Consider the following 60,948-nt stretch of genomic DNA (forward strand, 5'->3'; position numbering starts at 1 on the left):
AACCTGAAGCATCTGTAACCCGAGGTACCACTGTACATTCCTCACTTCTGATAGTTTTGAGGGTCTTTTTCAAAATTCAATACTTCCCTACAGAACATGGGGGTGCACAGTCTTTCTCCTCTTCCTTGGTCCCTTCTGGCACACAGGATGTCCACATGCAGCATGAATGGTTCCACTCTACAAATGGGAAACTAATAGTTGGAAAAACTCTTTCCCCCCCCCCCCACATCAAATGCTTTCACATCTCTGAAGAACAGTTGTGATTGAGCTGGCATCGCATCCAGCACATGTAATTACTGCTTGCTTTATAAATCAAAGAGGAAAGGATAAAAGCATAGCAATTTGGCTTGCCATTAAGAACAGAATTCAGGAACGCTTAATAAGGATGCCCTTGAGGCTGGATTGTTATATCAATGTAAAGTTAATAAAATGGTATTCAGAATTAAAATAACAAATTGACTAATGCAGAAAGTCAACGTTTCTGCATTACGACCCATGGTGTTACTCTGTCTTGAGAGACAAGCGGAACTATGGTTCAGAATTAGAAATCTTTTTAATTAGCAGTCTTCAAAACTCTTCAGAGTGCATTGGAGGGGATTCTGTTTCAGGCTTCGTAAACTTTAGCATCAGTCCACGAACTGTCCTAACCAGGAAGCATGAGGCTTGGTGTCCTGTGCGCCTTTTTGGAAAACCAAGGAATAATCTGTCTTCCTCCAGCGGTGAAAGAAGTTCAGTGCTGGAGTGAGGAGAGAGCGGGATTGCATTGCATTTCCTTGCCCCATGCTTCTCAGCAGCGCTTTCCACACCACACCAACTCAGTCTTCCTCTCCATACTCGCCCGGCTATCTTTATAAGCAGCTGTCCTTCCTTTCCTCTGGCAGCAGTGAGCTCTGCCTGATTGTGGGAGGTCAGCGACTGCCAGCGTAAATGAGGCACTGCTGCATTAACAAGATAGCTGCAGCTGGCGAAGGGAATGGGCTGGTGTAGGACTGCCATCCCCTCCCTGTTCCTGCACTCATAGGGACACACAATGGCACACTGGCCCCAGGAGACGTGGTGGCGGCGGCAGCAGCAATGGCTATTTCTGAAGACTGGCGAAGAGGAAGAGACACACACCCCTCTTCAAAATCCAACACAAAATGCTCTTACAATTTATGAAAAACCTATAGACCACAATCGCATAAAAACACAGCAAGGCAGCACACAGCATAACTTCCAGTAAAAGCAACAAAAACATCAATAAATTTGGGTTGTTAAAAATGAATTCGCATAGCAAAGAATAAATGCACGTCAACTGAGTAACACAGTTTTTAAGAAATGTCTAAAAGAAGACATGAATGGTTCCTGTGGAATCTCTACAAACAGTTCCACAGGATGGGACCTGCAACAGGGTTCAGTTTCTAACAGGCCAATAAACCTTCAGGAGTGTGAGGAACCACAAGTCGTCAGAGGATCTCCATGATGAAGACAGATGGTCCTGAAGGTGCTTTGCAACAATGTTCATGCAGGAACCTTGAACCTGGCCTAGTAGCAAATTGAATACACTTGCTGTTTTTTAACAATTCAATCTTGAATTAATCCAAGCTTAGACATTTGAACCTTGGCTGCAGCAAATCTTAAAATATTTTGATTCATCGACCAAACTGAAATCCGCGAGGCTGAATTCAGTGCATGAGCTCATGCAACTGAATGTCCCCTTCCTCTCCTTCCCCTTGCAGTCCTCGGTAACATCTCCCAAAGTCTGCTCTGGAAGATTGGGGCGGCAGGCCAGGAGCTGCAGAAGGAGGGAAGGAAGGAAGGAAGGAAGTCTTGTTTGCTCAATGTTGGTTTCCATCCTATGGTTGGTGTCACCAGCATTGGCAGACCTTGGGGTTGTCACAGTTCAGCAGTGCCCTGTGCAATGATAGGCAGTTACACCCACATCCTGAGTAGTTGTAAGGAAGATGGCAAGCAGATAAGGCTGGCAGAGGGTTGGGCAGCTCCCTGTTTGCTCCATTTGCCCTAATGGGCCAGCCTACACTGCATCTGGTGCTGTTTTAATTCTGTGGTTGCACTTCAGGCAATTGATTTAGGCAAGGCACAGATACACCCCCCCACACACACACACATTTTATTTATTAATAAATGTTATATCTCACTCTCTTAAAGGAGCCCAGGGTAGTACACATATCCTAATTGATGTGCTCTTTAATACAAGTTAATTAAATAAATATCCAGTCGTGCTGCAACCTGTAAAAGTATAGATTATAGCTTTTTCCTCCCAAAAACGCTGTGGATCACACTGTGTGTTTCCAAAGAGCTGTGACACCTGAAAACTGTTCCTTTGTCCCAAAGAGATTGCATTCTGGTCATCTTTCCCCTCAGCCCCCTTTCCTTTTGTGGCTGTGTTACACATATTTGGCTTTTCAGTAAATGCATGGCAGGCACAAGATGAGATGTTAACCATTATTACTCTAATTATCAGTGACATAGCATGTTAACGGTTTTTATCAACAGTGCAATAATTAAGTTTTATTGTATCTAAAGCTATTTGCATGCATATCCAGCAATATCTGCTGTAATTTACCAGTGAGGTTTAGATAAATGGGAAGGGTCCTCACTTTGCCCTAAAGCTGCATGAGGGAAACACAGTGAACGGAATACAAAAAGCACTGCAATATATTTAGACTTTAGATGATGGGAGTTCCATTGCATGCAGTTTTGTTTACCAATCATGTATGGCTATCATCATCTCCATAATGCAACAACAGCATTTCTAGGTCAAACCAATGAGCCAGCTATCCCGGTATTTTATACAGTGGTACCTTGGGTTACATACGCTTCAGGTTACAGACCCAGAAATATCACCTCAAGTTAAGAACTTTGCTTCACGATGTGAACAGAAATCATGCTCCGGCAGCGTGGCAGCGGTGGGAGGCCCCATTAGCTAAAGTGATGCTTCAGGTTAAGAACCAGTTTCAGGTTAAGAATGGACCTCCGGAACGAATTAAGTACTTAACCCGAGGTACCACTGTATCTGGTTGGTTTAGTCTGACCCTTGAGTCAGTTGGATTCCAGAATTCCCTGAGGAGTTCCCACCCCCTGATATTGATGGCATCCTGCACCCTTTGCATCTAAAATTCGTGCCATGTCAAAAGCTAAGGAACAATATGTTGGCCATGGCCAGTGCTTTTCTCAGGTATGTTCTCCCACAGCTTTCCAGTCCAAGTACTTCTGATTTAGTGACATTCTCAGGCAGATGGAGCCAGGAGGGTAAGTTACTAAAACACACATTGTATTCCACTACACACAGCGCTCAACCACTTGCCACAGAGTTAACTTTACATAGACTGCTGTGGCAGCTGTAAAAAGGTAAAGGGACCCCGTGACCGACTCTGGCGTTGCGGCGCTCATCTCACTTTATTGGCCAAGGGAGCCAACAGCTTCCCTTTGGCCAAGGGAGGCGTACAGCTTCCGGGTCACATGGCCAGCATGACTAAGCTATTTCTGGCGATCCAGAGCAGCGCACTGAAACGCCGTTTACATGCTTTCGAACTGCTAGGTTGGAAGGAGCAGGGACCGAGCAACAGGAGCTCACCCCATCACGGGGATTCGAACCGTCAACCTTCTGATGGGCAATTCCTAGGCTCTGTGGTTTAACCCACGGCGCCACCCGCTTCCCTTGTGGCAGCTGTAGTTGCCCTTAAATCTGTAAAGAGCCAACCTAGTCAAGGTGCCGGGGATGATGAACAACCTGATGAAGTTTATGCTTGTCCACCATTTTGCAGACAAAGTTGCACAATCTCCTGCTTGCTGTGGGATCTCAAGGACGTGAGAACTTGGGGCTCTCAATGCTGTGTCTGGAAGTGACTCTGGACATTACCTAGAAGACTGAAAGAAAATAAGTCACTCTCTTCCTCTTTTAATACTTCAAGGTGCTGTCCAAAGTGACAACTTTCCACCTCCCATGTGTGCTAACTGGCCCAAGCATCAAGAACCTGGACACTGATGTGTGTGGAGGGGAGCAAGTAGCTGCTACAGAATAGTGCTGTGCTGAAATCTGTTCTTTGATTTCTCGATCGTTTTATTCCTCTGCTAAAGAGGCACCCAGTTTTCTGCCTCATTCTCATGTCACCTCGTTGCAAAGCAGCAGAGAGTGGTGTATATATTTCCAGTAAATATTTCTTCAGAACTCTGTAGCCTCCTATCAAATGTGTTAATCCTGCTTTCAAATTAAATATAATGCTAGGGAGTTTCACAGGTGATGCTAAATATATGTATTTAATTTCTCACATTTGTGAATTAGAAAGTGAAGTTGATTTAAATACAAGCCTTTCACTTTGTATAGCCCATTTCATTCTGAAATGATGCATTCCAAAGCAGGGAACACTAGAATACATTACAAATGTATTGTGTTAAAAGGGAGGGCGGGGAGGAGGAGTCATGCACTTTGGTTGACAATCTTAAGATCATCGACTCATAGAATTATGAGGGAATCTCAACACATGGTCTCCCATCGAATTTGAAACCATACCTGCTTTGTTTTATAAATGTCATCAATAATAGTAGATCTTTTGGGCATGATTTGATATTATCATGAGGGCTGGGGATATACGATGAGAAGACCTGGTCGGGTGTTTTTCAGGACCACAAATGATTATAGCCATTCCTAGCAGGGAAAGGATGATAGCAAGCAATTGCTATCTTCCTGCCTTCCTTTACATTGGGATCAATGTGGAGTGCTGCAAGACCCCATCTTGCTCTCTCTACAATTCAATGTACAGTCGTACCTTGGAAGTCAAACAAAATCTGTTCTGGAAGTCCATTCGACTTCCAAAACATTCAGAAACCAAAGCGCAGCTTCCAGTTGGCTGTAAGAAACTCCTGCAGCCAATCAGAAGCCGCGGAAGCCATACCAGACATTCAGCTTCCAAAAATTGTTCAAAAACGGGAACACTCACTTCCAGGATTCGATCATTTGGGAGTCATTTTGTTTGGGAGCCAAGACATTTGAGATCCAAGGTATGGCTGTATATTATCTGGCTGTTGGATAACACTGCAAAAAAAGGGGGAGGTCCAGCGTTAGTGTTTTCTGATAGCACTAAAAACTTCATTATACCTTTTTATCCAAAACAAGGCTTGGACCCAGCTACCCAATGACTCGGTACAGATGATCCAGTTAATGCTGAATATGGACAATAATAAAGGAAGCCCTTTTGAACTGGGAAAAATAGTGACTCCTGTTAGTGACAAAGTACTGGCTTCTTAAATTTGAAATATTCCTGGATCCATTGCAATAATACCTGAGACTCCAAGATATATCAGAGTCTCTTTAAATGTGCTAAAGAAACCATGAGAAAGAGAGTGGGTTTATGGTTTCTCTCCCATCTCCTGAAGTCCAATGGCGGTAGGGGAGAATGATACAGGGAAGTTTTTAATGTGTGATGTTTTAATGTATTTTTAATCTTTGTTGGAAGCTGCCCAGAGTGGCTGGGGAAACCCAGCCAGATGGGCGGGGTACAAATAAATTATTATTATTATTATTATTATTATTATTATTATTATTATTATTATTATATAGTTGCTCCCCACTGTGAGGTGTATATTTTCTTCTGAAACTGGGTGAATGCATTTCTTTTCCCTTTCGATGAGAGGCAGAGAGAGGAATTGTGAAGCACTATTGTCTTTGCACTCGCTGCAATATCTGAAGTGGTTGGTTATCAACCTGAAGCTCTTTTCAAATCCATTTGTGGGGAAAGCTGTTATTTTGTTGTAGGATTCAGACTAACAATTGTATTTCAACAAGATTACACTTCAAAACATTGGGCGTAGTTATTGTAACGTGCTTGATATAAAAGCTCCAAATGGTGAAGGAAGCAGCAGTCCAATAAAAGTGCATTTAACTAGAGTCTCCACGGGCTTCCTATTGTCTTCCAGACTACTTTGGATCTGTGAGTGCTGCTTCCACATGGCAGCCGGTGGTGGACTTGGGGCTGCTCATGCATGCATCTTTTGTGCATCATTTCACATGATAACATCCTCATCAAAATGACATCCTATATTATGTTCCCATTTGATTCAGCTTTACCATTTCTGCAGAAAATCCAGTATGGGGGGAGGGAAAAGGCTCACAAGAAAAGTAAATCTGGATTAAAGTGAGAAGGGGAGCAGGGATATGGCATTTTGATGAGGGTGAAGTCATGCAAAACTTGTGTGGATGAGCATCGAGGAGTCCACAATAAGCTGTTATGTGGAAGCAGCACCCATAGAGCAAAAAGAGCACCTTGAATTGTGCCTGGAAAGAAATATGAAGTCCATAATAAGCTGCCAAGTGGAAGCACTCTATTTCCCAGGCATCCTCTCCCACAGCCAGGATTGACTTTAAGGTTGAGGGGGCCCATCCCAGGGGACTACAAGGTTTTTTTTTTACCCACAATCTTACAGAACATCAGAACTGTGTAAATTTCCACAGAGGCAGCCATGTTGTTGGAGAAACAACAAAGAGTCTGATGGCACCTTAATGACTATGGTTCAGAATGGGGGTGATGGTCCACTTCATCAGCTACATTAAGTGCAAGTCCTGCTATATAAACACAATGCACTTTCAGGAAATCTTCTTTTAGGCAAACGTTTGCATAAAAATGAGGCAATTTCCATTTTTTTTCCTATGGAGAAATTTCTAATGCATTCCTGACCATAGAATTTTGACCCCAGAATGACAAAAGAACACAGGGAAAATCCAGGAAAACCTCTGAAACCTGGCAAAAGGCAATCAATTATTTGTCTGACCTCCCCCTCTTTCCCCCTCCATCCCACTATGGTTTCTGGCAAAATGGCTGCCGTAAACCAGCAAAGCACAAAAAAGTAAACCTTGTTTTAGGCTGCTTATTTGCTTACAGTACTAGAAGCAGGTCTGGCTGTTTGGATATCTGAATCTGTGGTGTGTATATCAAGATTTGGATACTCATTTCTTGTGTTTGGATAAGTTGATTTTTGTATAACAAGCGCTTGGGTGTAAGTATGCACACACACAAATTGTTGAAAGAGGGATTATAAACAGTGAGGCCAGAGAGAAAACATTTTCTATCTCTCTGACCTCACTGGTTCATAATCCCTGGTAAGTAAGTGATTGTGTGTGTGTGTGTGTGTGTGTGTGTGAGAGAGAGAGAGAGAGAGAGAGAGAGAGAAACACACACTTCTGTGACTCAGAAAAATACTTCCCACATCCAAAGAAGTGTACCGTATACTGTTTTAGTCATCTAATAACTGTATTAGTCTTTAAGGCACCACTAGTCTCTTTGCTCTTCTGCTGCAACTGATGAACAGACCTAACTGCTCTGGAAACTGCTAGAAACGAAGGTGGATGATCTTAGATAACAAATGGCAACAATAAAAAATGAAGCAGCGGACAAGATTCAATATAAAACAGCAGTTAAAACAAAGCAATGAGCAGTGACAGCAAGAAAGATCCACGTTGCCACAAAATTCGGTGAGCAAGATGGTTAGCCTGACATCTAGAGGATGACACTGATAGCATAGAAATATAACGTGAGGTGTTGTTATTCTTTCTCTCACAGCTACAATAAACCTACCATTTAAATTATGGACTGGTCATTTCTTCGTCAGAGGGCAAACGGGCAAATTTAGCAGGGGATCAAATACTTTCCCCCCTCACTGTAAATGTTGGGAGTGAGGAACTTTTCTGAGCCTGAGAGCTGCATTTCCTTGTGGGCTACTTTCTGAGGGTCATAGGCCACAGTGACAGACAGGGCAGGTAGCAAAGGTGAGTGGAGTGGTTATTGTAGTTTTTACCTTCATACCATAGTCTACCTACCTAGAATCCTTTCTACATCCATCCAGACAAGGAAAAGGCATTGTAAGAGTTCAAGGGCTCATTCCAGTCCAGTACAAATGTTTAAGGTGTGAAGCATGTGAGTGAGAGGTGTGGTCCCTGAGGGAATATTATTTTTATTGGCTTGTTTTTGTTATTTTGTTACGTATTCTGCATTTTTATACTATAAGCCACCCTGTAATTTGTGGATAAAGGGTGGTACAGGAACTTAATAAATAAAATAAAAAATAAAGAGTTCCATGGGCCAGGTAGAGAGGCCTGGAGGGCCACATTTGGCCCCTGAGCTGCCTCATTCCTGCAGTAAGCCATCTGATATTGATAGCAAACTTTAAGTGCTGAGGGTTGTATCCAACTACATTTTTTTTGGGGTAGTGTATTCCCTTTGAAATGAATGAACCTAACAAGGAATATTCGGTGTTATGTTGGAGGGGATGCCAGGAAATGGAATTATGTTCACATGTAGTAGGGGTGTAAATATGTAAAAATAAATAAATGGCAATGGGTGTTTAAGGAGATAACAGAAATCACTGGGTTAAAGCTGACCAAAAGTCCAGAGGTAGCATTATTATCAATTTACGATGGGGTGGAGGTTCACAGGCTATGAAGGACTTGCTCACAAATTTATTGACAGCTGCATGAATTATTATAGCTAGGAAGTGGAAGGGGCAAACAGAATATAAAATGGAAGAATGGTATAAAGAGGTGCGGGATGGTGCTGGAGGAGACTCTTGAGAGTCCCATGGACTGCAAGAAGATCAAATCTATCCATTCTGAAGGAAATCAGCCCTGAGTGCTCACTGGAAGGACAGATCGTGAAGCTGAGGCTCCAGTACTTTGGCCACCTCATGAGAAGAGAAGACTCCCTGGAAAAGACCGTGATGTTGGGAAAGATGGAGGGCACAAGGAGAAGGGGGTGACAGAGGACGAGATGGTTGGACAGTGTTCTTAAAGCTACAAACATGAGTCTGACCAAACTGCGGGAGACAGTGGAAGACAGAAGTGCCTGGCGTGCTCTGGTCCATGGGGTCATGAAGAGTCAGACACAACTAAACAACAACAACAATATGCACCGTTAAGGTAACACGGGGAACATGCAGAAGAAATTATTTTGAGGAGATATGGAGGGTGTTTGTAGAATTTGTACTGTTAAAATGGAAAGGGGTCAAACCATCGCAAGAGGTATTGAAATTTTGGGAGGTTGGATAGTTATAATGGAATGGTCTCGGTGGTGGGGTGCACATTTTGATTCTTATTTATTTATGATGATTACTTTGTCAAAAAAAAATTTAAAAAAGAAAAGAAATGAATGAACCTAAGTTAGTGCATGTCAATGAATTTCAATCGGTCTACTCTGAGTAGGACTAACATTGGTTACAGCCCCAAGTAGGACAAAAGATTCCCACATTGCAGGGGTTGGAATAGATGACCATTGTGGTCCCTTCCAGCTCTATAATTCTATTATTCTAACCCTGAGTAATGATTGCTGTATAAGGAAGTGTCGGTTATGGCTGGGGAACCTCCATGTTATGTAGCAGTGGGGGGTGGAGACCCACCCCAGCGGTCCAGGTGCGTTCATATGGAGAGAGGCGATCCTTGAGGTATTGGATATAGAACTGGAGTCCTTCTGCACCAGGGGTCAGCAACCTTTTTCAGCCGTGGGCCAGTCCACCGTCCCTCAGACCATGTGGTGGGGCGAACTATACAGTGGTACCTCTGGTTATGTACTTAATTCGTTCCGGAGGTCCGTTCTTAACTTGAAACTGTTCTTAACCTGAAACACCATTTTAGCTAATGGGGCCTCCCGCTGCTGCCACCCAGCGATTTCTGTTCTCATCCTGAAGCAAAGTTCTTAACCCAAGGTACTATTTCTGCGTTAGCGGAGTCTGTAACCTGAAGCGTTTGTAACTTGAAGCATATGTAACCCGAGGTACCACTGTATTTTGAAAAGGGGGAAAAAATGAATGAATTCCTATGCCCCACAAATAACCCAGAGAGGCATTTTAAATCATAGAATCATAGAATCATAGAGTCGGAAGAGACCACAAGGGCCATCGAATCCAACCCCCTGCCAAGCAGGAAACACCATCAGAGCACTCCTGACATATGGTTGTCAAGCCTCTGCTTAAAGACCTCCAAAGAAGGAGACTCCACCACACTCCTTGGCAGCAAATTCCACTGTCAAACAGCTCTTACTGTCAGGAAGTTCTTCCTAATGTTTAGGTGGAATCTTCTTTCTTGTAGTTTGGATCCATTGCTCCGTGTCCGCTTCTCTGGAGCAGCAGAAAACAACCTTTCTCCCTCCTCTATGTGACATCCTTTTATATATTTGAACATGGCTATCATATCACCCCTTAACCTCCTCTTCTCCAGGCTAAACATGCCCAGCTCCCTTAGCCGTTCCTCATAAGGCATCGTTTCCAGGCCTTTGACCATTTTGGTTGCCCGCCTCTGGACACGTTCCAGTTTGTCAGTGTCCTTCTTGAACTGTGGTGCCCAGAACTGGACACAGTACTCCAGGTGAGGTCTGACCAGAGCAGAATACAGTGGCACTATTACTTCCCTTGATCTAGATGCTATACTCCTATTGATGCAGCCCAGAATTGCATTGGCTTTTTTAGCTGCCGCGTCACACTGTTGGCTCATGTCAAGTTTGTGGTCAACCAAGACTCCTAGATCCTTTTCACATGTAGTGCTCTCAAGCCAGGTGTCACCCATCTTGTATTTGTGCCTCTCATTTTTTTTTGCCCAAGTGCAATACTTTACATTTCTCCCTGTTAAAATTCATCTTGTTTGTTTTGGCCCAGTTCTCTAATCTGTCAAGGTCATTTTGAAGTGTGATCCTGTCCTCTGGGGTGTTAGCCACCCCTCCCAGTTTGGTGTCATCTGCAAATTTGATCAGGATGCCCTTGAGTCCATCATCCAAGTCATTGATAAAGATGTTGAATAAGACCGGGCCCAAGACAGAACCCTGTGGCACCCCACTAGTCACTCTTCTCCAGGATGAAGAGGAACCATTGATGAGCACCCTTTGGGTTTGGTCAGTCAGCCAACAGTGTAACAATAAAAGGACACATTCTACTCATGTAAAAACATACTGATTCCCAGACCGTCTGTGGGCTGGATTTAAGGTGATTGGGCCGGATCTGCCCCCCGGGCCTTAGGTTGCCTACCTCTGTTCTACATCATAATTTGCCACTTGAAAAAGCAGGAATCCTAGGTTCCCTCTTCCTGAAGATTCACCAAAGCTGAACCATCTGCACCTTCTAGAAGCATTTCAAAATATCTTTGCTTTTGAGCTGACTTTGAGTGGCTGAACCTGTACAGAGGAGGGCTGATAAGGAGGAGGTGGAGGACCACTTTCCCCATAGCTTTTCCTCCAAGTTGCCCAAGGGTGATGCCTGTGGTTAGATAAGGAGGAAATAACAGAACTGGAAGGACATGACAACAGGTTTGGATGGCATGCTTATCTATGGTATGAAAAGGCAAAAATACATAAAGGGTTCCACAATCACATACTAAGGAGATCATTGTTCAAAGTTTGGGGAAAATATAAAGAATTACTAGAATATAAGACACCTTGGTGGCTATCACCTATTGAGGCATTGTCACTTAAAACATTGGGGGAAAAGGGAGAATGGCCAACATATAGAGAATTATTGGTAGAACAGGAGGGAAAACTAAAATTGAAAGAATATGAAGAAATAAAAGAACATCTTCAAAGTTGGTTGCACCATAGACAGCTAAAGGATATTTTCAAAGAGGATAATAAGAAAGGTTTTTCATATTCGGTTTCCAAATTCCAAAAGGAAGTGATAGAAGAAAATTCTAAATTATTAAAAAACCATACAATATCCTTTTGGAATGGGAAACTAAAGACAAAGAAGTAAAGTCGGTGATGATAAAATGGGCACAAGATATAGGTCACAATAGACAATTTGAAGACTGGACAAAACTATGGAAAGTAAATTTGAAATTTAAGGACTGTATATTGCTGAGAGAGAATTACATGAAGATGATTTATAGATGGCATATGTCACCAGTCAAATTAGCAAAAATGTATAAAAATAAAAAGAAGGAGTGTTGGAAGTGTGAGGCTGAAGGTACTTTTTCTCATATGTGGTGGGATTGTAAAAATGTAAAAATATATTGGGAAATGATACACAATGAATTGAAGAAAATGTTGAAAATGACATTTGTTAAACAACCAGAAGCCTTCCTGTTAGGTATTTTAGGTCAAGATCTGCTGAAAGAGAAGAGGACATTCTTTATGCATGTTACTACGGTGGCGAGAATTCTCATAGCACAAAACTGGAAGACTGGAGAAATTCCAGCATAAGAACAAAGGCAAGAGAAATTGATGAATTATGCAGAACTGGCAAAACTGATGGATAGACTACGAGAAAAGGACAACAGTGACTTTGAAAAAGAGTGGGAACCTTTTATGATATATTTGCAGAAACAAAGAAAGAACATTGACTTGATGGCAGGATTTAAATAAACACACATCTTTATTAACAGAAAACATTTAAAATAATAGTGGATTTTAAGAAACAGCAGTACGTAATAAGAGGGTAACAAACCAGAAATGGAAGCTTAAGGAAGCCCGGGAGGAAGGGGTGAAGAGGTGTAATATGTATATTATTGATATGAGATGTATGTAATGATAGAAAAGAAAGTGAATAAAAAATTATTTTTTAAAAAGGGTGATGCCTGTGATTGCTCTCTTCCCTCCTCCACCCCATATTAGTTTCATATATGTTTTAAAATAAAATACAGGCATTTATGAGTTTGTGAAGAGTCACCTGCCTGAAGCCTTGGGAGATGAAGCAGACTGCAAATTTAAATAAACACAAAACCTGTTACCTATTTAGGTGTTAGGACTATGTTGCCACAACGTAGAATTGTGTGTGTATATATATATATATATATATATTTAACTGCACAGTTGTTATAGCAACCCAAGTTCCACACCAATGCAATCAAATTCCAAAATAATGTGATATGATTAAAAATTGACACTGCAGTCCTGAAGAACAAGTATATTGTGTTGTTATGGAAACTGGGACTGCTAAAACTCCACATGCACACATACATACATTTAAAGCTGAAAAATCCAGGGGTGGGGAAGGAGAAGAGACTTAAAAAATCAAAAATAGGGACTGATGTTCTTTTGAAGGTGTAACAACAACAAAAATCACTCAAGATTAGCAAACTGTCTGTCCTCCAGTTAGTCTATTTATCCTGAATAACAATTTTAGGCAGGGGTGGACTTCAGTAAGGCCAAAATTTGGTGCCCTAAAGGTTATTTGCTCTTGCTGCTGCTGTGTGTGTGTTTTAGAAAGAGATGGATAAATCACTGTATTCTCAGCCCTTGTCACTTTCCCATATGTTCATTCGTAATTTCACATTAATCTGATTTTTATATATATATTTAAGGTTTAAAATTTTTATCTAAATGCAGTTTTAATATAGTTACTTAAAAGTATTTAAATCCATTTTTTTAAAAAATAAGAATTTCTAAAAGTATTTTCTATCAAGATGCACATTTTTATGTGTGTTGGTATGTGGGCAGGGAAAGAACAATTTTGCTGAATACACCTTTTAAAAAAAAACATTTTGGCCAAAGTGCCCTTTTAATTTAATAATTTTTACATTATGACTTCAAGCTTTTTAAAGGGTTTAAGGAAGATCAGAATCAGAATATGGGGATAAACATGGTGCTAAAATTATGCTAACTGATGAGACTGGAAAAGGCAGCATGCTTATTTATATCAGTTTTAAATTTGGGCTAAAACACTTTTAGTGCTATTGTGTGACTATATTTTATTGTGTGTGACTATATTGTGTGAGGATATATTTTAGCACAAATGAAAACAACCATGTTGATAAAATTGTGCTACTTGGAAAAATAATAGTGAAGGTGCAATGAAATAGATTCATGACAACAGGCTCACCACTCTTGTCCCCAAACAGGTCACTGCACGCATAAAAATCACACCTCTTTAAAAATAAAAATAAAATAATAATTGTAATGGAAGAATAGTATGAAGGCTATTAAGGGGAGCTTGCACTTCAGTTCCACACTTTCAGCAACAACAACAATTGGAGTATCTACAGTTTGGAAAAAAGTAGAAGCGCGGAGAAAACACACAAGGTTAACAGCCTGATGATGATGCTACACAATGCCGGCCCTACCATTAGGCAGAATGAAGTGACTGCTTGAGGCAGCAATTGCTGGAAGGGTGGCGAGGTGTTGGTGTCCTCCCATGGTCTGCTTTGTGAACCCCAGAGCTAGCCTGCTGCTTTCAGATTTGCTGTCTGGTTAATAGGGATGGGGGAGAGATTTGATTCATTTCGCATTTTAGGTGAACTTCTCTAATTTGCACTTTCTGAAACCATATGTGAACTGGAAAAGAGACATCCTTCCAAATTTACATTTCTCTGAATTTTGCAATGCAGCTCTCTATATCAGGGGTCAGCAAACTTTTTCATCAGGGGGCCAGTCCACTGGCCCTCAGACCTTGTGGGGGGCCGGACTATATTTTGAAAAAAATAATGAACGAATTCCTATGCCCCACAAATAACCCAGAGACGCATTTTAAATAAAAGGACGCATTCTACTCATGTAAAAACATGCTGATTCCTGGACTGTCCGTGGGCTGGATTTAGAAGGCAATTGGGCCAGATCCGGCCCCCTGGCCTTAGTTTGCCTACCCATGCTCTATATGCTAGAGTGAAATATGAGGATAACAAACAAAAATGCATTATTTTAGGGGAAATTGCATACAAAATGTGCATAACAGGAGAAATACGTAATAAAATGCTGATGTATCCAACTGTATTGGATTTAAATATAGTTTTAAAATATTTGCCAAAAAGTACTTAAATCCAAAATGAGAAACTGAGAAAAAACAAGATTGACACCCCTTCCCTACAGGAGCGTAATATGGCATTTGTGTCCTGGGAAAAAAGGACATAATGGCAACCCTGTTGTTGAGCATTCATTCTGACTTGCTTGCAACAAGGTTAAACAATGTTGCACCCTGCAAATGTTCCCTCACACTTCTTCCCATCATTTTGGAGTATCAGAACAGGTGCTTCTAGACTGTCACTATTTTGGGGTGGGATTCAGTCACACACCTGCAAATTCAGGCTGCACATTTACAGTTCATTGACACAACAAACCTGGTTCTCCCCTCCCCCAAATTGGATTTTGTTGGTTGCTTCTGAATAACCCATATATTGAGCTTTGTTTGCAAAGAGATTAGATGACATCAGCAAAAAGTCCAATCTTTTGGAGAAGCGGATTTGTTGCGCAAGACCTCCAAAACCAACTTTAATTGCCCAACCTAATTTGCTGGCATGTAATTGAATCCTAACCTCAAAAACAGAGGTTGTCCGGAAGCAGCCTATACCAGACATGTAGAGCATTGCCATATTTTAACCCGATTTTTAGCTTATTGTTGGTTTTGATTATTTTTTGAATGTTTTAAATTGTTCTTTCTGCTTTTTCAATTGACAATTTTATTGTTTTATTCCTTTTGTAAATCAAGTTGTCTTGTAAAACAAACTACTAATCCCTTAAAGCTAATTTGAATCACGTTCTCTCCCTCAAAGAATTATGGGTGCTGTAGTTTACCCTTCACAGAATTATGAATCCCAGCAACCCTTAACAAGCCAGCAACCTTTTTCAGCCGTAGGCCGGTCCACTGTGCCTCAGACCATGTGGTGGGCCGGACTATATTTGGGGGGCGGGGGGAATGAACGAATTCCTATGCCCAACAAATAACCCAGAGATGTATTTTAAATAAAAGCACACATTCTACTCAGGTAAAAACACGCTGATTCCCGGACCGTCCGTGGGCCAGATTGAGAAGGCGATTGGGCTGGATCCGGCCACTGGGCCTTACGTTGCCTACCCCTGGTATAGCTTGTGCACAGTGGTGCTTCTCGCTGGACCCTTTCACAACGGCTCACCATACAAGCCCCATTTGCACAGCCAACATGTGGACACGTGGTACATATACAAGGGTGTCTCAAATTTCAGTGGTGCCTGTGTGACGCCCAAAATCGGTGCACCAATCGTTTCTCACACTCCATTCTAAACCATAGTTGGGGTGTTCCCTGATGTAGTGCCCACAGACCCTCCAAGTGTCCCTATTTTCCAGGGAGAGAAGCCATCCTGGTTTCTGATTTGATCTTGGAATTTCCTGCTTTTCCTTAAGGTAAAGGTAAAGGGACCCCTGACCATTAGGTCCAGTCATGGCTGACTCTGGGGTTGCGGCGCTCATCTCGCTTTACTGGCGGAGGGAGCTGGCATACAGCTTCAGGGTCATGTGGCCAGCATGACTAAGCCGCTTCTGGAGAACCAGAGCAGTGCACGGAAATGCCGTTTACCTTCCTGCCTATTTATCTACTTGCACTTTGACGTGCTTTTGAACTGCTAGGTTGGCGGGAGCAGGGACCGAGCAACGGGAGCTTACCCCGTCACGGGGATTCGAACCGCCAACCTTCTGATTGGCAAGTCCTAGGCTCTGTGGTTTAACCCACAGGTTTCATTGGAGAAATGTTGGAGGGTATGGTCTTATCCAATCTCCGAGCCATCAGAAGGCAGCCCTGTATAGGGAAGTTTTATATATATGTTTAATGTCTTAACCTCGGGTTAAGAACTTAATTTGTTCGGGAAGTCTGTTCTTAACCTGAAACTGTTCTTAACCTGAAGCACCACTTTAGCTAATGGGGCCTCCCGCTACCGCTGCGCCGCCGGAACACGATTTCTGTTCTCATCCTGAAGCAAAGTTCTTAACCCGAGGTACTATGTCTGTGTTAGTGGAGTCTGTAACCTGAAGTGTATGTAACCTGAAGCGTATGTAACCCGAGGTACCACTGTATCTGTCGGAAGCCACTCAGAGTGGCTGGAGCAACCCAGTCAGATGGGTGGGGTGTAAACAGCAAAATTGTTGTTCTTGTTGTTAAATAGGGCGTCTCTATTTTCATCAGTGAAATGTTGGACGTCCCTATTTTCATCCGATGCATGTTGGCGGAGGCGTGCGTAGTGCGGCCACGCTCCCTTAAATCCGCCTCTGCCCGACGCAGCGGACGGACCCAAAACCAAACGCCCCTGCGTTTCTCTGCTGTGCTGGAAACGGTCCTCCTCGCCGAGCGGGCAGCCGGCTCGTGACTCCATGGAACGGGTTTCGCTCCGCTCTCGTTTACACCAGCGCCCTCGAAAACGGATCTAGCTGCTTCCGCGCCCACCCCATCGCTCTCGACAGGTTTCCAGAATGCGCCTCCTCCTGCGATGCAACCGGGGCGGACGAGCCCTTAAAACACAATCCGGGGGGCCGGATTTTGGTGGGGTGGCGGCGGCGGCGGCAGGCAGGGGCAGGATGCGGTAAAAAGCGGAGGGACTGAGCCCTGAAAACGGGGGAGGAGGGGGTGCCTTGCGCACCTCCAAGGCACCGGGATCCTCCAGGAACCAGGCGACGTTTGCGCAGCGTAAGGAGTTGGCCATTTTCAACCCAGGGAGGGTGGAAGTGGGAAGCTCCGTTAGGAAGGCGGGGGGGAGAGAGAAGACAAGCCAGGATCATTTGGATACCGTTAAAATAAATAAAGAAATCCCTTCGCCTCCCTCCGACCCCAATGCAGAAAGAGAGACACCTATAATTTGGTGCATGCATGACACTAAAATCTGGATGCGTTGACAGAATGCTTTTTTTAAAAAAACACCAAGCACGTAAACACACTCAAAAAGGAAAAACGGTGTTTGCATTTTATTTGAGATATAGCGAAGGGGGGGGGGGATGTGGAAGTGCATCGGAGGAAACCCTCCCCAGCACGGTCGCATCAGGATAGAAAGCCTGATTGCTGTACAGGGTGGGGAAAAGACAGGTTACTAGTTGGGTTAATATTATATTTCTGTGAAAATGGGGATTGCAGCGTGGATAATGCTCGGCTCCTTCTCTCCCGCCCCCTCCACTCTCCCTCTCTCGCTCTCTGTCTCTCTTTTTCTGTATATTAAATATGCTTTGCTTGTCAATTTCATCGCCCTGTGCATTTCTGCAGGGAAGGCAGCCCCGCCCCCTGTGCGCGCAGGCGCGGCCAGCCTGAGGTTCCCGCAGGCTCAGCATTCAGTGACCACAGGCTGATGATTGTAGGTAAGGAATCAGATAAGAAAGTAATTTATAAACCTCTTTAAATCATCAAAATGCAGCTCGGTAAAGGTCCGCCGCGTGCTCTGCAGACCTTTTGCTCCGCTTTGCATGCAATGCATCGATTCGAAATTGTGGTGCCTGCCTGTTTATTTATTTATTTTTTTTGCAAGTGGATATGCCAGCATTTTGATTTTCTCCCCTTCTTCTTCCTCCCACCACCCCACTCGAGTGGGGACCGCGAATTCATTTCAGTTGCATTTGCTTTTTGCAAGGAACAATGTAGTTAAAACTAAAGGGGGGGGGGAATCTGCAAGATTGGCAGAGACAGAGAGAGAGAGAAGGCGGGAGGGGGAACAGAGGGGGAAAAGCACCCCAAGACTTAGTGGCCGGGTTTGTTGCAAAATTGGGCTGTACAAAATTCTGGGGCGCTTTTTTCATATTGCAGTTTCCATGTTTTACACGCGGGGAATGATAATTTGAAGCCCCTCTCCCATAAATACGACATAAAAGAGTTGGGATGAAGCTATGCAGAAAGGGGGGGGACGAGGGGAGGGGAGATGAGATGTGGGCACTGATTTTGTAAGGGAGGGAGAGAAAAGGGGTCGTTTTCACAAACTTTCTTCTTCGAATAATTTCATGCCTTGCCTCTCTTTCAAATAAAGGGGATCTCTGCCTGTGCAACAGAATAAAAAGAGGGAGAATTCCGCCATTTTGATGTTTTTTTAAAAGTAAAGACTTTGACAGGTTTGTAGTAGCCGCCCTTTGCTGGAGACCAGAGAGAGGGACACAACTCACGCTTTGCCTGTGTGTGCAGGGAGGTCTTTCTCCTTTTCATTTTAAGGTGGGGGGAGCCTCCCTTTCACCTCTTGGAAGATTGGGATTCTGATGCATGAAAGTGAATATTTGCTGAGAACAATTTCTGCAACCCAGGTACTTTTATTATGGGGGCGCACAGGCAGTACCAATAGCATCTCCCTTGAGGTCTGAGCTGCCTTGGAAGTATTGGCCCAAGTTTTTTGGGTTTTTCGTCTGTGTTTCATTTGTGGTTTTAATTCTGGAAGTGTGCATGGGCTATTACCATATTCCCTCCAGCATATGGGCCCATTTTGTCCTGCCAGTTTAAACGTGTGGGTTTCAACACTCCTGACTCCATCATCCATCTCTTAACAATAATAAAGGGTCCCAGGAATTTCTGCGTCCCTTTCTCCCACCCCTATCCTGCCCCCTTCTGCAATGTTTTACTCCCCATTGGTTTGATCTTGAAGGAAGTGGTTTGGGGGTTTGTGTGAAGTCCATCACACTGGAAACATTTTTATGAACTGCTTGTTAAATAGCAATGAGGTGTGATCATCTTGCTGTTTGCGAAAGTCGAGGGGAGAAGCATGCTTTTGTGTAGAATCGGTGATTTCGGTTGCTTGTTTGAATGGTCTTGGACGAGGCTTCCTTTTAATTAACCACTCACGCTTGCAGAATGCTACTAATGATAGTGTAGTGCTAATTGCTAATCCTTAACGTTGGAACTTTATATTATTAATAGAGATCACAGCCACAGTGGCTGTAGAATTGAGCAGCTAGATGAGAAGGTAAGATTAGCACCTGTTATTGAAACTTACTCAAAATGCTTAACACTGAAAATAATTCTGATGGCAATGTCATAGATGTGATAAGGAGCCAGGCATTTGTAGCAGTCAGTTTATGGCTTATGCAACACATGAACTGCCACACTTTAGGTATTACAAAAGACCATTACCTAGAAATAACAAGATTTTCCCACTTTTGCTCCAAAATCGTGGTATTTTCTCTTCTATTTCCTTATGAGTCCTCTGTTAAGGAGAGCGCTAGAAATGGAAATGGCCGTGATGATTCTTTAATAGCTGGGAATTGTGTTTTCAAATTATATAATAAAACCATCATCAATCACAAGAGTGGATAAAGTGCCCGATTGGACCATTTTATTGCAGTGACATTTAATGGCATTTTATGTGCCCACAACACACTACAGGCAGTCTTGGGAAATGGCGTAAATGCCCTTCTTGCCGTTTATTGGATTTTTATTTTACTACTAATTCTCTAACGTGGGGTGTGTCTTTGGAAAAATCAAGTATTAATGGGCATTGCACAACTGTTTCCAAGCACTACATATTCTTGAGGTATCTGGATTTGTTTTTGTTTGCTTTCCCCCCACGTGGAGAGCTTTGATGTGTAGCTATGCGGCTGGTGATGTTCAGAGTTGCTGCTCATTGAATAAACATGCAAGGGTGTATTATTCCCCCTCAACTTTTGCAATGTTCGTAAAGGGAGATTTCAGTGCTCCATCTCCCTTAAGTCAGTGATGTCTGAAGACTGAGCTACGCTTACTGATTCCTTTTGTTTGAATTCCTTTTAAATTGCTGGTTGTTTATCTCAGTTTATAGCCCATCATAGCCCACCAGCTCAGGGTGGATTACTATATAGGGCAATATAAACAGAATTCCAATGTACAGAGGCTTATGGCCCAGAACCTGGGTATGAAATTGATAACCTAAAACCTTGTCCATGTTTTACAGACTGCCGGTAGAAATGTGGAGTAAAATAGTGGGTTTTCCCTCACCCTATTTTAGATCTGGGAACCACTTTCCATTTTAATCTATCACAGCAGTTCCAGTTCTAACTTGTATGCAACTTTATGCTTACAGAGTTCGTCCTTCCTTCCTTCCTTCCTTCCTTCCTTCCTTCCTTCCTTCCTTCCTTCTGATGTTGTGCCATCAATATACTGTACTTAGCATGGTGCAAAGTAGAAAAGGACAGGGCTTTGCCCTTTGGAGTTTACAATCTAAAAATTGTCTCAGGGGAGACAACAGAAGATGAGGAGGGAACTGAAGCTGGGGTAATCAGGAGATGAATATGCATTTTACCACTTAACACATACTTCGACTCCTTTTCAGTAGGGCCTCAGCCAGTTTTTAGGGATGATGGGAGTTGTATTCCAGCAACATCTGGGGGGTGGCAGCTGCTCCATCCTTGCAGGTGGGGAAAAGGATTGTTCTTCCCTTTCTGTTCATTTTTCTCATTTCCCCACTTTCTCTGACAAAACCAGTCGTGGTAGCTTGACAATTCCACCCTGTCAGATCTTTTGCTTATGATTTTTTATTTTTCCTTTTAGTTCATTTTCCAGTAATGTAACATCTTGTGTGTTTTTGCTGTTTGGGAACAAGAGTGGGTGAAGGAAGGAAAAAAGAAGCCTTTGCCCTTTAACAGGCATGAGACCCATCAAAATGAACATAACTGACCAGCTTGTATTGAGGCCTCTGAGATGTCCATGTGCTCACCCCCTGGCTTGTGCAGGAGAAAGTGGTGGGTGGGGATGGGAAGCACCAAACATAAACCATGCAGTTTATTGTGCTATTGACAAACCAGCCTATGTACATGGTGTGGTGGTGTTGGTGTTGTTGTTGTTGTGAGGGCTGCCTTTGTTTTGATGGGTTGCAGGTTGTACAAGGGCGGTGAAGATTGGAAAATAATATGGCGTCCAGTGGTGGGTTAATAGTGTTGTTTTTCCATCACATGCTTGCATCATAGATAACGGGCCGAGTCGTGACAACGTCGTAAATATATTTCATCATTTCAGTAAGATCAACAATGCTTTTAAAAACTGCAACGTATGTGCCATCTTACAACAGCCTTTCAAAAGCCCCCTTAAAAACCCATGCCTTGATCTGGTGCTTAAATATCAAAAGGGAGAGCACCGGCCATATTTCAAGGGGCTGGTAGTTCCAAAGCTTCTTTAGGGGGACAGGATGCCATGCAAAGAAGGCTTGACCATGCACTGTCACCAGATTTATCACTTCTTAATGGCGGGGTGCTCAGGACGCACTGCCTCTTAGTGCTTAACTTCTGAGCAGGATTATATAGCGAATGGCATTTAGGTCCCAAGTCATTCAGGGCTTTATAAGTTATCTGTATACAGACTGCAAACAGTAGTATCCTTTGCGGGAATCCCTGGTTGCTGTTCAGTGGCTGGAGTGGGTAGGAGTAAGAAGATAACTGTCGTGGCAATTTATTGCAAGAATTTCAACAAAGCCACAGTTTGGTGCTTGGTATCATTCCCAAGAGTTGTCTGTAACAGGCATGCGATGCCACTGTGCTGCAGTTCTGGTTTTGTAAAGTGACCAGATGAGAGACCATTAGGAAATTATTTGTACAGAGCTGATGTCAGCATCTGACATTGTTTGACAGTTGTCAGGGCCCCAGCACCTCAGCAGGACCCCCTGCTCCCTATAGCTGCCCCTCATTCATTCATTCATTCATTCATTCATTCATTCATTCATTCCTACATTCTTAAATTGCCCCTAGCCTTGCACTCCGAGAAGCCCCTGGCTGCCTTGGCCAGCTAGCCTCCATTTTAATTTCCAGCAATGTCCCGATGTTCCTTTTAGGTATTGTGGGAAATTAAAGTGGTGGTTAGGCCCAAGTGCCCATACTGGTTGGAGTGCTGCTGTCCCCTTGAACCCGCCAGAGATATGTGAGGGACCCACAAGAGTGAAGTTGTCCAGGAACCCCTCAAACCTAGAGCTGCCCCTGCCTGTGTATACTGGGATACCGGGAGAGGAGTGGGATAATCAAGATGAGAAAGTGTTTGAGCATGTGCAGAGTAGCATACCTGTGCCTTACTACTGATCAGCAAGAACAACACATTTGGAATTATTACGAGGGCTTTCATGATCAGAAGAGAACTGAAGAACCTCTTGTTTTTGAAATTACGCAGGATGGATATGGATAGAAGACATCAGGTTTTGGTATTGGGAGAAAGGATATATGCAGGCCATTGGAAACAATAGATATGAAAAAGGAGAGAAGTGTCGTTTCAGATTATATCTCTGAAAGGAAAAAAGCAAAAAGCAGGCACACACTCTTTTGCAAATAAGAATAGGCAGTTTGAGACCTCCATCTTTCATCGGAAGTGTTGCAGCCTTGACAGTGAGTTCTGTTAATTCCATTTCAGATAATGTGAATACTCACTTTTTCAGCAACCAAGTAGTCTGGGTCTCCTGAGGTCTCCTTATTACCGGCCACTGTAGTTATATTTGAGCAGTGCTTTGAAGGATTGCTAAATTCCACATGACAGCAGATTGCTTTACTGTGAACGCATTGTGTGGTGCGTGTACAACCTGAATCGGAGTGTGTGGATTTTTCTAAAACCCTCAAAAACATTGCAGGCTTCCACAGCTGAGCTCAGCCTCCTACGAAAGCTGTTTCCAATCATCCAATGCTGAGAAACTGAGTGTGTAACATGCAAATGTGTTTGTGGACTGGGATTGTGGCTGCAAGAGCCACCCACAATTTATACTTGTGCCATGGGAAAGAACACTTAAGACATACAGTGGCACACATGTAGGGTCTTTTCATTAGATTTGAATGGATTTAAATTGGAGGCAGGAGCTGCCATCATCACCACCCATCTCCCTTGCTCCACGCATCACTTCTTCCATCTGTTGAAAATATTTATGGAAGACAAGGCTCTCAATGCCGCTAGCCAGCATGGTTCTGTTTTGCCTCCCTGTTGGAGGCTGTGTGCCTCTGTATTGCTGGGAATCACAGCTGGGGAGAATGCTGCTGCATTCAGGTCCTGCATCTGGCTTCCCATAGGGGCATGTCTGCTTGTCGCTGTGAGAACAGGATGCTACGTAGACTGGATGGGTCACTGCCTTGACTCAGCAGGGCTTTCTTAGGATCTTAAAAGGGCAAGACAAATGTGTGGGATCTCAGGAAGCTGAAGGCAAAACAACTGGGTAGTTCAGATGCAAAAGTCCAGAGGGGAGGGGAATGCAGGAAAATTTTTTTCTCCCTAGGGTTTTAGCTCTTTCCAAACCCATTGAATGAATGCCCCCCCTTTCATTTGTTAGTTCTTATATCAGCTGAAAAACTGCTTTGCTTCCTCTAAAGCTGCTCACCAGCACTTAGCACACAGGCAGCAGACTTAGCAGGTCACCACTCACAGACCTCCTTGCTACAATTTCAACTCAAATTATAGTAAGTCATTATGCACATTTTATGCAAACCTGCAGCTTCTTTTGCCCTTTCTTCGGGTGCGTGGGTGCAGAATTTCTGCATTGTGTGTGCACGTTTGTGTATAATGTCCAAGCATTTGTGTAAGCTCCATGGACAGTGTATGTTCCATGCTTGGTGGACACTGCAGTTTGTGCCAAGGTAATGAAGTGTTTTGTGTGCTGTGCCCCATGGCAGAATGGCGATGCTCATAATGCCTAGCTCAGTACGTGTGGAGTGTAAGGCAACTTTTCTTTCTTTGTACCTTGTGTTACAATCAGTGTTTTTTTCCCTGGGGCTACTGAAAGGTACACAGTCCCGGCACCTTTTTTCTAGAAGAAAAACACTGATTACAACAAATGATTTGCCAGAGAAGGGATGGCTCCCTTCCCTTCAGCTCCGTTTTTTGAAGGAAAAAAAAGCAGAAGCAGGAGACAGGCTTATTTCCTGTCAGAAGCAAAACTAAATAATCTAGATCTGAGAGTTCTCCAATTTGGGATATGTATAGAGCATCTTTAGAAGCAAAGGTGCAACATTTCCTCCTCCCAGTCACTGAAACCACAGAGATCTGAGCCTCTGGCGAAGAGAAGCAATTGGACATGGAGCAAAACTGACAGCCTGGTCCTCACTAGAAAGTGAGCCCTGGTGATTCCGTTCGAATTTATTTCTCAGCCAGCATGTTTGAGGTTGCAGCCTGAGCTGTGTGCAGATTAGGCCAACTCTAGGAAAAAGACAAAGGTAGCAAGACCTCAAAGCCACACTGAAAGTCAATTATTTGGCCCAATACATTTCAAGTCAGCAGCCACTCTCTAGAACAGCCTGTAAGGGAGATGCCTTTGTTGTACTATTTTTGATGCCTGACAAACATGTTTTTTGTTTGTTTAGGGAAGCTTGCTCAGATTTTAAATGTTGTGATGTGCATTGGTTTTTAAAGTTGTTGATTTTATCTATAGTTTGATAATGCTATTATGTTGACTGTTTTAAAAGTGTGCTTTTTTTACCCTTTTGGAATGAACATTCATTTGAATGAACATACTGTGTTATGTAAACCAATTCGATTATATATAAATATTGCTAAATATATGTAAATAAATAAGTCAGTAATATGACCCCCCGCCCCGTTTCATGGCATCTAGTTTAACAGAACTTCTTTAGTTTCTCCTCTGTGCCCAGTGTAGAAACGCAGTGGGCAGCTGCAAGAGGGATGGAGCTCTCTGTTCCACTTCCTAGTAGCCTGGTAAACCATTTTTCAGGCTAGTAACGCTTGTGGCTTATTTACAAGGCTGATATAAGTCTAAAAACGGCAGACACCAGCCTTCCCAGCATAACAGTGCTCTGCCACACCTCACACACATTTTGCTCCCCCCCCCAAAAGTTCTTCTTTACAATCATTCCCCCTTCCATCACTATGCATCTCCCCTGATGAATAAGTAAAAGAAAACGCAAACACAAACGTGTTTATTCTTAGAGTAGCAAACATAGTCTCCAAGTAGCAAGCTACCAAATCTATTACACAGGGATTGGAATATAATGCTACAATTACTAACTTGGTGCTTGCACAATTTTAGCAACAATTGAACTATCAGATAGGGTTTTTTTTTAAAAAAAGTATTGTCTTCTGTAACTGGGGCAACTGAATAACTATTTCGTTCTCTTCTGAAAGGCTGCGGTGATTGCCTGTGTGCTATATCTGGTGTCTTGAGAATGGCACCACAAAATAGAATGGTGCTGTGCCAGTGGCGTAGCGTGGGTTGTCAGCACCCAGGGCAAGGCAAGTAATTTGCGCCCCCTAACCCGTGGATTTGCGCCCCCTAACCCGTGGATTTGCGCCCCCTAACCCTAAGCCCCAGATGTTGCGCCCGGTGCGGCCGGCCCCCCCTGCACCCCCCACGCTACGCCACTGTGCTGAGCAATAGCAGGGACAAACAACAAGAGATAGGCTAACCCATCGTTGTCCTGCAATGCATTTGACTGGCTGCTGGAGGCACAAGAATGCTGGTATATATGGGACCTTGCTCGGCTTCATCAAGGCAGTTCTCACTGTATTATTAGGAGCTAATTTCCAGAAGGGTAGCCATGTTGGTCCATTGTAGCAAAACCAACAAAGAATCATCTTGTGGCACCTCAGAGATGAGCAGATGTATTGTGGATCACAGTTCTCTTTATCTGGCACGTGAAGTGTAATCCAGAATCAGCAAACACATATAACATGTGGTGAAGAAGAAGGGGCTCTAATCTCTGCATCCTCTCCATAGGGAAAGAAATACTGAATTGATTTCTTTCAGCCTTGGAAGACGTAAAGGTACAGCAGAAAGGGTTTGTGGGGATGTGGCAGACCTAACTCCTTGTTAAATTGAACTTAGTCTCCCCCCCCCCAGTAGCCTCCCATTGTGACTGTCTGAATAGATAATATTTGGGGCTAGCCAGACCAGTGGCTGTTGGAGGTGTCTCTCAGGCTTTTCCGACAAATGCTGGTATGTGGATTTCAAAGCTTTTGATGCAGGAACAAGGTTTGAAGACTGACGCTCTGCGTGCTGCTGACAGATGGGTTTTAAACGTAGCACAAGCTTGTTTATATGAAAACAGCTGCTTTTATTAGGCTAGCTGCAAAGAAATTTGTGGAGAGATTTCAGGAGTTGTGAGTTTTGTTTTGTTTTACCAGAAGCAATTGGTTTGAGACCTTGAGACGAAACGTCTGTTTCCCAGGAGTTCTAAGCCCTCTGAGTAGGCGCTGGGTCATTCCTGTTCGGTGGAATTCCTGCCAGCATCTATAAAGGGGTGTCATTAAAATCTGATACAGTGAGAGCTGTCAGTTTGCAAACTCAGTTCAGAAGAGAGGCATGGCAGGTGGAGACAATGGTACTAAGTCAAAAGTACTTCCTATGACAGTAACCATTAGCTGCAGACAAAATTTTATCACAAGAACCAGGTTCACCCTAGCTCAGGCAGACCCGAAGAGTTCTCTTCTGATCTCCTGTACTCCCATAAGATTAGAATTATGGAGTACCAGACATTAAATTTAAAAACAAATAAATGAAACATTATGTGCAGGCTCATAATGCCAACATTTACTTGCTGGAGGAACATGAGGAGGGGTGACTCCAGCCATGGAAATTTTCTCAATTTGGACACAACCCACCATTCATGTGGAAAGGAAAACCTCATGCTCAGTTTCAAGTATCAGTGACATGTGAGCAAAGATGCAGACAAATTCACTCTTAAAAATATTTCATAAGATAAGTTATAACGAGGCCAGACTGCCCTATGCTACTTTGGTCCAGTATTCCTGACAACATCCCTCTCACCCCAGTTTCCGGTATTCTTTTCTGTTCTACTCGGATGTTCATCAGAACATACTGATGACACATGCGCACTCTTAACTCCACAGAGTTGATAACCATCTATTTGCATTCTTCTGTTGCCCTCCAGTGGCCATAAGAACACTGAGGATCAGCTGTGCTTTTGACTCCAAGCTTCCAAAGGGATTTTGAGGCTTTCCAGAGCAATGATAAATGCACCGTTGTTCCCCCTTTTTTTGCAGGGGGTCCAGAGCTGCATGCTACATTTCTCCTGCAGAGATTCCTCAGCTTTCCACACTCATACCAGGGAAAATTCCGTTGTTTTGGTTGTGACAGTGTTGTGTAAAATATGATTGCGTGAACAAGCACTTAATGGACACTGCTATGATGCCAGCATTGATGAGTGACACAACCCTCTCCATACCAGTGTCATGCCATTTGTGACTTTAAAAAAGTTATAATTATGGCAGCACTCCCTTGTGCTACTGAAGCCTGGGAGAGTTCGTGTTTGAGTATTTTCCTTTTCATTATGTTTTATATAAACATGTTTATCCCACATTTGAATACTTTCAAGGCAGCTCACAACTTATGTAGGTTTAGAATCAACCATTACCAAATAAAAGCAGAGTTTTCCAGCAGCCATAAACTCCTCAAGATCAATTACCGGTACTCAATAAATAAAATTCATCTACACGCCCCTCCCCCCCGCGGAAAACACAGTCACTTTTACCTGCTGTCGAAATGTCAGCATCAGGTGAAGTAAGGAGAAGAAACTCCATACAACAGGTGTGGTGCCATCATGTGTTCTTGTTTCTGATGTCCACTCACCTCAGAAGTAAAGGTGCCCTGAGTTGGGTCTCCGGGAAGGTGCTCAATAACCAGACTAGTTCGTATTGGGAGAAGGTGGTCCTTCAAATATGTGCATCACTATACATGTCTACTCAGGTGTAAGTTCCATTGATTTCAGTAAGAGATCTGAGGGTGTGTAACAGGAATGGGTGGCGCTGTGGGTTAAACCACAGAGCCTAGGACTTGCCAATCAGGAGGTCAGCGATTCGAATCCCCGTGACAGGGTGAGCTACCGTTGCTCGGTCCCTGCCCCTGCCAACCTAGCAGTTCGAAAGCACCTCACAGTGCAAGTAGATAAATAGGTACCGCTCCGACGGGAAGGTAAACGGCATTTCCGTGTGCTGCTCTGGTTCACCAGAAGTGGCTTAGTCATGCTGGCCACATGACCTGGAAGCTGTACGCCTGCTCCCTCGGCCAATAAAGCGAGATGAGCACCGCAACTCCAGAGTCGGTCACGACTGGACCTAATGGTCAGGGGTCCCTTTACCTAACAGGAATGGAGAACATTTTAGCCCCCAAGGGCCGCATAGATAAGTGGGTGACTGATTGGGCTGCAGTCGTGTTTACCACAGGATTGGGAGACTGCAATCCTATGTACTGTGTTCAGCCATCAAGGGTTTTCATTGAAGCCTGTGCAGGTACCCAAACTGCACACACCCACACCTGCAAAATTTCCAACCGCTGCTGAATGTTGCTGCCCTCCCTGCACTGGGCCAGTGTGATTTATAAGGGAAGGACAGTGCATGGGGGATGAACGTCCTTTGAGGACTAAAAAGCTGTTCATCCCTGTACCTAGAAGTAAACCTCAGCTCCCTTACTCATATCAGTGGAACTAACTTCCAAGTAGACATGTGTAGGATTGCATAGTTGAGGTGCAATCCTGTTCACACTTACCTGAGAGCGAGCGCTGTTGAACATCATTTGTTTCGGAGTAAACAGGGACGCGGGTGGCGCTGTGGGTAAAACCTCAGCACCTAGGACTTGCCGATCGTATGGTCGGCGGTTCGAATCCCCGTGGCGGGGTGAGCTCCTGTCGTTCGGTCCCAGCTCCTGCCCACCTAGCAGTTCGAAAGCACTCTTAAGTGCAGGTAGATAAATAGGTACCACTTTATAGCGGGAAGGTAAACGGCGTTTCCGTGTGCTGCGCTGGTGCAGGCTCGCCAGAGCAGCTTCGTCACCCGGAAGTGTCACCGGACAGCGCTGGCCCCTGGCCTCTTAAGCAAGATGGGCGCGCAACCCCAGAGTCGGTCACAACTGGCCCATACGGGCAGGGGTACCTTTACCTTTACCTTTACCTTTAAACATGCAAAGGCTCACGGCATTCGGGCCTCGGAGATAAAAAATTAACACTTTCATGCCTAGAAATGAACTGGCAGCAAATTAAGCTCTGTTAGCACTGATCAGAAAAGTTCATTTCTAGCTGCACCAGGAAACAGGCAGCTGAAGTTTCCAAACAGTCTTTAAAGGCAGTGCTACACAAAATGCATTCCAGTAATGTAATCTGTATGTTATCAGAAGATGGAAGGGTTTTTTCAGGAAGATTGTAGCTGGTGCACCTGACAAGATGATTGAAGGCACTTTCTGCAACCGAGGTCATTGTTTTATGCATCCATTCATTGAGCCAGATCGAATAGCATCTCCAAGTTGTTGACCTGATCCTTTAGGAAAGTACAGCCCCATCAGGAACAGGACAAGTATCTATTTCATGGTCATAGTTATCCTTGGCGCAGGAGTTTATTTATTTATAAAAGTATTTGCATATTGCTATATCATAAAAAATAACAAAGCAGTTTACAAGAATAAAACCATAAAAAGGTTAAAAACAGACATTGATTAACCATTATGGATAGTTAATTTGATCATCCAATATTCCATCCATGTGTGCAAAAACAAATGAGAGATGTGCATGCAAAATCTCGCATGAGAGGGGACTCTGCTGTCTATATCTGTTCCTTTAAAGAAAAATAATGGTGATACATCTTAAGTTCAGCCTCTGTTGCCTGTGATTCACTTACACTTCCTCCCAAATGCTAAATGGGATCTCTTCTTCCTGGTTGTGTTCCAGTTCTGTTCTGTGTGGCTTAGGCAAGGTGATGGATGGACGAGCAGAGATGGAAGTGATAAGAAGCACAAAAGGCAACGCGACAGGGGAAGTCAGTGTCCATTTGGTTGCCAATGAGAATACTGTGCAAAATGCCCACCTACCAGCAACCGCCTTCATCATACCAGGTAGGTACTTGGAACTTGAAGCATCTTGCTGTATTTTCAGAGTCTCCTGCTGCCATTGCTTCCATTCTTTCTGGTCCAAAAGGCAACAACTTATGCTTATGGCCCAAAAAGCAAAGCTAATATCCCACCCACTCTGTCCATTGGGTTCTGTGTGTTTGGTCATTCAGTTTGCAGCTGAATGTATTTTCAGTGTACATTATTCAAAGCTGGCCTGTGTGCAGTGTGGTGAACGAGGACCCACCCACAGACCCCTGCCAAGTACTTAGGCATACCTCTGAAGCTTGTGAGCAAAGTAGAGGGCGGCATCCGTCTAACACATCCCATCTACAGTGGTACCTTGGTTCTCGAACACCTTGGTTCTCAAACGTCCAAAACCTGGAAGTAAGTGTTCTGGTTTTCTAACGTTTTTCGGAAGCCGAACGTCTGATGCGGCTGTCTACTATTATTTCCAGGGGCCCTGCACTAGTCAGAAGCTGCACCTTGGTTTTCGAATATTTCGGAAGTCAAATGGACTTCTGGAATGGATTAAGTTTGGCGCTTTTGTTTTTGCTATTTGTTTTGCGTTTTTGTTTTTGAGGCTTTTCTGGTTAATTTGTTTTTGTGATTGTGTGGAACCCAGTACAGCTACTCATTGATTGATTGATTGATTGATTGATTGTGTGACTGTGGAAATGCATAAAAGCCCCCCATCCAAACAATGACTATCATCAGTTCAGGTAAGAAAAAATAATAATTTTGATTTTTATGATCTACAATACTGTCTTATTTATTTTCTAGTACAGTACATTGATTAATGCTTTCATTTTATGGATAGTGGTCTCTATAGATAGTGAAATTCATGTTAAATTGCTGTTTTAGGGGTTGTTTTTAAAAGTCTGGAACGGATTAATTCGTTTTGCATTACTTTCTATGGGAAAGCTCACCTTTTGGGACACTATGGTTTTAGAACGGACTTCAGGAACGGATTAAGTTTGAGAACCAAGGTACCACTGTATGCATGGATTTCCATTTGTGCAACTTGATTTCCCCCTCTCTCTCCTCCAGCCGTGCACACCCTGCACCATCAAATCTCTGGAGGGTTGGGGGAATCCCCAGAACAAATAGAGGGTGGGAGCAGGGGGAAGTCTCATTATGCAAGCAGAAATCCTTGCGCTGACGAGTAGCATTACTCTGTGCTGCTGTGGATACAGCCCATGCATTTAAAACTCGGATCAGGTATGAGAGCAGATAAAGTTGTAGAAACATCTCATGGCGTAGATAAGTGCTGTAAGAAAAGCAATGAGAACCAAGATGTAATGATCTAACTTGCAGTAGACATGTGCCTTTAGGACTTGAATTTGCTCTGCATCTATTGATCACGGTGTTCTTGGGGTAGGAAAGGAAGAAGTAACTTTTCCTTCATGCATCTAGACAGTAACACGTTGAGACTAAGGAGAGCAATTTAAGCTTGTAGGCTTAACTATCAAGTTTGTTTTTGTTTCGCCAGGACCTAAAGCTATTCTCACCAAGTAATGGTCATGTGGGTGGGAAGCCTTGGCAAGTTTCATAGACTCATAGGGTGGTACAGTTGGAAGGGACCCCAAGGGCAATCTAATCCAACCTCTTGCAATGCAGGAGTCTTTTGCCCGACGTGGGGCTCAAACCCATGCCCCTGAAATCAAGAGTCTGATTCTCTACCAACTGAGCTATCCCTCTGGAAGTCATTAATCTTACATCACCTACACGTATAGCAGGGATGAGAACTCTGCAGCCCCCAGATGTTGCTGCTGGACTACAACTCCCTTCATCCCTGACCCAGCTTACTGGAGTTGGACTCCAGCAACATCTGGAGGGCCACAGGTCCCCCACCCACCTCTGCCTTATAGTAAAGGATTTGGGCATATCCTCCCTACCCATGTTCTCTTCCAGCCCTCTACTCTGCCCAGACTGTAATGCTGTGTCCCTCCTTTGTGTCAAAATCTTCTGACTGTCTCTGCTGTGGGAGATGTTTTGCACATGCATGCGCCAGGAGATGGTGGTGACACACTGCTTTCCTTCCCTTCTTCACAAGCAAACACAACCACTGTAAACCTTCCAACAAGCACCTTAGAAATCCAGCGATTCCCTCGGGAACCCCAGAAAAGCGTGGGGTCTGAGAGGCAAAGAGAGGGCCTGGGAAACGAGCCGATCACAGCGACAGTCATCCCCCAGATCAGCGGAGTTCAGACCTGCAACACCATCCGGGTTCTGGAATGGAAGGATGGAGTGGCCACTCTCCCTGGAAGCAACCTGAGGGTAAGCGGAAGAAGGTCTCTTTGCTGTTCCTAAATCCCTTTCTCCTCAGCTTTCTAAGGGAGCGTTGGGTTTATTTATTGCTTTGTTTCAAATTCATAAATCGCTTTAGAAGCAAACGTTGCTCAAACAGTGTACAGTAAAATAAAGGAAAAAATAAGAAAAGACACTACAAACTCTTTAAAAACAATAAAAGTATTGTACGATTTATTATTCCATAAAATGACGGGGTCACACTTCCAGGAACGCCTTCTTGAACAAAAATATCTTTAATAGATGCTGAAATAGTAAGGCACTGGGTGCTTGTCTAATTTTAGTTGGTAACTGATTCCAGAGGGATGGAGCTGCAACACTAAAAGCAGTAATGGTAGCACCAGAGGCTTCTTAACATTACACAAAGGGTTATACATAGTGGAAGGCTAGGTCCTTGCATTCTGAGCTTTTTTTTTTTTTTGCTTGAATGTGGCACTTTAAACTTCCCCTTTGGAATCTTCAGCGACAGCACGAAACTCACTGCTTGCTCTTGAGCTATTTTTCCAATCTATCCTACCTTACAGGATTGTTGTTCATTTTCCCTAATCTCGTTGGGGCAAAGGCAGGATGCAGGTGTATTGATGATACCGCCTTGATTTCATTCCAGCACAATACAGCCATTGTGCCTAGATTTCTCTTGGGTTTTTTTCTCCTATAACTTGTTAACCTTCCCTCTCTTAATGCTGTAGTTTCGGATAAATGAATATGGGACGCTGAAAGTGGTCAGTGCTGACAAGCTTTTGCCAACAGAGCCCCTAAAGGAGTGCCACTCAGAAAGAGAGGGAGAGGATGAGGCAGCAGCACCTCTCAGCAAGGATAATCCCACCGTGACTCAAGGTGAGGATTGCTCCTCAGCAAGGGTTCAAAACTTTGCATGGAATTACACTTGTAGAAGCCCCTGCTGGGCCATAGTGATAATGAGAATGCTGGGGTGATATTGCTACCTCTTAATGCTCCTCTGGCTTCACACATGTGAAGAAATGTGTGATTTAAATGTATAATTACAGGTTCCTCAGATGTTTTTTTTCTGTTGGATGGCCACGTTCACAGCACACATTTAAAGCACTATGATACCACTTTAAACCAGCGTGTCTTCCTCTAAGGAATCCTGGGAGGCAGTTGTTAGCAGACCCCTATTCCCTTCACAGAGTTACTTTTCCAAGTTCCTTGTGAAGAGAGATTTGTTGTTATACTACTCTGCATGTTGTAGTTCTGTAAGGGGAACAGGGGGTCTTTCAATAACTCTTAGCAAGCAAACTATGGCTCCCAGAATTCTTTGGGGTAAGCCATGACGGTTTAAAGTGCTTTAAATGTATGGTGTGAATTTGGCCTAATTGTTGTTCGAGAACACTGGGTGTCTGTGTCAAATCGCACAATCGGTGGTGTGTGTATGAAAGATCATTGATTGATTTATTTTAAAACATTTCTAAATTGCTTAATGGTTAAAATCTCTCAGCAGGGCACAAACACTAAGCCAGCAACATAAAAACTGAGGTGAAAGGATCCAATCTTATGGGTTGGGGAAAACCTGGACAAATATGTATGCCTTCACATGATGTCTGAAATAAAATGTGGCAGATCACGCATGGCAGAGGGAAAGGCAGGGGCAATGTGAAAAAATGCACATTTTGGACTGACTGCCCTGTGACTCCAATACAGTACAAATCCAATTCATAAGAAATAACACAAACAATAAAAATATAAATATAAATGATACTTGTAGCACGCTACATTACAGGAGCTGCAAGAGGCAGAAAAATCATTCAGTTGTTCACCCCTAGCAAGGTTCAGGTGGTCCGTGTGGGGGTGAAAAAGTTTGGGACCCACTAATCTATGCAATCTTACTTATTCGGGTTACCTGAGTTTATTTTCTATCTAGTCTCTGAGTGCTTTGTTACAAGGCAAAATTTTGAGCTTGTGTGTCACTGTGCAGACAACCTAAAGCTGGTTCTTAGCATTGTGCTTCTGACACGAGTGCTCAGACAACCACGCCAGAATCTTGGCCAGCTGGCCGGCCTGCTGCTGTTGAGTTCACTTGTGACTAGTGTGGCCCATTTGAGTTTTTGCTTCTCTGTCGGTTTCCCTAGACTCTGATGTCCCAGAGGCTCCCAAGCTGCCAACCGTGGACAGCCTGTGCCATTGCAGCACCTGCGGCCGAAGAAACGTTTCAGGGTCAGCCCAGGAAGGAAGAGGGTTTTGCAGTGAGAACTGCCACCGGCAATTCAAAGAAAGGTAAAAAAAAGAAGGCGGGGGGAGACGCTATCCTTGCATGATAGGCAGCAGGAGGGGAGGAATTTTGCAGCTCTGCATATTCCTAATTCTTCTGATTTGGAGAAAGAAGAAATGGAGAGAAAGAAATGCTGCTGTGTATCTGCCAGGACTGGAAGCTCTCTTTCCTTTGGGTGGGTTATATTAAACCTACTCCTGTGCTGAAATGTGCTCCCCTGCCCCAGTTTCTCAAGAAGAAGAGACGTCCATTTTTATTGCCTCAGCCACAAGAATTCAGGGGGATTTTGAACTCACAAATGGGCCAAGAGTAGTGTGCATGTTTCTTCTTTCCATTAAACGTTTCTCCAGCACTCTGCCACCTCCATGACTGTCTGCACTTCCTCATCAGAAAAAGGCCCCTTGGGACAAGTTACCTCATGATGTCTTCCCCTTGGCTTTTAGCTGAAGTGTCGGCATCTGAGAAGGTGGGCAGAGCACAGACTGCTGGTGATGAAAGAGAGGCAACACATCTAGGAGGGTTTTAAGAGCAATATTTATAGCATTTGTGTCTCACCATGCTTCCAGGGAGTCCAGAGTGACTTACATGAGTGGTAATAATAATAATAATAATAATAATAATAATAATAATAATAATAATTTATTATTTATACCCTGCCCATCTGGCTGGGTTTCCCCAGCCACTCTGGGCGGCTTCCAAAGAACACTGAAATACAATAACCTATTAAACATTAAAAGCTTCCCTAAACAGGCCTGCCTGTTGGGACAGGGCTGGGGTATCACATTTTATCCTTAAAACAGGCCAGTGAGGTAGGCCGGAGCATATGCTGACATACTATGGGCTTCACTGTCAGCTTCACAGCTGTACAGGGACTTGAACCTCTCATCTTCTTAGCCCAACACAATATTATCTGGTTGGTACAAATAGGTCTTGCTTCCCTAAGAAGTCAATCCCCTCCAAAGTGAGGCTTTGCCTCCTCCGTTCAGTTTCTACAGCGATCACAATATTGTTGCAGGAGCCGATTCTAGTGCTCAAGGCCAAGCGGTTCCCATTGCTTGGGAAACATGGTTGGCGGTAGAAGTCCTGAGTCTGCAAAGGTTTGCTTTGCTTTGTAGGTCTGTCATCGTGGAGAACTCTGCTGGCAGCACCAACTCCACTGAAATCCTCAAGCCAGTGAAGAAGCGGAAGAGGAAAGATTACCAAAGCCCCTCCGAGGAGGAAGAGGAAGAATCAGAGCAAATGGTACAGCTGGGGTGTTCTTCCATATATGTGCAAGAGGTCCCTAAGCAACATTTTGTTTTCTTATATACAATTCCTCATTTCATTGACCTGACTGACTTGTTTCTAACTGATTTTTTTAAAATACTCTGACTGTCAAAACTTGTACATGCACTGTTAAAGTGGATTAGAGCTCTCTCCTGTCCTAGTGCAACAAATCTACTCTTGACAATAGCTGGGTTTTTTGCAGTTTGGAAAGTGATGGGGAAATGCATTGAAAAGCGTGGGGAGAACGAATGCTGAATAGAAGGCATATAAATGCCCCACAAGCAAACCAGGAGGAATGCTCAATAAAGACCAGACATAGTCTAAGCTCTGCATAAGCTCAGTGCAAGCAAATCAGGATGAATGGTCAATAAACAAGATGTCTAGAGGAGCCCACAGATAGCATAAAATGATGCAGAATTTCAGTATTGTTTCATTATGGGGAAACTGATCTTACAGCAACTACCTTAGGACTTCCTTTCACGTGGATAAATAGGGGAGTCTGAAGTTAGCAGTAAATTAATTCAGAGTAGGAAGGTTTGATTTTTGTTTGTATGGTGTAGGAAGTGAAGCAAGAGGAGACAAATGGCTCTGGAGGAGAACTTCCTGCTGGCAGCATGGGGCATGAAGAATGGAACACAAGTCAGCCTGGTAAGCTCATGGCATAGATCTCTTGCTCAAGCCATTCAGATTTTCTGTTTACTAAGATGATTCCTTGCGTAAATAGAGTGTGGCACTCCTTATTTACTCCTGTTCTCTGGAAGGTGGAGGCTAAATTGTATTGGGATGGAGTGGTTTTGGTTTAAAAGTTCCTGATAGGATAGTCAATCAAGAGTTCTTCTAGAGTCTTATGATCCAGTGGTGCATTTCAGAATGCTGCAGAGATTACAAAACACACAGAAACACCTGAAACCATAAAATAGACATTATTAGAAGTAGTCGTTGTTCTTATTTCCTACATTTATATATAGCAGTTAAACCATTCAAGCAAGTGCATGTATCTGTCTACACAACTTGGATTTTTGGCTTCATATAATATTTTTGTATGGCAGTCCCTGCCATTAGCTTACAACTGGAGGCGGGAGGCATTTAGCTAGAAAGTATTAGTAGTTTGGGTGCAGAGGAGAGATGGTGGTGATGCTGTTGGAGGCTATTGTAAGTCAATGTAAAAGAGCAAAAAATGAAATACTTAAGTCTATTACATTTAAAGTTATTTAATCGATTGAATCGTTTCAATAAAGCAACAGTGTAATGCAGTTACGTTGTTAGTGCTGAGTCTCCTAAGTCATCCCTTTGCATTGATTGACCAGCGCACTGGGAGGCAGGAAGAGGTTTACTTCATACTGCGCAAGTGGGGAGAATACGGCCTGCTTGCTTTTGCTGATGCTTCAGTAGAGAGAGGACCAAAGCCTTAATTAACATAATGAAAACTAAACGTTCTAGGAGGGGTCCACCCATCTGCCCTCTGTCTGCCGCCTTGGGGAAAAGGGGAAGCTCAATATAGGAAGTGCTTTCCTTATATACTGCATCAGAAATGCAATCCACTCATGATTATAAAGGGTTGGCCAGCATCCCATTAACTGAGTTGTCACATGATGGAGTAACATTATGCATAATGTGGAGGGAAACTAGATAGAAGTCTCCCCCCTCCAATCTCTCCTAATGCTAGAATCCTGGTGTCATCCAGTGAAGATGGATGCTGGGATATTCAGGGCAGAGAAAAGGAAGGCTTGTTTTTTTTATTACACACAGTGCATGGTTAAATTATGCACCAAGTTAATGTTTGATGTTTTATTATGTTTCTGTATATGCTGGAAGCCACCCAGAGTGGCTGGGGCAGGTGGGGTACAAATAATAAAATTATGATTATGATTATGATTATTAATTATGAAATTTGCTACCACAAGATGTAGTGATGGTCACCAAGCTGGACAGCTTTAAAAGGGGACTAGACAAATTCATGAAGGTTAAGGCTATCAATGGCCACTTGTATGCCTCTGAATAACAGCTGTTGGTAAACATGGGGGGGAGAACATTACAGTTCACCTGCCCTGCTTGTGGGCTTCCTATGGTAAAAAAAAGATGCTGGACTAGATGGGCCTTTGGTCTAATCCAGCAGCTGTTTTTCTTATATTCCCAGTGTCTGTGACCAACAAGAGGGCAACTGCTGAATCAGAGTCAGAATACAATGCTTTTGGGTAACATACATCACTTGTCCTGCCCTCAATTACTGTGTCTTCAAAAGGCGGAAGTAGTTGAGGATCATAAATGGCAGTACAGTGGTACCTCGGGTTACAGATGCTTCAGGTTACAGACGCTTCAGGTTACAGACTCCGCTAACCCAGAAATAGTACCTCGGGTTAAGAACTTTGCTTCAGGATGATAACAGAAATCACACGTCAGCGGCGGTAGCTAAAGTGGTACCTCAGGTTAAGAATAGTTTTAGGTTAAGAATGGACCTCCAGAACGAATTAAGTTCTTAACCCGAGGTACCACTGTATGTGTGGCAGGAGGGCAGCACCAAGAGAGGACAGGACAGGGGAACTCATTTTCCTGTTTTCTGAACCTTGCCCCCAAAATGTCTAAATGCCAATAAAGCTATTATTGCTTTGACCATTTAAATTTGGACCTTGTCTTGCTGTTCTCAGTTTCCAGCGAGGAGAAGACAGAAGGTTGGACCTGGGCATCTTACCTTGAAGAACAGAAAGCCATTGCTGCCCCTCTAAATCTGTTCCAGGAAGTGAGTTAACAGTGTCCCTGTTTCTGTCATCTGTGGGTGTACCTAATCCCAGCAAATTCTAGGAACTGTAGTTCCATGAGAGGGATCTCTGTCAAAGAATTCTTAGCACCATCTACTCACCACAGTTTGCAGGATCCTTTGTGAGAATCTGTAGCAGTTAGACTGAAATAAAAATTGGGTAAATTAGGAATGTAAATATGGCCAAGTGTGAGGAAACCTCTTATTCCGTTAGGAGTCAGTCTCTATCTTCTGCTGCCTTCCACCCATGTGTCCTTGTTTCCAACTCAACAATTTAATCATGGATTTTGCTTTATTTTCCTTAAAAGTCTAATCATGCTTTTATGTGATTCTTCTCACTTCCATTTATTTTCGGGGGGGGGGTGTTGTTTTTTTGTTGCTTTTCTGTCAGTGGAAAATCACATGGGAGAGTAATTCTAAAAAGTTGTTGAGGGAATAAAATGAATCTACAGTGTATTCTTTTGAAAGTATTACATGTTTTTTAAGTGATCCATAGTAGTTTAATGTATCCATTGGAAGCGCTCTGTTTGAGATTAACTTGATTTGACCATGTAGGCAGTATTTTTGGATTAGTGAGGAGGCTGCATCACTTACTCCCCATTTTCGTACACGTTTTCCCTATCCTGCTGGGTGTTCTAGATAAACCAGTCTTCCACATTTTCAGCACACTTCATGCTAAGCCTGAGAGAATCTGATTCCTCTTCCCAGATGGAGAACAAAAGCTGTGTGTATGGCTGCTGCAGGGGTCTATGGACTAGTACCTGTGACATCACTCAAGGCATACACTTCTCTGGAGCTGCTTTGTGTGTGTTTTAATAAAGGCTGTGTTCATACATAAAGCATGGAGTATTAGGCAAATAATGTGTGCTTGGTTTGGGCCTTCTTATTCCTGCAGGGGAAAAACTAACTATGATCCTTGACTTAGTGCTGTGTCCAAACCCAAGGTTCATGCTTTGTTTCACTCCAACAAACCATGATTGGCAAGCCAATTCTTTATTATGCATATGCCAGTTTTGGTTTCTCTCAGTTCCTCATTTTTTCAATCTTAAGTTCAGTTCTACACATGTCCTCATCAGTTTGCAGGTTGTTGTTGTATTTAAGTTCCCATGAAAACCAACAGCATTTTAATGATAAGTTCTCCTAATACACACATTTTTGTATGCTGTTTCTCCCAATACACACATTTTTTTGCAAACCATTTCCCCCCTGATATAATGCAGAATTCCATTGGGTGAACGGTGTAAAAGACAAGCAGCCCAGCAATAGCAATAAAACATTTTTCACCTTTTCCTGTGGTTTGTTCCTTTTAGCACCAGTCGACCCCCCAGCACAAGAATGGTTTCAAGGTGGGGATGAAACTGGAGGGGATCGATCCTCAGCACCCTTCTATGTACTTCATCCTGACTGTGGCCGAGGTGAGATGGGTCTGTCCATTTGCATTCTCTTGCATCTGAGCTGCTGAAGGCCACGATAGGTTGCATCTAAAGTAGCACTGAGTAATGCGTCCCATCGGCGCATGGATTTCCGCTTGTGTAATGGGACTTCCCTCCCGTCTCCTTCCCCTGCATATGCCCTAAATGTGTTCTAGGAGGACCTGCATATTGGGGGAAGACGCAGGGGCCAGGGGGCATGCTGAAATCCTTGTGCTAACAGGACATGTTAGTAGGATACCACCCATTGCCTCCCTCTGGGTTTCTTTCTGGCTATTCTAAATACAACTAGAGCACAGCACCATCAGATCTGTTTTATGAGCGTTTGCTGAAGTACAAGGCTTAAATAAGTCACAGATCTCCCTGAAATGGAGTTATCAGATCCTTGCAAAGGGTTTTGTAGAATCTCACTTCATGGAGCACTCCAAGGCTCTGGGTTCAAGCCAAACTTGCAGAACAATCCAGAATCCCAAACCGCTGTACTGTAAGGGGTTAGGATGAGGCAGAGGTGCCCTTTGTCAAACTCGGCTGGGCTGGGTTGGGATCTGCTGGTTGGGGCTTTGGCCACTGTGAATCTCCCAAGAGCACCTACCACAGGTCTGGCTGCTGGTGTTTGGAATATATCCCTTAAACAGGCTCAAGCTGGGCTAGCCAGGGATCCACTGTATTCTGAGCTGGTCCAGCTACCAGAAGGTTGATGCAACAGGTCTGATCCTGACCTCTGCTGCACCTGCCTGGAGCTGACATAGCAAAAAATACTGGAGTTTAATTCCCACCTGCCAACTGTAGCTGGCAGGGCTCTGAATGTGACAATAGCTCTTCTGCTCTGTTTTTTTTATTTTGACATATCTATTTTTATTGATACTTATACAAAAGTTCAGGCCCAATACAAAGTATCTTTATATAATACACCAGAATAAAAAAACACACATTTAAAATCTAATCTAAAAAAAAAGAAGAAGAAAAAAACAGGAGCAAAAAGAAGGAAAAAGGAAAAGAAAAATAAAAAAGAGAGAAAAAATAAAATGGAAAATAAAATAAAATATTTTTTCAATCTTCAAATTCAGATATTACAAGTTCATTTTCTCTTTTACTCAAAAAGTCCAGGAAAAGTTTCCAATCTTTAATAAATGTCAGTAATGATTTGTCTCTAATTAACTTTGCCATCTTGGCTAAGTCCAATAATGCTATCAACCATTCCACCGTAGTAGGTAAGGCTGTATCTTTCCATCTTTGTGCATATAACAGTCTCGCTGTTATATATTGGAATGCTTTTCCCTGTTAAGCCCCATTGCTGCCTGCCAGGGGTTAGACTAGACCCACTGAACTTCGGATCCATCCCTGTGTTTGCAGAACCCATTTCATTAGACATTGTTAATTTGAGATAGAAAGCAGCTATGTACCAGTTAGAAATCAAATGTAAACGCTCACACTATTGTAGATTTTACACGCAGACTGGGAAATGTACAAACTATGATGTAAGCATCATTTACCTGTGTCAGATTCCTACCTCTCAGGAGGTAGAAAAATAACTGGTTGCTGGACCCAGCATGTCAGAATTTTGATGCACCAGCCCGGTAAGGGATGGAAATAACAAGTAAGTTTGGCTTATCCTATCCAGAAAGAGTTGCAGAATGAAAACCCATTTATTGAGATGGCATGTCCCTTTCTGTTGCTTTTCCTGCATACAGGTATGTGGATATAGGATGCGCCTTCATTTTGATGGCTACTCTGAATGCCATGATTTCTGGCTGAACGCTGACTCCCCCAACATTCATCCTGCCGGCTGGTTTGAAAAAACAGGACACAAACTCCAGCCCCCAAAAGGTGAGTGAATTAGGGTGATGCATCTGCAGGCACAGCTTCCATCCTTGCTGCAGGAGAAATCTCAGCATCTCCCCAAGTGTGAAGATAGCCAAGCAAGAGTGGCTGCTGGCATGTGGGAACCTGAATCACAGCCCTATTTGCATAACTGAGTTGTGTAAATTGCACCATAGGTAAATTGGTTTGAGAGAGGGGCCTCAGTAGCTTTCAAGGTGTGGGTGGGGAAAACGTGGCCTTCTAGATGCTGTGGTGGTTGCTCTTTCTATCCAGCCTTTTTCCCTGATAGGGACTCAAGGTGGCTTAAAGCTAAAACAGGAACAGCTGGAAACATGGGGGGGGGGGGAATCCAGTTAAACATTAATGGTGCTGGCTGGGGCTGATGGGGATTAGAGTCCATTAATGTGTGGGGGGCCACAGGTTCCCCATCAGTGTCTTAAGGAAACATTCATACTGTGCATCTAAAGCACCATGGTAGCAATTTAAACAGGCATGGCTCCCCCTAAAAAATCCTGGGAACTAGTTTGTTAAGGGTGCTGTTCCCCCTACAGAGCTACAATTCGCAGAATGAAAAGGGATTGATTGTTAAACTGCTCTGGGAATTGTAGCTCTGGGAGGTGACGTGGAGTCTCCCAACAACCCTTGGTACCCTCAATAAACTACAGCTCACATAATTTTTTGGGGGGTGGGAATCATGACTGCTTAAAGTGGTACCACAGCGCTTTAAATGTATGGTGTGAATGTGGCCTTAAAGTATCTCAGTGCCATCCCAAAAGAAGCTGATATTTGAGGAAGCTGAGAAGCACCACCTCTGTTCACTTGTTTCCGCAGGTCAAAGAGGGAAGTGTGGCTGCCCACTGAAATGCTTCTTTCCCCCTCTTTTTTTTATTTTAGGGTGTCTAGGTTACAAGGAAGAAGATTTCAACTGGGCCAACTATCTGAGGATAACCAAAGCTCAGGCTGCTCCAAAGCACCTATTTTTCACTCCAGACAGTGTGAGTAGCTGTGATGGCTTGTGAATGCTCTTCGCAAGAAGTACCTCTGCTCACTCAGATATATATCTATATAGATAGATAGATAGATAGATAGATAGATAGATAGATAGATAGATGAAAGATAAATAGATATACACACACATACACACAGTCTTTATTTTACATATGTACAAGCAGCGCATTACAATCATGCATCTGAATCCTCCGGCTCAGATTCTGGGAGTGGCTTCTTCTCCAACAGAAAAAGCAGGGAAGTTTCACGTGATGCCTCTCCCCCCTCCTCTTTAACTCTCTCCTTTCCCTGGCAAACGGAATAGGCATTGTCTCACTGTCTGTGCCAGAACTTCCTGTGTGGTGCTGAGGCTCTGGTTCAACATCTGAGAGCCATCCCGCCTCCTGGCTGTCCCGTCCTTCCTCAATCGCCACTTCCTGCCCCCCTCCCTCTGCCTGTTCCTGCTCTGGCAATACCATGACAGTAGCTGACCCGTTTGCCTACAAACTACCCCCATTCTCTGTGCTCTGGAAATTGTGGCAAGAGAAATATTTCTGCATACGACACACAAAAGAACCTAGCCTGCCCCATTAGTGTGGCCCCAGGATTGGAAAGCTTCAGAGGAGTAAGTTTAGTATTGATGCACATGCAGGACCCCACCAGACTGTCAGTATTTCCGGCATACTGGAAATTAAGGTTTCTGCAGTTAAAGTGGATTAAGGTCCTATTGCAGCAAGTCCCTCCTTTTATAACAGCAACACTTGGAAAGTGACAGGGATATGCCTTGAATAGTGTGGAATGCAGGAATGAGTAACAGGAAGACATGTCAACACTCCTCAAGCAGATCAGGATGAATGGAGGATGAATGCTTATCGTCATATAAACATCCCACAAACAAATCAGAGCAAATGCTCAATAAACACTAGATATCATCTGATCTCCACAAAAGTTTTGTGTAAGGAAACCAGAAGAACTGCTCAGTAAACAGGTTATCTGGAGGAGCCCATCATAAAAATAAGGCTCTCAACAGAATAAAGAATTGAATTAGATTAATACTGTGGCCTTCCACAGATTGATTACTTGATGGAATTTAAATAAATTACCAATACTGCATTATAGCTGTTTATTGTTTTTGTAGTTGATGCCCCGAAGGAAGTGCAAGATAGGTGCACCATCAGCTCCACCTACATGTTTGTGCGATTCACACATCACTGCTACACCTCAGGATTGCAGCACATGGGTGCATGTATGAAAAGGCCCGTTTTCTTTCTTTCTTCTGTTTCCTCAGAACGCTGCTCCTACAGGGTTCCAAGTGGGTATGAAGCTTGAAGCAGTGGACCGCATGAATCCTTCTTTGATATGCGTTGCCACAGTGACAGATGTGGTGGACAATCGCTTTTTGGTGCACTTTGACAACTGGGATGACACATATGACTACTGGTAGGTGAGAGAGGAGTAGAAAGATTGCATAGAAAAAGCAGTCTTAGGCTGAGCTGTAGGTGTATCTTGCTTGAGAAAAGCCTTTCAAAATTTCAAGGAACGTTAACATGAAATTGTCATGAGAGTTATAATTGCACGCCTCTCATTGAGCCACGCTCTCTGTTCCATCAAGTCTACTGTCTTGGAGCACCATTTTGTATTTTACTGGAATCTTGGTTGTAACAGTTCAGAAATGGAACCAAGTTTATTAGTATTATCATTTACAAAGATTAGTCACATTTTTTTCCACTCAGCTGTTACATGGTAACTTGTACAAAGTTACTGTTTGCAGGCCTTTTTGTACCTACTCAATTTCTGTGCAACTTCCCTGTCCCAAACATTATTGATCATGTGTTAGGGTATTTGGGCATTAGTTAGTTGATTAAGGAGAGGGGGGGCCATTAAAGATGGTTTGGAAGCATCTGATGAACTCTTTTAAAAGAGGTGGTCTGTTGTTGTTTAATCGTTTAGTCGTGTCCGACTCTTCGTGACCCCATGGACCAGAGCACGCCAGGCACTCCTGTCTTCCACTGCCTCCCGCAGTTTGGTCAAATTCATGCAATCTGGGTTGTGGGGCAGAGACATGGAGCTGCCCCTCTGCCCCCAGCTTTACTGTAGATTTGGTGGATGGAGGTGAGGTCACGGTGGCATGGGTGCACCTGCATAGCCCAAGCCTACTGCCACCCTGCCTAAGCCCAATCCAGTTAAGTGTAGTAACACCGGTAGGGAGTGAGTGGCGCTGTGGTCTAAACCACTGAGCCTCTTGGGTTTGCCAATTTGAAGGTCGGCGGTTTGAATCTGCCCAGCGGGATGAGTGCCCTTTGCTCTGTTCCAGCTTCTGCCAACCTAGCAGTTCAAAAGCATATCAGTGCAAGTAGATAAACAGGTGCTGCTGCGACAGGAAGGGAAATGGCGTTTCTGTGTACTCTGGCACTCATCACGGTGTCCCGTTGCGCCAGAAGCAGTTTAGTCATGCTGGCCACATGACCTGGAAAGCTGTCTGCGGACAAACACCGGCTCCCTTGGTCTGAAGTGAAATGAGTGCTGTACCAGAGTTGGGAGGGCAGATCTGTGATTCCACCCCGCCACACAGCCAATGACTAGAAAGTATAATAAAATATATATTAAAGGTTATAAAGAGTGCAAGTTAAATCAACATCAGCAAATAAACCTCCTTTAACATATACCCTTTATACTTGTTTTGTTCCAGGTGGTGAGGGAGTGGGCTTTTAAAACGTTCCAGTTTTGGGTCAATATTTTGGGCCTCTTTCTTAACAGCTGCCATCTTTCCAAATATATTGCCATGGTAGCAAGTGTGTGTTGTGCTCATGCTACATAACTAATCTAATTTGCATTTTTGGATGGATGGATCTGTCATTCTCAGCTTTCTCGCTTTCTCCTTTTTCCCACCTTAAGTTCATTTCTCCGTATTTCTGTATCAATTTGCAATTTTTTTAAAAAGACAATGAAAATTCCCTGCCATTTCTCTGAATCGACTCTTTTCTGTGTTTTGCCTAACACGTGTAATTTTGCAAAGCAATTTCCCTAGTATAATGTGTTCTTGTATCTTATTGTCACCAATATAGGCACTTATATGCATGCTTTACCCTAGTAGATACATTTATGTACACACTACTTGGCTTGAGAGCTGCATATCAAAATTTGGAAGAGTGTGCATTTTGAAGGATGACTGTGTTTCAGTCTGCATATACTTTTGGAAAGTGTACATTTGGTAGCTTTGCCTTTAAATGCAGATTTAATCAAATTTCTCCCCGCCACTATTTGTATTGCAGGTGTGACCCCAGCAGTCCCTACATCCACCCGGTTGGTTGGTGTCAGGAACATGGGAAGCCCCTCACTCCTCCACAAGGTGAATACACAATTGTTGTCTGTTCTGCTTCTTACTGCAGCTGCTTCCACACCACACAAGACATGCCCATTGGGCCATATTGCTTGGTACTGTTATCAATTGTAAGTTTTTAGTTTTTGACCACCTAGAAACTCACATTAGCATTCACACAAACTACACATCCATGTGGACATGATCTCCACATCAGAAAAAGTGAAGCAGCTGAAAGTCTTTGTTGAAATGGATATCAGTGCAGAATTTGCTGGAGCAGAGTCAGAATAATCTCTCAAAAATCCTATGATTATTCAGTTCATGGCAGATTTTAAAGCTGGTGCCTGCATTCCCATCAGTGTATTGCTTATTTCTTAAATTTCAATTAGAAATAGAGCTGAACAGCCATAAATCAATTGTAAAGCCTACCTTTGTATAGCATGGGTTGACGGTCACAGGGTGGACAAACATTGCGGGGGAATCCACTTTATAGGTCAGTGATTTTCACATAGCTGCTGCTGACCATCTTGAGTTCCTGAGAGCTTATTGCAACTAGTGAAGGATTCTCTCTAGCAAAAGCCTGTCATCTGGCAGACCCTTTCATTTCCAGACTACCCTGATCCTGAGAACTTCAGCTGGGAAAAATACTTGGCAGAAACAGGTGCTTCTGCGGTGCCAACTTGGGCCTTTAAGGTGGTGAGTAGTCTCTACCATATATAAGCAAACATTTCCAGGAAGGGTTGTGGCAATGGTGGTGATTTGGGTACAGGCGAGGAATCTGACCTTGATGCATGTCCTGTGCAAATGCTCACAATGCAACCTTACATGAAGGATAGGGTTATCAGTGGCTATGACTCATGATGGGTCTGTTACCTCCCATATTGGAAGCAGTATGCCTCTCAATATCAGTTGCTAAGGATCCCAAGCAGGAGAGTGCTATTGGGCTCATGTCTTGCCTGTGAGTTTCCAATAAGCATTTGATTGGCTAGTGTGGGAGTCTAATCCAGCTGGGTTGAATTCAGGTTGAATTTTAGCAATTTGCAAGGCTTCACACTCTTGCCAAACTAGTAAACTCTCCAAGTGCATCATTCTGCAGATATGGATGGATAGATAACTGTTCTAACCACCCCATTCTCTTCCCTCTCCAGAGGCAGCCCCACGGCTTCCTGATCAACATGAGGTTGGAGGCAGTGGACCGAAGAACTCCCTCCCTGATCCGAGCAGCCTGTGTGGAGGATGTAGAAGACTACAGGGTAAAGGTGGGTTTCTTCCTTGCTCAGTACTTATACCTTATTGGTGAATCACTGAAATATAGGCCAGTTGTTAATAGGGGTGGTTGGACTACATTGGAAGCAAGAGCATCTTCTGATATAACATTGAAGAAGCAGCCCTGGATACATGCGTGTCTCAGAACATGCTTGTTGCTTTCCTCCATGCTGGTTTAATGTTCAGGAGATGGATTTCTAAGTCTAATGGCAACCTGTTGATTTGTGCCCTACAGATCCATTTTGATGGCTGGAGCCATATCTACGATTTCTGGATAGACTCGGACCACCCAGACATTCACCCAGTGGGGTGGTGCTCAAAAACGGGGCATCCACTGCAGCCTCCTCTCAGTAAGGACAAATATTGTGCATGGTGCAAGCGTTCGCTGCAGCTCTGTTTAGCATATAGCAGCAGTGGCAAACTCAGGTCCCCAAGGCCTGGTTCACACATCAGTTTTAAACCACAATTTAAAGTGTGTTGGTCACACTGTTAAAAATAGTGGGCATTTCTCCTCTGGTCTCACTGCTGCCGCACTGTTGGGAGTTAAGCCATGGTTTGGCTTAGCGTTACATCCAAAGGCAGACTTTTGGTTTGTTTCTCCCCAACAAGCTATGAGTGGTAAGCCGATAACAGACCATGGTTATAGCTCTTGGTTTGGAGAGAAGCAAAGCATGCACCCAGTTTTGAACATAATGCTAAACCAGTAGTTTAGCTCCAGCAGTGGGTCAGGAGCAGGGAAAGTGGGAGGTAATTTTCGAACTGCACATTTCCTCTTTCATGCAATCCATAGCATGCATTCACCTTTAAGCCACAGTTGAGCTATGGTTTAAAGTGGTGTTTGAAGGATGCCTATGACCGTCTTGGTGGTTGTCCAGGGTTTCAGACAGGGGACATTCCTAATCCTATGTGGAGGTGCTGCGGATTGAACCAGGGACCTTTCTGAATGCAAAGCACATGCCCTTCCCCTAGAAATCTTAATCTGGATAATTTTCCTCCCCTTCTTGTGCAGGGCCAAAGGAACCTGTCTCTTCTGCCAATGGGAGCTGCCCAACTTTGGCCTGTAAGACCCTCCCCACCACCAAGAGTTCCAAATACAGCTTTCACAGGTGAGCTCTTGCCATAAGGTACAGAGGGAACTCGTTGGTGAATCTACTTCTGTAGGCTATATTCCCCCAGGTTCCCACTACCCATAGCCAAGGAAGCAAGTACTGTGGTGGCCCATGCAGTTTACCTGGAATATGGGTTGTCAATGTAAGTTAATTGTGCTGTATCTGCACAACGTGTGGCTCACCAAGACTGTATCCACCAGCCATGTATGGATCAACAAGCTTCTGTCGTTGTTGGGCTGTCACAGATTGGAAAAGCATGTGGGGCTATCAAGCCCTGGCAAGATACAGTACATGGTGGTTGGGTTGCATTTGGCTTGATAGATCAGAGGTTGGACGCGGTTGTGCCTTATGTGGCAACTGCCCCTATATGTGACAGCTGTCAGTAATACTCAGAACTAAGCACTCCTTTCTGCTTCCCCTGTTCTCCAGGAAGTGTCCAACCCCCGGTTGCGATGGCTCAGGTCATGTGACCGGGAGATTTACAGCACATTACTGCATCTCAGGGTGCCCCCTGGCAGAGAAGAACCAGGGAAGAATGAAGGCAGATCTCTCAGACACAGAAAACTCCGTCCGAAAGAGGAACTTGATCGGCTTCTCTCAGCGGAAGAAATCACGGCACCATGGAAGGTAAGAAGGCAGCTGGCCCTGCTGATACACTTGGACTTCCACACTGAGATTAGTATGTTATCACACCCAAGTGAAATGTTTTTTGAAGTGAAGGACATGAGGAAGGAGTTGATAATGCAGGTGAGCTGCGCACAGGTGAGCTTCAAGCAAGCTGCCGGCCAGCTCTGTGGAGCCTCCTTTTATTCACACAAATATGCAAACCCAGGCAGATACATTTGGGCTGTGGGTGGTACAAAGTTATTTCGGCACCTGTTTCCACCGCATCATTTTCCCCTTGCACAGTGTATGACGAAGGAGACAAAAGGTCTCGAGAGACAAAGGTTACAGACAGGGCACCACAGACTACTGAGACCACAAAAGGTTAGACAGAGGGCACGATGTTCAGACAGCTGTGGCTTTGTCTGTGAGGGGGAGTGTGCCCCGCACCCCAAGGTCACGCGTGCAGGCAGGCTGAGGCTGCCTGCGGGTGGGGAGTGTGCTCCAGACCCAGCGATCATTCCTACAGTTTTTCTCTTCTTTGCTCTGTGGATGCTCAATAGAGCTTAGCCATTTTATATTACCCCTCCATATCTATAGCAAGTTTGGGGAACCTCTGGTGCACAAACCGAAGACAAGCCCCCACTCCACACTTCCCTGTCTGGACCATGTTGTTCCCCAGGCCATGCCCCCTACTAGCCCTGTTTTACACCCTCCTTGTGCCCCCCCCCCCCAGGTAGGATGTGTCCTTGAACTCTTATAACGCTTGTTGCTTGCTTGCTGGGAGGCTAGAGATGGGTGTGCAATTGTGTGTAGAAACTAGCCTACTGCCCTGCTTCAGGGTGGAACTCAACATAGTGCTAAAAGGCTTGTTCCCATCCACACAAGATTTCTGCTCCCCCCATGCTGTTCTGTGGGTTCTTTCAACCCTTCAGAGTGGATTTGGGGGAGGTCTTGGGGAGAAAAGATGGGGTGCAGCCCCATTGCAATAGCTTCTGCTAATGGAACTGAATCCAGCCCTATTTCTGCAGCGAGATGCACTGTCCTTGCATGTTGAAGGAGCAAGTTTGCCCCCATTCCCCTCCGTTACAGTGATAATCCTCATTGTGAACCAGATGCGTTAAGCAAATGCCTAGACCAGGCACTACAATTCCCATAATCCCTGATCACTGGTCCTGTTAGCTAGGGATCATGGGAGTTGTAGTCCCAAAACATCTGGAGGGCCGAGTTTGCCTATGCCTGGCCTGAACATACGGAGACCTGGTTCAGATAATTCTCCCCTGACCTTAAAAAGATGTGTGAACCAGGCTTCAGTAAATGGGATTTACCAGAACTTGTCATCTTTCAATTCATGCACTGTGGATTTTGAAGATGAAGCTTGTTTTATTTCTCTAGGGGACGACCTCCGAAATACCGGAAAATCCAGCAGGAAGACTTCCAAAGTAAGAGCTCCTCCTATAAGAGTGTGTTAAAAGGTGGACAGACAATACAACAGGGACTCTTTTTAGATCCTTAACAAATGGACAAAATGCACTTTTTAGTAAAAAATATATAAAAATTGCAGTTTAAATTAGAAACAACACACCTAAGACATGCATTTTAAATATGATTTTTATTTTATATTTTGAGTAGTATGTTTGTTAAGATACGGACTGATGCTTCCCGCATAAATGCATGTTTATGCTGTTTAGATTACTGTGCATATCACCAGTGACTAAAATCTTCCTAAAATGGAATGTGAAAAGGGTTAAGATGCTATTGAGATGCTTCTTGGACTTCTGTAAGCCAGAAGCTTGCACCCACATGTCTGCAAGCCACCTCTCCCTTAGCCCTTTGCACTGCATCCTTTTCAGCGCTAACAGCTGTCAGCCTAGGCAGTTTCCAGGAAAGCTTCTCCCAACAACCAGCTGGTGATTCCTGATAGGTTCATTAAGTCTTAGGATTGTCTATGCCAGGGTTGGGGAACTTGTGGCCCTCCAGATGTGATGGTGGATGACTTCCCTCATCCCTGCCCATTAGCAGAGCTGGCTGGGGATTATGGGAGCGAAAGTTAAACCATTTCTAGCCAGTCACATGCACATTTAGGTTGCAGTTTAAATAAGTGCCTATGCACATCCCTGACGGGTTGCAAATCGCCTGGATGGATGGAGCAGAACCAGGAGGAAAAGAAGAAAGATAGCCCAGCTGGGGTGCAGTGATTCTGTGTGCACAGGCACTGGAAGGATTTAGCTTCACTCATGTACTGCTTCCATGGATTTATTTTGCAGCAAGCCTAGCTTTTAACACATGGGTTTGCTGCTGTGCTGTTAGGTCCTGCTTGGCCCTGAATCTCTCCAGGCTTCACAAATCATTCAGACCTTAAGGTCTAAGAGAAGAAGAAAAGGGGCCTCTTTCTTTGCACGTTAGCCTGACTTGATGCTTTGAATGTCATTGCCAGCTATTTCTTCAGACAATATGCACCAGTCTCTCTTTATGTCAGCCTTGTCAGCGCACCCGGACCGTTCCCTCTCCCTCTGCTGGGAACAGCACTGTAAGCTCCTGCCTGGAGTGGCTGGGATCACAGCATCTACTGTAGCCAAGTGGACCATTGATGAGGTAAGCCATTCCTCTTGTTGTTATCATTACTGTTGATTGATTTGGACCCCACTTTGTAAACAAAACATACACAAGATGCCTTAGTTCACATCAGTATATAGTACAAAGCAAAGTAAAACATGCAGGTGCACCCCCCCCCAAAAAAGATAAACAAAACAGAACAGGAATTTTAAGCAACACCAGAACACACAATAACATGAAATTTATACAAAGGCCAGATTAAATAAAACCATCTGGAATATTTGGGCGTTTGGGTTTGCTGTTGGTTAGGTTGTAAGTTGTTTTAGGTTGCCCTGGGCAAAAAACAATGACTAACAAATTCAATAGATGGTAATAATAATAATAATACATAGGTTTTCTCTGAAAGGCAGAGGAGGCAGAGAGAGAGAGAGAGAGAGGGAGAGGGAGAGAGAGAAAGAAAGGGACGTGCTTGTTTCCATTCCCTCAGTTATTTCCTGTTGTGTCTTTTCTGCAAAGGTCTTCAGCTTCGTACAGACACTGACAGGTTGTGAGGACCAAGCGAAACTCTTCAAGGACGAGGTAAAGATATGGGACATAGTCTCTTGGAGTGGAAATTCCATTGGTATTTGGAGAACAATGCAGTAGTAGAACCATCAATTGCAGGCTGGTCCTAAAAGCCCATCTTGGCAACAACGCATCCTGTTTGGTATATAGTTTCCCCTCTGTTCCGTTTTCTCAGAGACAAAACCAAAAGAGATGGGATTGATACAGTGTGGCTAACATTTTAAATATTTGATGTCTGTGAAGTGAATTCCATATTTTCATGTGCAAACATATATAATAGCACCATGAAGATCACACTCAGGAGTTGTACAAACAGGCAAAACCACCAGGAGCCTTTTTCTGTTGGTCTGGCTGAGAGTTACATGGCAACCACCTTCCTGGAGACAAGGCCGCTCCCCTACCTTTTGTATCAAACATGATTTAGTTTTGGCCCACAGCAAGCAGGAGAGGAGAGCTGGTCCAGAGAGAGGATAGCAAGAGGCCCAGTGGCTCCTTCCACTGTACAGCAATACTGTGAACGTCCGCCTCGTTTAGCATCCATTCCGTCAAACGTCTGCAGCAAACCCAGAAGTACCGGAACGGGTTACTTCTGGGTTTGCAAACCGCTCCATGCATGCGCAGACGCGGTGTTTTGCTCTGCGTCCTGGGGCTCCGGAACGGATCCCAGTCGCAAAACAAGGTACAACTGGGGCTGGATCCCAGTCGCAAAACAAGGTACAACTGTATAGCTACAAAGCAATGAGTTTTATGAATTTAATTCTTATTGATCTTACTGATCTTCGTAAATTTACAACAAACTAAACAGAAATGACTGCAGTATCCCTGGCCTTTTAGAACTAGAGAGCAAAAGATGCTGCATGCAAGAAAATGTGGCCACGTGATCACCTCATTTCTGACTGCAAGGGGTTAAATTATTTATAAAAGTATTTTTACATGATCCAGAGTACAGTGGTACCTCAGTTTACAGATGCTTCGGGTTACACGTTTTCAGGTTGTGTACCACGGGAAACCCGGAAGTACTAGAAAGGGTTACTTCTGGGTTTCACCACTTGTGCATGCGCAGAAGCACCAAACCACATCACACGTGTGCACAGACGCGGTGCTGCAGGTTATGAACGCTACAGGTTGCGGACGTGCCTCCATCACGGATTACGTCCGCAGCCCGAGATTCCACTGTATCAGTATACATTGTACAACTGGCTGAGTGGGAAAAAGAAGTTGAATGGCAACGGAATTGGGGTTCAGCTTTCAAAAAGAGTGGTGCCATCATTGGGTTGACACCTGGCAAAAACCCAGCAAGAGGGGCTCATTATCGGGGATCAGCAGTTGCTTAGCCACATTATGCATAGGTCTGCAAAGTCCTGTTTTCAAATACTGAAAGGCCATCAATAGGGATGGGTGAATTTGTCAGGTTTATTTTCTCATTTTTTCTACTGTTTCATTACACATTCCCACATCAGTTCACAATATTTTTCTTTTTAAAAAGGCAGCTTCATGAAAATCCACTGTCCACAGTTCCAGCCTCATGTACGAATTTTTGCAAAGCGCTTTCCCCGAATATCATGCATTTTTATGTTATTTTCACGAACATATGCATTTTTGTGCACACTCTACCCTAGTATATGTGTTTCTGTTCATGTTATGTGGCTGGAGAACTGCATTGCAAAATTTGGAGAGGTGTAGATTTTGAAGGGCATCTGTGTTTCAGTTTGTGTATTGTATTGGCAGTGCAGATTAGGTGCATCTGCTTTAAATGTGAGCTGAATCAAATTTCTTCCCCATTCCAGGTCATTGACAATATTTTCAAATGTACCCATTGAATTTAGCTCAGTGTTGGTGCTTCAAAATTATCCATTGACTCCTGGCACACATCTGCTCTTTTTTGGGAAATCCAGCATGCAAACATAGACTGGCCAGTTCTTGGAAAAACAGATTAACACTTTGTCCACAATATTCCCTTCTCAAGTTTTGGATGCCAGCCATAACTATCAAACAACCGAGGCATGTCCTGGAGCCGTTAGCTATATACATGGCCTGATGGATCAGATTGGGATGAAGCTTCCTGGTCAGATGCTGGGATGTGATGCGCTGCTACAAAAACTGCATTTTATTCCAGAGGAAGCATTGAGTGCAGATAGCTTGCAATCTCAATCTCAAACCTTTTATTGGCATATCGACAGAATTTTGAAAGGTTCCGTACAATAAAATCACTCAGCAAAATCCAGCAATGAAAACACTGTTGTATAACATTTTTGCTTTGTGTACCCTTGCATGAGAAACAGGCACCTTCAACCATCTCTCTTTTCCTCCCCAGATGATTGATGGTGAGGCATTCCTTCTGCTGACTCAGACTGACATCGTGAAGATCATGAGCGTCAAACTTGGCCCAGCGCTTAAAATCTACAACGCCATCCTCATGTTCAAGAACGCTGATGATACCTTGAAGTGAACCGCCCTTTGACTTTTCTCCCACGTGGGAGCTGCCAAACTCTCTGTCTCGGCAGAGTAGAGACCTTCCCGGCTGCTGCAGCTGTAAAATCCTGCCAACTTGCTCTCTCTTTTGAGTCTTCGTCTTTGTTTACATGCCAAATCCATTCCCTGTCTGTCTTCCTCCAGCCAGCCTTTCCAAATACTGCCCTGATTCCTGTCTAGCAGTGGAGCTCCAGCACTGACCTGCCCAATCTCACAGACCCTATTCTCCTGATGGTTTTAAAGGCACACGCAACAGGAATTTGGAGATTTGGTGTGCTATCGGGTTTAACCTGCCTTGAATTTAACTTACTCAGCTGCCCAGGTTCTTACATTATAAAGCGTGCCTGGATTCACATGATGCAGAAGAGGAAAATATCTACAAATGGACCACCGGCGTGATCACCAAATGGCAGCACGCACTGGGAAGCACCTCTGATGTTTCAGGGCAAATGTCAGCCTCTAATAATCAGGGATTCGATCGTGAACTTCACAAGGGGCAGAGTATCTACAATATATCCAGGGACTGGCTGAAGCACTAAGTAAGTGTTGGTCCTTCCAAGACAGGCTACAGGACTAAGTACATTATTGATGAAGGAATCCATCCTAACAATTCTGGAGTCATTTCTGCTGTTGCAAAAAAAAATTGGTGCTCAGAATTTATAGACTTGTAATATTGCCATGCTACTTGTGGAGGATGAGAGAAACAAAGAAGATCATGTAATAATGTTCCTTGGTTTAACTTCTGTTCCTTCTGCAAATCGCACTTCAAGCAATTTTTCTTTTTAATATATAAAAAAATGTGTGGAGCAGAGTGTCACAGAAAACAAGCAAACTAGCAACATTTGTACTTTAAGCAAAAGCATTCTTCTGATCCATGGGAGGAGTGACTGCTCTTAGGGATAGCCAGCTAACGTCGTTCTGGCCTGGCAGGTGCTGTATTGTATGAGAAAAAGAAAACAGATTCTGTACAATGCAGCAGTTCTTAATTTCTTTGTTCTGGACGCATCAGCTGTGCCCCATCAAACCATATTTAGTTCAGTGTGTGCCAAATGTTTACATTCAGCTGCTTGACAGTGTCACTTGAAAATGAGAAGCTGGCTTTAAAAAAAAAGAAGTTTTTTACCATATGGATACAATGTGAGCCTAAGCTTTCAAGCTTTTGAAAATAATTCTGCTGTTGACTACATGGGGTTTTTTCCTGTGCCCCCTTTATGTTGACTAATGAAGCAATGACAGAGGCTGTTCTGATGAGCTACTTTCCCTATAGTGTAGCCATGTGACTAAAAGGCTCAGGTTGCAACATCAGTTCTACCCTTAGATAGTGAGAAACTGGCCTCAGGCAGCATATTTCTGAATGCGGTTAAAGGACAACTACTATCCTGTTAATGTATTATTGTTTGTTTGATGGAGGTTGGAATGCCATATGAATTTTCCACCTCCAGTGCCAAAATATCTTGGAATGGTCCTATGAAGTTGGGGAATCCCTTCTAATTTCAGCAGTCCTAGATTTAATTCTGGACGTTTTCCACTCCATTCTCCATCAGTCATCTCGCTTGACGGTGGTCCCATGTAATAAATTATGATTGAAGGCTTCCATACGCAAGCACTGATTTGGATCTAGGTTTCTTAGACCCAAATCCAACCCTCTTCCCATTTGCTACAAAGCATTCTAAGTGTATTTCTTAGTGTATGAACCTCCTTAAAACCAACTTAAAGTTGTTGTTTTTTGTCCCCCTTAAGTCTGTGAAGGAAAGTCTAAAGTTTCTTAACCATACATACACCAGCAACCTGTCTCATAGCAGTGTGGTCTGTGAAGTCTACTTTCTAATGTTTGGGTCAAATTCACGCTAAGCTTCCCATGGAAATGCAGCAATTTGACTCTGATATTATTGAATACTTGGTCACTATTTAGGTCTCTTTTTTAACTGCTGGCTGCTTGCTGTTCCAAGATAAATTTATATCTTGATTTCTCTCTCTCTCTGTGTCATGGCAAGCATTTCTTTTTTTAGCAAGTTTCCTGCTGATTGTGAAATATCTTTCATTTGACTCCCCCTTCTGTTTACTTGGTAGGAGGCAGAATACTGGGAAGAAGGACATTTTTCATTTTTGAATCAAATCCTTCTCACAGATGCTGCTGGATGGTGCCAAACTATCCCCATATCCAAAGAGATACTCTTTTTAGTCAGCCAGGAAAGATGAAGAAGGAAGGAACCACTTGACATGCCCAGGTGATTCTTGGCGGGTTTTAAAAGGAAAACTTCCCCCTTTTTAAAAAAAAAAAATATGTCCAGTTTGCTGTTTTAGCTGCATATATAAAGATCAGTCAGCATATTTGTAGGTACCAACCCTACAAAGCAAGATTTTGTATCATTAACATTCTTATTATGAATGTTCTTATTAACATTAATTTTAAATTTCCAATTATGTATACATTCCTCTTGTATTTGAGACAGGGACTTTGCCAACTCAATGGATGGATTGCTGGGAGTTGCAAGGCGTTTGTCTCTGAATTTGAAACTAGATGAGGAATATGGCTCGTTTGGGACATACTCTGCTAAGCAGAGGTCTTTAGGTGCTGTTAAGACCACTTGAAAGAAACAGGAAGTGTTTAATGGTGTTGAGGCCATCTTTGCTATTATCCTACTGGAACTATAGCCATGAAGAAAATGGCTTCTTTTGTGCCATTTTGAGACAGTTATGGGCCAGTTTGCCTCTCTGCCTCTTCAAAGGTTTGAGCCTCTGTTGTTTGGCTCAGGTGAAATGTAATTTTCTGATGGGTCTTGTATGCTGAACTGCAACAGGTGGCCCCTTGAGGTCCTCGGTGCCAAATGGTTATTCATGTAGGCTTTTGGAGTTGGGCACATAATCTGTCCTAGATTTCACACCGAATCCCTCTTCCCCACTCTGTCATGCTGGCTGCTGAGCAAGCTGAACTCAATTTGCACCAAGAATGGAGTCTAGATAGTGCACTGTTCCCATTGACCCCAAGTTCCTCCAGAGAAGAAAATTATCCTCAATTGGAAGTGTGTAAAATGCGTGATCTAATATTGTGTGCTTGTGTTTTTGTGTATGTATGTGTGGGAGACAGAAACAGTTATTTTAGTTGTTAGGAATATACACACTTTTAAGTAACTCCAGCCCTCACCACCTATTCCCATTCATCTACTGCCGTAGGTGTGCAACCTCACACTTCTTGTCCTTCTGAGGCAATTGCACAGATGGCCAAGGGATATTTCCTGCTATAATATGGTTGGAACCTTATATTTGATGTAAAGGAGGGGTAGCCAATATGATGGCCTCCAGATGTTTTGGACTCAAACTCCCATCAGTCCTAGACAGCATGGCCAACCAACAGGGAAGATGGGAGCTGGAGTCCAGAACATCTGGAGGACATCATATTGGCTACCCCTGGTATAAAGAAACCAAAGTTAAACCCCAATCTTATATGTGTGCATGTATGTGAGGGAGGGTTAAAATGAAACTACCTTTCCTGTGTTCGCTCATTGCTATTTCTGCGCATTTGCTCAGAAAGGCAGCGAGTGTCAGAGAGAAAGGAGGCAGCCTGGGCCTCACCAGATTCTGTCTTAAAACCTTTGGCACCTCCAAGTGGCAGGGCTGATGAAGACCTGGGCCAGAGGCCCTAGAGAGCTTCTGCCAATCTGAACAGATGGCAGAACCCTAGATGGATCTTGCAATATATAAGGCAGCCCATTTTATTCTGCTTGTATGTCCAGTTCCATTTACTGCTGTTGTTTTCCTTACGTTTAGGAATACTGGAGAACTACTGTTATCAGTAGAATTATTAGCTGAAACACCATAGGAGTTATTTTGTCTCAAGCATCTAAATAATGGCTCCTTTTTGCGGGGAGCTAATGGCAGCTAAAATGTCTCCTGAGCAGAATACTCCCATCAGTCCTCAGGTTCTGTACTTGTATCCTAGTCAATTCCTCCTTAGTAGGCTTGAGGTCATTTCTTCTAAGACCAAGCGAGACAATCAGCCAGGCACCAATCCCAGGGGCCGAGGAGACCCCCCCCCCCAGATTTGCTAATGGCAATATACTGAGTTATGCTTATACAGAGTAAAGGTTACAATGACTTCACAAGGGTGCTGCACAGAGAGCTCTTCTAATTATTCTTTGCATTGCTTCTGCTGGAATGATTTATGTAGCCCATTAAGAGATTTAGATCCCTGTTCTTGTTAAGAACTGATGGGAATCAGTAAAACCCTGACACTAATTCTGGAGCCACTCTGTGATATGGAACATCCGATTTCATAAAAGATCAAGCCAGAAAATCTGGGAGAAATACATTAGAATTACTTGTTTGCAGAGGGATGCTTGTGTTGAGGACACTAGCTTCTTAACCTGTGAAAATCCATGGGTTGAAGCGCACCTAATCTTACACTGAATCATGGCTGAGTTGTACCGTAGAGGGGCATAGAGCAGGGACCGCATAACCTCTAAAGGTTTTTTTCTTTTTCTTAAAAACACATCACATTATAAAGAATCAGTTCACAATATGGTGAAGGCTAGTGTGTATTGGCAGGAGGGGTGTGTGAGAGTTGTTACTCATCTGTAATTAAGATGCAAGCTATCCCCAGTCACAAGCAGTATCATTGCTCACAATTGCCACAGTCCAGTCATGTATATATGCAGCAAACAGTTACCTATTGTTGGACTACAACTCCCATCACCCCAGACAGCATTGCCCAATGATAAGGGATGATGTGAGTTGTAGTGCAGGATTTGAAAGGTGCCATGTTTACTGCCCCGAGCTGGTTGGTGCTATAGTTCAGTTACTGATTGGGTTTATTCATGAGTAGCCCTCACTCCAGTATCAGGCTAGCAAGCAAACAAAAGCAAGAGAACTTTTGCTTGCACAGTTCCTTGTGCAGCTGCACATGAATTTCTCCCTAAGTGGATCAGGACCTCTAGCAGTGAGTGTATTATCTGGGGGGGAGGATGCATTTTCTTCTTCGCTACAAAATAGTTTGGTTTGATTGCTCAGAAAATGTCATTGTGTTAGCTTGAAATCTGGGTAGGCTGTGTGGAACAAATGTGAATTTACTGCCTAGAAAACTCTTCACTTTAAAAAGCCTTCTTAACTGCTAGCCCAAGACTCATACTCCTTTAGGAACTCTTTTATCAGGAGATCCGGTACTCATCGCAGATGTGTGGGCCAGCTAAGGATCGCTTTCACGCTGCAGAAATGACATAATGTTGCTCAAAGATGGATGTTCCTGTTGCTGAGTCTCAGCCAGAACAGGAATGTGCATTCCTTCCTCTGCACCCTTGATTACCCTTGATTACTCCCACCCCAGAAATCCAGTTTCGACATCAACTTCAAGCACTTTTGAAATGCAAAGGTCCAAATCAAAATGATAAGGCAGGTTTACTGTTTAGGGCTTATTTGGGGCTTGAGTGCAATGGAAGACAGAAAGTCTTCAAAAACCCTTGATCAATCTCCATCTTTTCTTCTTCCTTTCCCCATGGTCCCTGGGACTGCTGGGTTCACCCTAAATGGGGAGGGAGGGAAAAGTCAGGTAGGTGTGACAAATCCTGCCCAAATGCCCTTTGTTTTAGGGACCAGCTTTCGCAGAGGGCAGAGGCGGAGTTTTCAGAAGAAGCATTTTCATGGAACCGAAGCTTTTTTGCACTTTCATTCATTTGCACTTGTTTAATTTGTCTTTTGATATTTGCACCTTTGTGTTTTCATGATGGAAATACTATAATTGTATCCAGTGCAGCTATTCTGGAACTTTGTGTCCTGAGTATACAGAAGGTTAATATAAAAAAAAGCAAGATGTGATATGTTTCGTCAGTGTTTTACAATAACAATAAATGTGAATTATGGAATTATACAAATGATATCGAGTTGATGTTT

The 60,948-nt window shown here is 43.6% G+C and overlaps 1 protein-coding gene across 3 annotated transcripts; it reads left to right on the forward strand.

The window, feature by feature from the left end:
- The first annotated feature begins 16,936 nt into the window (after window positions 1–16,936).
- On the forward strand, window positions 16,937–58,170 carry L3MBTL1 (L3MBTL histone methyl-lysine binding protein 1). Of its 3 annotated transcripts, none has more exons than XM_053393999.1 (23): window positions 16,937–17,329; window positions 17,897–17,988; window positions 30,223–30,386; window positions 32,437–32,660; window positions 33,380–33,527; window positions 34,778–34,922; window positions 36,033–36,159; window positions 36,744–36,831; window positions 38,829–38,920; window positions 40,249–40,353; window positions 42,060–42,195; window positions 43,084–43,184; window positions 44,465–44,616; window positions 46,449–46,525; window positions 47,106–47,191; window positions 47,644–47,754; window positions 47,997–48,111; window positions 48,771–48,867; window positions 49,300–49,497; window positions 50,869–50,915; window positions 51,911–52,068; window positions 52,546–52,608; window positions 54,908–58,170. In XM_053393999.1, exons 3-23 carry the CDS (start codon window positions 30,251–30,253, stop codon window positions 55,040–55,042), a joined length of 2,541 nt encoding a protein of 846 aa, XP_053249974.1. In that variant the 5' UTR covers window positions 16,937–17,329; window positions 17,897–17,988; window positions 30,223–30,250; the 3' UTR covers window positions 55,043–58,170. The 3 variants fall into 3 exon arrangements, with proteins under 3 accessions (XP_053249974.1, XP_053249976.1, XP_053249975.1); XM_053394001.1 differs by having other exon boundaries at window positions 51,953–52,068; XM_053394000.1 differs by lacking the exons at window positions 16,937–17,329; window positions 17,897–17,988 and adding an exon at window positions 18,604–18,915.
- The last annotated feature ends 2,778 nt before the right edge of the window (window positions 58,171–60,948 follow it).

This window comes from Podarcis raffonei, chromosome 6 (genome assembly GCF_027172205.1).
Source record: "Podarcis raffonei isolate rPodRaf1 chromosome 6, rPodRaf1.pri, whole genome shotgun sequence".
Lineage (NCBI taxonomy): Eukaryota > Metazoa > Chordata > Lepidosauria > Squamata > Lacertidae > Podarcis > Podarcis raffonei.

Coding starts and splice junctions, on each gene's coding strand:
- L3MBTL1 (XM_053393999.1), top strand. CDS start 30,251: ATGGATGGACGAGCAGAGATGGAAGTGATAAGAAGCACAAAAGGCAAC. Junction 30,387..32,436: donor AACCGCCTTCATCATACCAG/GTAGGTACTTGG, acceptor CTTCTTCACAAG/CAAACACAACCACTGTAAAC. Junction 47,192..47,643: donor CAACTTGGGCCTTTAAGGTG/GTGAGTAGTCTC, acceptor TTCCCTCTCCAG/AGGCAGCCCCACGGCTTCCT.